Source organism: Lycium barbarum, chromosome 7, assembly GCF_019175385.1.
Source record: "Lycium barbarum isolate Lr01 chromosome 7, ASM1917538v2, whole genome shotgun sequence".
In the NCBI taxonomy this organism is placed as follows: domain Eukaryota; kingdom Viridiplantae; phylum Streptophyta; class Magnoliopsida; order Solanales; family Solanaceae; genus Lycium; species Lycium barbarum.
The window spans coordinates 119,308,520-119,380,608 of record NC_083343.1 but is presented as its reverse complement, the minus strand read 5'-3'; the positions used below and the strand labels follow the sequence as shown (position 1 = coordinate 119,380,608).

At 34.9% G+C, this 72,089-nt stretch overlaps 2 protein-coding genes, 2 long non-coding RNA genes and 1 pseudogene across 4 annotated transcripts; 4 read left to right on the top strand and 1 right to left on the bottom strand.

Moving 5' to 3' along the window:
• Positions 1-15,792: 15,792 nt before the first annotated feature.
• Positions 15,793-20,335, top strand: LOC132603996 (uncharacterized). The gene is made up of 3 exons (XR_009568609.1): positions 15,793-16,097; positions 16,379-16,459; positions 20,067-20,335. It is a non-coding gene; the product is annotated as an uncharacterized LOC132603996 (long non-coding RNA).
• Positions 20,336-25,928: 5,593 nt separating this feature from the next.
• On the top strand, positions 25,929-29,180 carry LOC132603995 (cytochrome P450 71A3-like). The gene is made up of 2 exons (XM_060317308.1): positions 25,929-27,915; positions 28,310-29,180. Exons 1-2 carry the CDS (start codon positions 27,034-27,036, stop codon positions 28,922-28,924), a joined length of 1,497 nt encoding a protein of 498 aa, XP_060173291.1. The 5' UTR covers positions 25,929-27,033; the 3' UTR covers positions 28,925-29,180.
• Positions 29,181-36,550: 7,370 nt separating this feature from the next.
• Positions 36,551-38,014, bottom strand: LOC132602507 (E3 ubiquitin-protein ligase ATL6-like). The gene has a single exon (XM_060315340.1). It carries the CDS (start codon positions 37,918-37,920, stop codon positions 36,796-36,798), a length of 1,125 nt encoding a protein of 374 aa, XP_060171323.1. The 5' UTR covers positions 37,921-38,014; the 3' UTR covers positions 36,551-36,795.
• Positions 38,015-44,546: 6,532 nt separating this feature from the next.
• Positions 44,547-47,848, top strand: LOC132602506 (uncharacterized). The gene is made up of 5 exons (XR_009567808.1): positions 44,547-44,826; positions 45,831-46,025; positions 46,105-46,215; positions 46,856-46,921; positions 47,604-47,848. It is a non-coding gene; the product is annotated as an uncharacterized LOC132602506 (long non-coding RNA).
• A 561-nt stretch (positions 47,849-48,409) lies between these two features.
• Positions 48,410-49,439, top strand: LOC132601827 (scarecrow-like transcription factor PAT1; annotated as a pseudogene).
• The last annotated feature ends 22,650 nt before the right edge of the window (positions 49,440-72,089 follow it).

Below are 72,089 nucleotides of genomic sequence, written 5' to 3'. Positions count from 1 at the left end.
TACTGAGTAGGCATCATAGGCCGACAACAGCTAATTAACATATATAAAGAAAGAGACTGAAGAATAGACATGATCACAATCAGGTATACACACCACACAGTCCAAGAATAATAACTCAAGTACATAAAGATCAATAACCGAATCATAGCCTATGGTGAAGCACCTAAACACAAATCTTGCCAAGTTTTTCCATGATTCCACAGAATAACCATAAACACCAGCACAACCAACAATGTAACTCCGGATCCTGAAGTGTCAACCTAGGAGAAAATCTCTACTCCTCGAATCCGACCAATTTCCGAATATATATTAATCAGGCACACGACAATCTTATATCAGTAACCAACCAAGAATTCAATAATCACGAACACCGTACAGTACAATAAATAACCACTACCATAAATTAGATATATGAGTGAATGAAATATGAATGCAATGCAATGATACACACATGCTTCAGGTGGACGATGTATACACTCCGACAATCTTGACCCATGGGCGACCCGCAGAGTCCATGTACCTGCTGCGGTGCACCGCCCAATCCAATTTAGTGTTGTGGAACGTGCAACCCGATCTCAGTCAGTGTTGCGGTACGTGCAGTCCGGTCCAATATGTGTGTGTGTGTGTGTGTGTGTGTGTGTGTGTGTGTGTGTATGTATGTATGTGTGTGTGTGTGTGCGCGCGCTGCGGCACGCAACCTGATCCAAATATATAAGTATGAATGCATGTATATCAATGCTAGCAATAATATATCAATGACAACCGTGCCACACCTGAACACATTTCCCAATTTCAATTCCTTCCTCTTCACAAGTCAATAACCAATAACTGGGAGATACGGGTTCACAATTATGAATAAGTCACTAAGTATTCATATCAGGGTATCATGAAAGATGAGATTGAGTACACTGCATAATATCAATGAATAAAGATAACATATCTAATCAATTGTGCCACACATGGACACATGTCTCGATATCAATAGCAAGTCAAGTTCTTTCCTCTGTCCAAGATAATACCAATAAGTAAGGGATAGCCATATCTTAAACATGATAAGACGACTAATCATCTAATCCCAATATATGTATAAATGAGTGTATGCATGATTACAATGCCAACAAAAATATAAGAATCAACCGTGCCATTCATGGACACATATCTCAATCACAATATCGATATCATAACTTTACTTTCCATTTCTACAATCTCAACGATGATAAATATGCTCTCCAAATCATAAGGCAAACACTAAGCATCAACTCTAGAATCAATCACGTAGCAACAAGCCAACAAATCACAATAAGACAATAAGTCATAGTCAACAACAATACCAACCTAAGAATCCATCCCAACTTCATACCTGAAGGCATAACATGCTGTCTCCGACAATCACTAACTCTAACTATGCTTTACTAACTGAATTCTAGCCATAAGGTAAGTCGTAACCTACCTGGAATGTCGAGCAGGAGCCACGAATAACCACACCTTTGCCTTGCCCTTTCGTAGCGCATCCAAATACTCAATGTCTAGTTATAAACGTAATCTAGATTAGAAACCATGAAGAACAATACTCATGTTTCTAAGCTTCTAAATTAGGTCAAATCTGACACATGGAAATTGGGAAAACGGGCCCACAAGGGTAAAATGGGAAATTCAAAGGTGGAATATGCAATTCAAGTCTAGATGATCAAAACCTCTAATCAAATTCTGGATTAACTCAAGATTAAGCTAAATAAGTGAAAACCCCAAAGTTGGGTATGAACCCTAACTTTTTAATCCACAAATTGACCTCTACTAATGGAAGTTATAAGCTTAACAACAATGAATATGTCAGAACCTATGGTTATACTAGCCAATCTCATCAACAATTTCTATTTAGGAAATATAAAATCCATTTTAAGAATTTCTCATAAAAACTCATCTTTCTCTCTTTGACTCTAGTTAGTTTTAGCGTGGATTAATGATTAACGAAGGTAAGTAATTAATTCTAAGACCAAGGATCTTACCACTATGAAGATTCAGTCCCAAAACTTTCAAAATTGCCCAAATATGCTTAGAAGAGGATGAAATTAAATGACAAGGGTTTAAGGGCTTTTAACTTAGGAATTATCAGAAAACTGTCTGTCATGCATTGCAGTGGTATGGGCACCCACTAAAGCGTACCCGCAACGGCGACCCAAAGCCCTTTATGGAGCATACACCCAATTATCAACAAACCTCGCTAAGGTGGCATCACGCCCGCCACAGCGTGCCCGCCACAGCTGATAACCGCCTGCTAGGGCGGCACGCCTTGAATGTCTTTTCCACCGCTACAACGGTCTCTCCACTCGCTACAGCGAGACCGCTGTAGCGAGTCTAGTGTTGCTACAGCGAACACCAGACAACAAAATTTTTTGGGTTTTGATACTTTCCAATCTGAAACCCGACTATCACCTGAGGCCCCACAGATATATAACAAACATGCAAACACACATAAAAACGCACTGCGAATTCATCTGCGCCCTTGAAATTTCCAACGGAGGTCTATTTTGGCCAAGTCAACCCCCAATGGTCTAAAGTAAAGTTTCTAACCTAAGTTTCAAAACGTTCTCAAGTGCATTGGGAACCGAATAGAACATACCGCCAAGTTATTATCACGCCTCAAACCATGTCCTGGGCGTAACACGACACTCGGTTCCTAACTGCATATGACAGAGCGAATCCATAAGCTGACTGAATCAACATGTGATATCAAAACATGCAATAATAAGGAAATAAGACTAACACATACTGATTTACTAAAAGTCTAACTGAAATATATTACATGCAGAATTATTGTTTTAAGTCTAAAACATCTGAAATAAATGCCAACAAGGCTAATAGTCCAAGCTCTGCTAATAACTGACTGATTGGACTATGTCTATAAAGCCTCTAAGGAATACTGAAAAGATAATTGTCCAAAATGCTGGGAAGACTGAAAGCAGGATAACGCCCCGGAGGAACTGGGGCTCACTAAGCAGCTGATACGAGCAATCCTAGCTAGCTGAATCATCAACCTGTATATCGTTGCCTGCATGCCGAGATGCATGCCCTCAAGCAATAAGAAAAGGGACATCAGCACATTTGAATTATACTGGTATGTAAAGCAACTGAAAGAAAGAAATATAAGTACTAAAACTGAAATTGAAACTTATAATTGCAAACTGAACTAAACAGGAAGGTAATGATCTGAAGTATTCCCATTCTGAATGAAGAATCACCTGTATAACTGTAAATATAAACTGTGGCCTATGGCCCAAAATATACAGGTACAAGCATTCAACATTAAGCAAATTATGATCCTGAGACTGAGCTATAACTGGTAGCCTGATATCTGTTTTTGATTTTGAAGCTTAAGCCAATAACTGATTAACTCTTACTGAGACTCATGTGATGTCAATACACAAGTCTATAATAATTACGTACTGATTTCATAATAGTCAGAATGATAAACATGAACGAATTATGAAACTATAACCCTAGAAGATAGAAGTTCTACAACATATCATGAAATCGGGATGTAAGAAGGACCTATCAAAAACTTAGGCGACTCCATCGAATCTTAAGCACCTTACTATTAGCCACCTTGCGAGGATCATATCTCCTTGCTCCGATCTCTGATTTGTCTTATCCTTATATGCCTGGAAAGGTACTTTCACGTACTACAACTTTCATTAAGGAACCTTTTAAAATTCTCAACTTAGCGAGGGGTTATGGTTGCCCAAAGTAGGCCCCTCTGCCACTTTCGCAAAACGTTCAAATCTTCAAATTTTCTCTGAAACTCTGACGATACGAGTCTAACTTTTGTTGTAAGATACTGGGTGTTACAGTTACAAACGGTCATCCGGACCTCTCAAAATTGATGGAATTTCGAAAATGGTCTGTTTACCCAAAAGTCAACTTTGAGTCAAACATTTCTCACTTTATGGCTCAAACTTCCCAAAGTCACACTAAAACTCGTCCGATGACCTCGGGAAAGGGCCAACAGGGGTAAAAGGGTCAATAGTACTCTAACGACCAAATGAGTCATTGCAATTATGATCTTCTTGTTGACTTATTGAAAGTTCTGAGCAATGTGTTGTCGTTGTAATTTGTAAAGAGCAAAAGTTGTGTCTGTGAGGGCCTTTGGTTTTTTTTTTTAATTATTATTTTGGCTTAATGCACTTTTTTCTCATTACCCAAACACTAGAAAACTGCTTAAAAAATCCATTCCAAAGTAGGCTCTTATAATGTTCAAGAGCAAATAGTCTGGAAAGTGTTCAGAGCCAGGGAGTTATGAATTATGAGTAACGAGGTTGAAGAAAGTGAAGCAACATAAGAGTAATGCCATAAACTGATAAAAACTTTTCAAAGACTAGCTAATAGGAAATGGATTTTGGGAATTAACGACATATAAATTCTGTCACTAAACAATAATAATTTGCTGCTAATCCTATTTGAAAATTTTACATAAGCTACGGGGAATTTTGCGATATATTAGTGATGAATTTCATAGCTAATCTTTTGTTTTTCTCCATAGTATACAAACTATTCTCTATACTACTATTTAAATTTGTATCTGCAACTTATCATCCCTTCCTATGCAATTAAAATTAGTTGAGGTTTTGAAATGAATCAAACTCTATGATAGTTTATGGAGAAATCTTAAAGAAGAAAGAAGAAACAATTATGCTGTAGAAGAGAGATTGAGTGAAAGGGAAGAAGAACAAATGTATTCATTCATTGAAAGTGTTAATTCATACAATGTGTGATCCTACGTCTATATAACATATTGATCCTAACTAATCATCAATTATTAACGAACTAAATACCCGAGATTAAGAGGCTAACTAACTTCTTGACAGTTGGAATTTACCTAACTGCTCTTACACTAACTAACTAGCCTAACTGCACTGATATACACTATGAGTATGCACTGCTATACACTATTGGTATACTTGATAGACAATCATTTACAGTGTTCAACATTCCCCCTTAAGTTAGGTGTGGTGAAAATGTTAAGTACACCAAACGTGGAGTTTAAATACTGATGGTGCACCTTGGTCAGGCCTTTCGTCAATAAATCTGCAGGCTGATCATTGGTTGATATATACTGAGGTTACATCTTCTCTTGCTGAATCTTTTCTCTGATAAAATTACAGTCTATCACAATGAGTTTTGTCCTTTCATAAAACACTGGATTAGTTGCTATTTGGATAGCTGACTTGCTGTCACTTAGTATGTTAATAGATAAATGTCATTTCCACTTCAAGTTCACTTAACAGTACAAGTAGCCAAGTAAGTTCTGAGACAATTAGGGGCATACTTCTGTATTCAGCCTCAGTTGAACTTCTGGATATTGCAGTTTGTTTCTTGGACTTTCAAGATACCAGAGAGTCCCCTAATTTGATAAGAAAACCAGATACTGACCTTCTAGTATGAGCACAAGAACCCCAGTCTGCATCACAAAATGCAGTAACAATTTTGGCTGGTTTGCTAGAAATAAGTATACCTTGACCAGGCTGAGATTAGATGTATCTAACAATCCTCAAAGTTGCTTCCATATGGGATTTCTTAGGTTGCTGCAAGTACTAGCTTAGTGTTTGTACACTAAAAGCTATATCTAGCCTGGTTACAGTTAACTAGAGAAATGTTTCTATCAATCTATGGTAGATACTGATGTCTGTTAATACTGATCCTCAGATAAAGTGTTTTACTTTGTATGATCATAATATTCTTTGGTAGTTAACTTGACATTTGTGTCAATAGTGTATTAGCAGGCTTGACTGCTGACAGTTCAAGTTTTGAGATCAACTATAAGGAATAATTTCTTTGATGAGTGAGTAAGACTTAACTTGATTTGGAAAATTCTATTCCAAGAAAAAACTTCAACTCCCCCAGATACTTCTTCTTGAATACTTGTTGTAGATATTGTTTAGTTTTCTCAATAATGGTCAAACTATCTCATGTAACTAACATGTCATCAACATATACTAGCACCATCACAGTTCCCTTTTCTGTTTTCTACTCAAATAGAGAATGATCATGTTGACTTTTTTTGAACTTGAGATTTAGCAAGGCCTCAATTAACTTTGTATTCCATTGTCTAGGGGCCTATTTCAATCCATAGAGGGATTTGTTGATTATGCGGACTGGTTTATGCTCCGCCTGACTCACAAATCACTGAGAAATCCATGTAAATCTCATCATAGCTATAACTTTGAAAAAATGCATTGTTCACATCCATTTGGTGAATGTGCCATTGCCTAGAAACTACAACAACTAAGATTGTTCTAACTGTAGCCATCTTGACTACAGGACTGAATGTCTCTTGGTAGTTAATGCCTTCTTGATGACTGTAGCCTTTTGCAATAAGTCTTGCTTTGTATCTTTCAACCTCTCAATTAGCCTTGTATTTTACTTTATAAATCCATTTGCAGCCAATAGGTTTCTTTCTTTTAGGTAGATTAACTATTTGCCAAGTATTGTTACTTTGTAATGCTTCTATCTCAGCTTGTATAACTTCTATACATTTTGGATCCTTTGCAGCTTTTGAGTAATTTCTTGGTTCTGTAATAGAAGAGAAAGCAGATAAATAAGCTTGATATTTGGAAGAAATGTTATCATAAGTGATAAGATCTGGCTTATGGAAGACACAGATTCAAATAAATTCTCAAAAACTAAAGATAGATTAGAAATCAAAGATGAGAAGTGAAGAAATTGGGATGAGAAATAGAAAGATAAAGTAAGACCTAATCTATTCCTACTAACGAACCTATATTGTTTGATAATCAATCAAGAATAATCCAAATGAATCCAAAAATGAACAACTCAATTAAAAATCAATGAAAAAGGGTTTCGTAGCCAACAATGGAATCCACCATGATTAACTATTACTAATCACTAGATTAACACTAATTCTACCAAACAAACTATCACTCAATTTAGAGTATACATCTCAATTCAATATAATTTAAGTAATGAAATAACTAAGTGTAGTATTTATACTACTATGCTAAAGAAAACTAGGCTAGCTATTACAAAAATACCCTTAATGAAGTAAGGACCTTGTTTGATAGTCTTCTTTAGGGATGATGACTTGATTTTAAAGAATATTTGCATAGCTAGCCACCATCGGTTCCTTTCATCTCATCTTCACTCCACGTGACCAAGAAATCATCCACACATCATATGCTCTTCTATGAAGCTCCTCAAAGGTTTTCAACGCCTCTCTTTGCATCATCGTGGCTTGTAAGGCTTCGAGTTCCTTGGCTTGGCCTCGGGTGAACGATCTTGAATTATGTGTGCTCCTCGGGATCGTATCATCCTCTCCTTCTTGGAAAGGATTCATCCTCGAATCCGAACCCTGCAAAAAATAGGAGATGATGAGTACACACCCCCTCACAAAACACAGAAGGTAATCATCATAAGGCAAATGATAATACCTAAAGTAAGCAAAGAATGCACCCAACACACTAAATGGTTCACTCTTATGATATAGCCAAGCATCAAATAGATCTAAAAGGAATATGTATCCAAATAATGCCCAAGACACTTGGCTATTGAAGACATTTTGACAAAAGAGTAAATCAAAGGATCCAATGCATTTAGGAAAACAAACATGCAAGTTCTCATTGGCCTTAGCAATCAAGACGTACGTTCCTCCCTTTAAGTCAACAAACAATTGATATCTCTTATGGCTAAGTGCAATATCAACAAAAAACCCAACCCAAGTCAAGCGTCTAGTTATTACACTAGCCCTCCTTAAGAAAGGAATCACTAACAAATTAACACCGGGGTCAAATACAAAGGTATTTCTCACACTATTTTGCTCATATTTTCCATGCAAGACCAAAATGTAATCGAGTAATAACACTATAACATAATCACATGAAAGGATAGAAGTGCTACTACTATACTCAACACACAAAGAAGTTACCTCCAAGGCTTTAGAAATCTTAAGAATGAGTATGAGCCACGAATGCATACCGTCCTTGAAGGGAGTACAAGATGTGACATCATACCAAGTTGTTGTCCAATGAGATCTCCTCCAATGTGTATCCTCTTCAAGTTTCCTCCTTTGATGAAGCTTCACAAACAAGTTAGTCAAATAACCAAAATCATTAAGAAACAGTTTTTTACCATTAAGCTCATCCAGCCTATGCCAAGCTTTGAGGAGCATCTCCTCACCCTTTGGGTTAGAAGATGTAGCATAGTCCTTCTATAAAGTACGCTCTTTTTCATTCAAATTGCTCCCCTTCTTTAAAGGTTACTCAGTCTCGAAAGCCTTTTCCAAATTCGACGCTGGTCCATCAAGTGGGCCACAAACCCTCAAGATGGACTTTTCGTCATCGGGGATGGTGTCAGCAACTTCACCCACCCCATGTTTTTCATATTGACCAAGCTCATCATCATCCCATAGTGGGTTACAAAACACTTTGTAGCCTCCAAGAGGGCCCATATTCTCATCATTACCATACATCCTACTAGCCACATCAATTTCACAAGTCATGTCAACATTAAATAAGACATTATCTTTCAAAAGAGAAGAATCAATGAACAATGACGAATCAAAGCATGCACTCTCATTCTCAAAACGACAAATGTCATCATTCAAAACACTTTCATTCACATGACTATCTTCATGATCAACCACTTTAATGTCATCACTAATTTGAGACTCTTTAAGCACAACAGACAAATCTTTAATTAGTGGACTATTATCACAAGCAAGTTGATCTTAACAATTATCCACACTAGCTGGATGCAAATCGATCTTGCTAGAAGAATCAATTCAATCATCGCTAGGATCAACTAGTGTGTAAGTGATTATGTCATGACAATGTACAAACATTCAAATCACAAGTGTCAACACTAAGTGGACATAAATTGACCTCACAAGAAGAATCAATTCGGTCATCAATAGGATCAACTAATGTTGTAACAGCCACATCAACAACATTGTCAACAATCTTTAAAGAACTAAGCTCATCACATGGTAAAGACTCCTTAAGCTCACATAAAGACAAGCTATTAATCACACTCAATTAACAAAATGATGATTCATATTATTTGCAGAGTTGAGATTAGCTATTTCACCTTGAAGTGCGCACACATCATCTTCTTTATCGTGGTTTTCAATGTTGGGGTCTATTTGCTCCTTCGGGAAGCCTTCAACTACCTCTTGAACGTTCGAAGTTTGAGGTTCGTCATTCGGTTTGCTTCCAAGAATACCTACACCATTATCAAAACAACTAGAGAAAGAAGAAAAACTATAAAAGTTAGGATTAGTTTGTGACGACCCTCTCACATCACTCCTCACAACCTCTCATTTTTCCACTCTAGAGTTATCACTTTTCTCTCCCTCACTCCTCTCAATCTTTTCTCTCTCACTTTCATCGGAGTTGGGACAAGTATCAAGCATTCTTTGGGAAGGGTTAGGTCCACCCTTCACTTCAATCTTCCCTTTCGCTTTGCAAGGAGGGACTTTCTCATTTTTCATTTGTTGCTCCTTAATTAAGCGTTCTCTCATAAGGTGGAAATGCTCTCCCATTACTTTGAGTTCCTTGGCTATCCTTTCCAATGGTGAAGGACTGGGATCACTCACCATAGAAAGGCTTGCACTTGCTTCTTTTTTAGGGAGTTTGGGTGGAAAGAGAATTCTCCATCTTTTGTCCGCTACATACTTGTACCATTCTTGCCACATGAAACCTTATGTTCTTGGAACCAATGATTTCCCAAACACAAGTGGCAATTGTCTAGGGGAAGCACATCACACCAAATTTCCTCTTGGTAGTTGCCATGGGTAAAGAACACCTTCGCGCTCCTATCAACTAATTACCCTTTTTTTATCATAGTAAGGGTTTTGGTTTATCACACATTCTATATCTAATTCTTCAACCGCTTGAGGGGAAAGGTAGTTGCCATAACTACTATCATCTAACACAAGGACATACCCCGCACTACCAATCAGATTGACTTTCGTCTCAAGAATTCGCCTCTTCAGGTATCTTCTTCCTTGAAACATTACATTTCCATTACTTCCATCACCCACCAATACTTCCCTCCTAGCTTCCAAGTCACACCCATATTGGAAACAAGACACGCTCATATTAGGATAAGAAGCATGGTTCATTGTATTTCTTGAAGTAGGAAATGTATACTCTTTTCTTCTTTTAGGACGACTCCTTCTTGGTCAAACCCACACACTTATACCACTCTCCTTGGGATAGGAAGTAACACGATGCGATGCACATGCATATTTACTAGAAGATTCTTCACAAATATCATGTTCAAACTCATTGTCTCCATAATCATATTCATCACAAGGCATGTAAGCATACATTTCAAATTCATCATAACTTCCTATTTCATGCAAATCTTCACCAATTGGTTCATAACGTATGCGTGAGGAAGGAATATACCTTAAGTCGCCTCCATACCTATTGTGTGTAGTATGAGAACCTTCATCACCTTCGTCCTCGCCACAGGAATCTTTGCAATATTCTTCTACCCTTTCACCTTCTTCATAAGTCTCATAAGATCCACTCATCTCATATTCACCTCCGGAGTAGTACTCTTCACCATCATATTGATCATGATCATATGTCACATCATCTCCTCCGTAGCCTCCATCACTATCATAGTTATATCCTCCATTATAGAGGCATAACTCACCAAATCATCATCACAAGAATCAGAAGCTAGGGATGACATAATGCCTTATATCTCATCTCCTTATGACTTCCCTTCTTGTACCCACTAAACGAGTAAACAAGATTAGTAGTATAGTTTCTCAGATCACTCATATTTGTACTCAAGCTTACTACTCAACCTAGAGCTTCTTCTGAAGTTGGCAAATCAATTCACAAGGTTGCTAATCTTTGTGGAAGAATAGATTTTTGTTAATCGGAAGATGGACGACTCAAAAACTAACGGAAAGAGCCAAAGAAGTTTTAACGAGGTTAAAATGAAAAAAGCTTGAAAGAATTGGTACGAAAAGAATTCGGACTCAAGAACTAGTTATCAACAAGTAAGGATTAATTACTAGTTGTTAATTAGCTAGGAGAATCAAATAAATAAGAAGAAAACTGAACAAACCTTGTCCAAACACTTAAAGAAATTTGGGAAGTTTTTGGGCCAACACTTAGAAAATTCAGAGCTGCTTGCAGCATTTTATTTAAACGCACACAACATTTTATACAGATCTCCGAAGGATGACTGATTTGTTGATTTGGAAATTAGACTCGCTGAACTTAAATTTAGATAGGTTATGGATCCCATAACTCCTTATACACACGAAGATATACCCCCTAAAGTTGTGCCAAAATCTTCCAACACTTATAAGTGTTGAAGAGAACCACTCTCTGAATTTGGGGCCCACGTGCCTGTAGGTGCGACCGGGTGTTTGCCAGGCGCGTCGCTGATCTGGCTGCTGACATGGCGTGCTGATGTGGATTTTTTTTTTTTTTTTGAAATTTTGGGCTGAATTTCTTTTTCTAATTTTTTTTTTGGAGACTTGTCTTGGGCCTTTTTTTCGCCCTTTTGTATTGACAATGTTAGATCAAACACTCTTTTTGGTCTTCTTCTTCACTATGAAGATATGAAGATGCTTATGAATTTGAAGAACACCTAATTTTCAATTCACCTTGTTTTTCCACCAAATTCGGATCTAAGCTCCCCTCAACTAGGAGAACAAAGCCCAACACTAATTGAAGCCAATTTCACCTTCAATCACCAAGACTCACTTTGAAGTTTCAAACTTTCAAGCTTCAACAATGACAGATTGTTCAAAACAACTCCAAATGCCATAAAATTTGAAACCTAAGGGTTTTTAATATCAAGGAACTCAAATTTGACCTCAAATCCACCAAAACAACAACTTTGGATTTTATTTTATTTTGCTAATTTAGAATTTCAAATTTTCACTTTTTTTTCTCTCAAAATAACAGGAACCTCCGATTGAGGATTATAGAAATAACACTTTAGCCTTAGCTCTGATACCAAATGACCAGATCCGGCTTGTGGAAGACACGGATTCAAACAAATTCGCGGAAACTAAAGATATATTAGAAATCAAAGATGAGAAGTAAAGAAATTGGGATGAGAAATAGAAAGATATAGTAAGACCCAATTAGTAAAGGAATTATAGGCAAACTTAGGTATATGAAATCTAAACCCTCCTAATTGATTCTTACTAACAAACCTATACTATTTAATAATCAACCAAGAGTAATCCAAATGAATCCACAGATGAACAACTCAATTGAAAATCAATGGAAAAGGGTTTCATAGCCAACAATGAAATCCACCATGATTAACTATCACTAATCACTAGATTAGCACTAATTCTACCAAACAAACTATCAGTCAATTTAGATTATTCATGTCAATTCAACATAATCTAAGTAATGAAATAACGAAGTGTAATATTTATACTACTATGCTAAAGAACTAGGCTAGCTATTACAAAAATACCCTTAATGAAGTAAGTGTCTTATTTGGTAGTCTTCTTTAGGGATGATTACATGATTTTAAAGAATAGCCTCTTTGCATGGCTAGCCATCATCGATTCCCTTCATCTCATCTTCACTCCACGCGACCAATCAATCATCCACACGTCATATTCTCTCCTATGAAGCTCATAAAAGGTCTCCAACGCCTCTCTTTGCGTCATCATGGCTTGTAAGGCTTGGAGTTCCTTGGATCGGCCTCGGGTGAAGGATCTTTGTTACACCTTGAGAAATTCCTCATACATGTACTGTGAATAGGACAACGAAGGTCAGGGCGTATACGGCATTCCGATGTGTGAGACATAGTATTTGATAACCCCAAATGAGATTTCAAAACCATCCGAGATGAGGGAAGGAAGTTGTTAAGGAAAGCGAGTCGTATGTTGTATATCGGATAAGAATAACGAGCAACGATTTGGTGAGGGCATAATGGTGTCTTAGAGACATGCAATGTCGTCCCTTAGATTGGTATTGAAGTGTTAAATAAGTGTTAAGAAGGTTCCATAAGGATCGGGGATCAAACGAGTCGACGAGAACAAACACGGAACCACTGGTCATTATACGGTCCAATCTACGGACCGTATAAATTATACCAGCCGTAGATTTGGCCGTATAATTGGCCAAAGAAGGGACCAGCCACTGAACCAAATGTACGCCCAAACATACGGTCCGTATAAATAGTACGAACCGTATAAATAGTACGGACCGTATGTTGGTCCGTATATTGTTGCTCGGCCAGCTTTTAAATTCATATAAAGATCATTTTTTTTCATTCCATCTTATTTCATTTCCCACTCTCCAACTCAAGAACACTCTAGAATATTCTCCATACACTTCAACCACTAAAATACCAAGGAAATCAATGATCAACAACATCAAATTCATGAATCAAAGTGTATGAAACCCAAGTAGAGTTCATCTTCATCATTGAAAATCAAAGGAGGTGAGATAGGGTTTTAGTGCTAGAGGAGTATTCTCATTCAAGGCTTGTTCAACTATCATCTAAGGTAAGTTTCATGATTTTAGCATGTTGTTTAAGGTATTAGAAGACTAAGAAGCTTGAATTATAGAAAGACATGGAAATAGGTCTTGAATGAGTGAATAGTGTCACAATTGGAAGATAGTTGAATGGAATCATGAAAGTTGATATGTTATGATTATGAATACGTTATAAATGACGTATAGACCATGGAATAGGTGTGAAATAAGCAAAATTATGAAGACGAGCTAAAACCATTAAATGTGGAAAAATTGGAGAAAAATGGTGGATTTTTCTAAATGTGTATGAGTTAGGAATGTTGATACTATGTTGTGAGTGTTGTTGTAAATGTTTGGGAGTTGAAATAGAACATGGGAAAAGTAGTAGAAACAAAGGAGATGCTGCCCAATTTTCTCTAGAAATAATGATGCGTTCTTATGGTCGATGGACTAATTATAATGCGCATTCTCTCGTGAAGGTAGCGACGTGATACTGAAAGGAGAACGAGTGAACGATAGCGTAACTAAGCGACAAAGGTATGTGAGGCTAGTCCTTTCTTTCTAATGGCATGAATCCTATAGCATGAATTCCTTTCCTCTTCATGAGTTCCTACATTCCGGAAAGCTCAAAGCCTATATCCATAAGTGCTCATATAAGATAAAGAGATATGATATGATGATGCTATGTTTATAATGATGTTATTTATTTGTCACACTCACCTTATGTATTACTTCCTTCAAGGTGAGGCAGAATGTTCATATATGTCCATAATGGAATCGAGGGTTCACGACCTTACGTCACCTCGATAGAGTGCAGTTGTCTAGAGTCCTTATGCATGTATGATGACAAGTATATGTTGATAAGCATATTATTATAATAAATTTACAATGAGCATGTCATGATTGCATCACATCGGGCCTAGTTGGCCGGGCAGTCACCGCCAAGGCGGGCAGCTATACGGATACACCATGACCTTTTGGCATGGGCAGACACCACTATTGGGCGGCATGAGATGGTACCCCGGACGCGGGATAATGTTATTGATTATCACACCGTTCCGACATGGACGGGCAGCTTACTATTATGCATACATGACATGGTAATGAGTATGAGTAAAACAGCATGCATTACTTCTTTTATGATGGTCATTCGGAACCAGATGTTTCATATTGATGTTTTCATTATATTATTGTCGTCTTGCTTCATTGTTTATGCCTCTCATACTCAGTACAACATTCGTACTGACGTCCGTTTTCTTTGGACGCTGTGTTCATGCCCGCAGGTAGACAGGGTGGCGAGCTTGATCCAGATTCTTAGGAGCTGTCAGCTGATTGGAAGCACTCCATTGTCCGGAGGTGCTTATGATTATTCTTTTGGTACATATGCATATTTTGGGCATGACGGAGTCTTGTTCCGTCTATGTATACAGTATGTCAGTAGAGGCTCGTAGATACGCAGTGTGGGTTAGATGGTCTCACAAGGTGTTATCATATGTATATATTATTTTGATGGCCGAGAGGCAAATGTATATAAAACATTTATGTTTCTATATAAAAATATGTTTCCTATAATTTCATGTACAGAGTTGATAAAAAGGGCATTAAATGAGTAAGATGAGTAATAGACCAAGCGGTGTTCGGTGGCTAGCTCCGGATACCCGTCGCGGCCCCTAGCTGGGTCGTGACAGAAGTGGTGACACCCAATTTTGACCCTCCATTTTTGTTTAATTAATTTCACTATGCTTCTTAGTCGTGAAAAATTCGCAATAAATGAGTTTGAAATATTTTCACTAATTACTACACTATTTTTTTTTAGATATTATTTCTCTAAAATTAAGAAAGGTTTCTCTCGTTTTAAAAAAAAAAAATCACCAAACATCATATTTTATATATATATATAATTAATTTTTTTTTTCCTAAACCTCATTCTTTAAAATTAAATCACTCAAAAATAGTGTTGATATTCCTATATCAATATTGGCGTTAACATTTTTCCTTTGATCCTATTTATTACTATGTTAATCATCATTTATTCTATTTTAAACTAAATACGTATATTAAATTACTTGTATTATAATTTTCATATGTACATTTTTTAGAATTAATTAGGACAAAGAAGCATATTTTAATTAGTTCAAAATGAAAAGGAATTAGGATGATTAAATTCATCTATTGAATTGGGCCAAACTAATTCTCAAATCTCCACAACTCTAAGCCCAACCGCCCCAGCCCAAAACCTCACCGACCCGGCCCAAACCCCTACAACTAAATCTACCTAAGTCCCTATTCCATGATCAGTAACTAAACCAAACTAAATAATCAAACAGCCTTCTCTCTCTAAATCGAAAAACATCGAAATCCATTGGTTTGAAGCTTTCGCCACCTCCACTGCTACCACGTGTCCTTTCCCTTTGATTGACGTGGTGGTAGAGCCGAAAGGGTCCAATAGGAGGTTGTTTCAACCTCTGTAGAAGAGGAACGCGATGAACCGCTGGTTTCCTTCGACCCGGTGGGTATAGGTTCGTTCAACCATCAGACCCGAAAACCTTGGAGAAATCTCCAAATTCGGAGTCCCAATGAACCTCCAGATTTCAAATCATCTCTGAAAAGGTGATTTCTTTCTCTTCCATTCATGATTTTTTTTTTTTTTTTTTTATTTCAGATGATTTCCCCCCCTTTTTGTGGTTGTCAATGTTGAACTTGAGTTCCCGTTTTTCAGCTATAAATACAGCTCCTCTACGGGCTGTTAAAACAGGTTGAACAACCATAAAAAAAAAATCCCTTTTATTTTTCAAGTTTTCCCCCATAAAATTCCCTTTGCTAAAAACTTGGATTCTCAGAAAATCTTATTTTTTACTCTAAGTTTTAATTGTCGAAATCCCTTTTTTTAGTTCTCGGCTGAGCAAAGACCACTTCAAGCGGATTCCGAGACTCGACGACGATAATTGCCTCAGTTCGCTGTCACGGAGAAGGTAATCACACTCGTCCTCTCTTCGTCTTTCATTTTTATAAGAAGTAGAAATGTAGTCGTTCAAGTATTTCTCGTAGTTTGCTTGGTTTGGTTGGCTGGAATGTGTTCTCTCCTCGTTTGTTGTAAATTAGTGTAAGGCGACTAATTTCGTCGAATATGTGTTTAACCTCGTTGCTTGGCTAACTCTATGTTTCAGTCTTTTTTTTTGTCTGTGACGTTCCTATTTCTAACATAAATCAGTGAAAAAAATGACCTATAGAAACCATGAATTTAACAAGGGAAAACTACTGATTTGTGAGAGTATAATATGAGCTTCTATGCAGATTTGGTATTCCCTTGTTGTTATTTTCTCGTATGATAAGTAAATATATATATATATTTAAAAAAAAAAAAAAACAGTTCTACTTCTTTTCCCACAGAAATTTGTAATGTTATCATGGTTAAGGTGATGGGATAATTCTTGTTAAGTATATTTTGAGTTGGAATCTAGACATATATGAAAACTTCTCCTCATTTCATTCTCGGTTTATAGAATCAACATGTAGTCGTTTGATTATCTGGGCTGGTTCATTTTTTGGGTCTGTTTTTGTTTTAAAAAAAATAGTAGATGAGCCATTCTGAACATCAGCATGTGAAAGGCTAATAAAAACTAAGGGCATTTAGCGAAATACCACTGATTCGGTAACTTGTCGAATATGTGATTAACTTTGACACTCATCTAGTTTATTTTTTTCTGTTTCGAGATTCACCGGAGCCTGTTTTACTTGTTCTTTTCGGGGTAAAAATGAACTAAGAATTTTAAGGAAAGTATTTGATAACTCATCGAACTTTCAGAACTCACTAACTAAGGTATTCTGCTAGCATTAAGGAGCTTTTCCTGTGTTTATAAAATATTGGAGTTTACTGTTTGGTCGAGCCTTCTATTTTGTTTAATAGAAAAAACCTGAAATGGTTGCGCACCATGCCTAAATTCTGTTTAAAGCGGAGTCGCAACTTACTCTTTTTCCTTATGAAATTTATTCAAGCTAATTTAGGGACTTAAAATTATTTGGGACATGTTCTTGGTATACTTACTTGTCCCCTTCTCATTTCATTTAGCAAAGGATTAGTCAAAATTGTTATGGTTGAGGAAAACAGTTAACTTGAACTTGCCTTTTAAAAGAAAAAAAAAAACCAGATAACAGTACTTTTTTTTACTGTTAGGCTACCAACTTAGCAAACTTGTGACCTATCATGTCTATTGTTATTCTTGTGAATGTATTCTTTTTTTTGGCACTCGCTTAAGGCTCAAAATTTATGTATCTATAACACGTCCCAGTATTGAAAACAGTTAGTGTTACCTTAATATTCAAAACTGATTGATATTCACTCCATACCTTAGTTATGCATGAGAAAGTGAATTAGCATGAAATATATTACCTTTGTGTTGTTTTGATTAATGTTTTGGGGAGGGATTGTATACTTGCTGTTTGGGTTTGTATTTTGGTTTGCATACACACACTTGTATGAAGTTAAGAGACCTACTATAAATCCAACATTTATTAAAATGACATTAGACTAAGGGCTGCTTTGTGTTTTTGGTTCCCTGAATAACGTTTGAGTCTTGTTTTTCCTTTTTTTTACATGTACGCAAATTCTTGGACACCCTCTGTTGAGTTTGTCGCCTCGCTTGGACTAATGCCTTGGGTTTATAAGTCTGGCTAATTGATGTTTTTCTTAGAGTCTTAACGTTCGCAAATATGGAGTATGATTGGTACTTATATAGACTAAGTTATTATTCGAGAGAAAAAGTTATTATTTTTAAGGAAAAGTTACTGTTTTGATATAAAAGAAAGCTACTGTTTTTTTTTTTAACTAAGACAGCTACTGTTTTTGGGTTAAAAAGTTGTTGTTTTGATATAAAAGAAAGCTACTTTTTTTTAACTAAAACAGCTACTGTTTTTTGGGTTAAAAAGCTACTGTTTTGGTTGGGGAAAATTACTGGTTTTAAGTAATATTAAAAAAAAAAAAAAAAGTCTCAGGCTAGTAGTCTGGCAGTGAGTATGAATCAGAAAAAAAATAAGGGGGTTCGATATCCGAAATCTAATTGATCTATGGTTAGAGATAGATAGATCATTGTTGATGTGTACTTGTATCCATAATTAGAAATACAACTTATGTGTGTAACTATTTTAAAACTTTATTCCATCTTTAGATCTGAACATAGGAATTTAGTTCATTGTGTGTTATATTCAAGTTCAACTTGGGGACAAATCTTTAAAAAAGCTACTAAACATGTTTTTCTTTTGAAGTTTGCTTGGCTTTAGTCAACCTGCTCTCTTTAAATGTGTTAGTTTAAGATATACACCATCTGTTTTGAGTTAATTGCCTTTGATGATCTAAGACATTCCCAATCAACTGTAATATTGGTTTCTGAGGTGTCTGTTGACTCATATAGCTTCCAAAACACTAAGTTGATTCTGCCCTTTTGTCTAAGCAAAGATTTACTTTTGTTGAAATTTATTGCTATTACAAATCGGTTTGGTTAAGTTCAACAGTGATTTTATCTCAATTTTCTTTACCGTCCTATTCAAAGAAATAGATTAGGAGTTAGAACATGTTCTACTTGGATTTAGAACAGATGAAAAGGATAGGCTTGAACCCAACTCTATTAAGAAAGAATGAAGAAAAGGATCTTAACTTTAACTTGAACTTGCCATGATTATTTCTTTCAACTCTCTAAAGTTTGCATAACTTGAACTTGCCATTGATTTTTCTCTAATTATGTTATTATCTGATGATTGCTTATAGCTTCTGTTATGCATTGAACTCTGTTTTGTTATTCTTTTCCTACTGATTGTGCTGGTTGAAAGTCAAGAAAAACTTTGGTATGGTTTAGCCTCCTCCAACAGCCTACCATGTCGAGGTTCTAGAAACCTTTGCATCTTGCGCGGCATTGGAAACATGGATGGTAGTAGCCCCCATTGTTTCCCTAATATTTTTAGCCTAATGCTTTGTTCTATATGGCCAGTCTTGGAAAGTTAATTTTTTTTCTTTAAGAACAATGTTGAGTTGATGCACTCCTTTTCATATGTTGGTTTACTAGCTGTTAGTTGGAGTCGTTTGAGATGGTTTGAGTAAGGGTCTGTTGAGGTTTAGTTGAGTTTCCCTCGTGTTTTAATCTTAATAAGGATTCCTATTTTCTTACAAACTTGACCTGTAGCTAATCCTCGCTTAAAAAAATGACAAGGAGCTGTCCCTGTTTTGTTTTAGTACAGGTTAAACCCGGTAGTTTTTCTTTGTTTTATCATGTTGTAGCATTAGTTCCAAAATGTGCATTTGCTTAGATATTAGTGTGACTAACTACTGCTCCATCCCTTTATTTTAATTATATAAACTTGTCTTCCAGCTCCTCTTTTGTCCCTTGCATTCAGTTTTTCCTTTCTATCACTAGATAATAACTGAAACAGTCTATCCTTTTTAAGTTAACAATGCGTAATGTCTTGAAATTTGATTGCCTTACAATTTAGATTGCTTCTAATCCTTTTCTTTTGTTTTCTTTGCATATGTACGTGGGAGTATACTGGAGTTGTCAGTTGTATGACAACTCCAAGACTGCTCGGAAATAGAGAAACAGCAGTGTCATTCGCTTGTGTCTAGCAGCCTCGTTCGCGTCCACGTCCATGTCCTTTTCCCTCTCTTCATACTTTTATCTTTCTTTTTTTTATACATACGATTTGACTAACAATTGTACCAATTTGGTATTTGTATTTACGCTTTGCTTAATTTGTGTTTGGGTTTGCGTAAACAGATTGTTACGTGATAGTGAACACTCATTGATTTCCCTCCCTCTTTAGATACTAGCCTTGATTTAGAGTAAAAGGTGTTTTATTAATCATTTTCAGATGACCTCCTTTTAGCGTACTTTCAGGATGAGATGATTTTTCTTTTAATTTTTTTAGTATAAATGGTAGAAGCCTCTTTACAAATTATGTTGCGGATAACAATATTTTTCAGCCCATCTGCAAGTATAAGGGCGTAAGCCAAGTTTTTCTCAAAATGAACCTAAAGGGAAAATGATTTTTTTGAGAAGGGCCCAAATCAGTTTTTCAACTATTGTATTACTGACATGAAGTAGATTTTTTTTTTATCTTTTCAAGTTTAATTAAAATTTTATATCAGGGCTCAAGTATAGTGGCTCAAGTTATTTTATGAGAGTTACGAGGTACATACTCTATTTTTTTTATATACATATATATATACTATTTTTTTTTACTAAATCATCCAATCATCTTTACATTATGTGTGTGTGTGTGTGTATATATATATATATCACGATATTTATACATATTATTATATTTTCCATGGCCATTTCTAAAAAGTATACCTCTTTATACTATTTTTACATAGGATAAACATACTCCATGTATATATTATTTTCTCATAAAAAAAATGTGTATTTTCATGATCTACATTATATATACTGTCCTTATATACAATAACCATATTTATATCTAATCTTCAAAAAATACACATGTAATCTTTTTGTAAACAATATACATCCCTAGTACATGTAATTTTACAACTCGTGTCAATTACTTTCCTTTACAATGAGTATGCCTACATACTATTATTTTTTAAACACGTACCGTACATATATTACCTTATTTCAATTAATTCCCTTGGTCGTTTTTTACATTATATATATGCATCTATATAGTACTCTCATGTCATCAATAACTGTTTTTAGTTACCCATGATATAAATATCAGATGTATACGTTATTTTTCTTATAAAAAAATGTATCTTCTTATTCTATATTATTCTTATATAAAATAAATGTCATACATATTTTTCTCACACATACATTAGCGTTAACTACTTCCTTTCCTTTATGAATATGCATTTACTCACATAGTTATAATTACTTTAAAACCCCTTTTTTATACAAATAGTTTTGAGAGAGTAGTTTCTTTTCCAAATTCTTTAAATAGGTAATAGTAAATAATAAATAATTAAATAATCCCCCTCTAGTGTTAATTAAACTAAGTTTAAAGACTGTCTTCGGATAGGCTCTGAGGGATACTTAACACCTTCCCCTCGGGGTAAATAAAACCCTTACCTAGAATCTCACAGGTTTCAAAGACTAAAAAATGGAGTCTACATTTTACAATTGGTTTCCTAATATTTCCTAAAATTAGGTGGCGACTCTGAAAATTTGCAAAACCAGAGGAAACATAGCCTATAAGTTGTGAACTAGTTTTAATCCGTTGAAAATAGGGCATAACACCTAGTAGGCTAAACTGGTTGACACACTATTTTCTAGGTGTGATGACTGATTCTACTCCATTTGAGTCATAAAAGCATGCATGATTGTAATGGTTGTTTCTGATACTTGTGTTGATGTGTTTGATCTCTTTGACCAGTATATCACTCAACACTTCATGAGCTGCATCTGTCCTATGTGATTCAGTTATATCTACATCAGATTACTCAGTAACTATATTAGTAGGATTGCCATGATTTATTGTGAATTCTTCACTAGTTATGTCATCTAGTTGTCTGAATATCTTGGGTGTGGAATTATAATTCTTTTGCTTAAATGGAAATTCAGACTCATTGAATATGACATCTCTATTAATAAAGAATACTTTTTCATGTAGATCATCTAATATGCACCCTTTTTGCATCTCAGAATAGCCCATGAGCATAGAAGGTTTAGTTCTAGATTGCATTTTGTCAGTTTGATTGTTATTTTTAGCAAAACACAGACATCCAATTACTCTGATATGTGCTAAAGATGGTCTCCTTTTGTGTAGTTTCTTATAAGGAGATGTGTGAATAACAAAAGATAGCAATCTATTTATGATATAGGCAGCAGCAAGAACACAGTATCCCTAAAATTTTATAGGTATATTAGCTTGAAATCTGAGTGCCCCTTGTGACTTCTAGAATGTGTACGTTTTCTTTTAGCAACTCCATTTTGCTGTGGAGAATAGACATAAGTTCTTTGATGTATAATACCTAGATTCTTAAATAGGGTCCTGCATATGTCATTTACAAATCTAGTCCCATTATCAGTTCTGCATATCTTCACAATCTTGTTAAACTGTGTTTTAACATATGTTAAGAAATACTGAATTGTAACACATACATCAGATTTCCATCTTAGTAGTCCAAGCCAATCTTGTATAGTCATCAACAATTGTAAGAAAGTACTTATATCCATCAATAGTAGGAATCTTATATGGACTTCAATCATCCATATGCACAAGGTTAAAACAATTATCTTAATGCTACTAAAAGGAAATGGAAATCTAACTTGCTTAGCACAAGGACAGACTGAACATTTATTAAGAACAGTTGATATACTATCTACTGTATTAGGCAGTAACTTGTTAAGAACATTAGATGATACATGTCCAAATCTTTGATGCCAAAGAATGATATCAGAAGGACTAATTGTAACTGTAGCTTGAGTAGTAGTTTTAGCAGCCAAATTTACTTCAGTTGATCGAGTTCATAATTTTGATTGGTTTGATTTACTAGTATGTAGAGGCTATCCTCTACTCTACCAATCTCTTTCACCTTCCCACCGAGAGATACTGAAATACGCAAAAATCAGGATATAACAATGCAACACATCTCCGTTCCCTAGTTATATTGGATACTGACATTAAGTTGTACTTGAATTGAGGTAAAACAAATACATTATTCAGAGTACTTTTAGGTGATATAGAACTTTTTCCAATATGTGTCACTAATGCTATGTCACCATTTGGTAAGAACACCTCATTTGGATTAGACAGTTTTTTCATGGTGAATTTATCAAGCAGTTTGGTATCAGAAACCATATGGTTTGTAGCACCTATAATCCATTTGGCTATTTCTGAAACTAAACATGCACTACTTATACCTGGACCTTTACTTGTTATGTCATCACAATCAATACCAGCTTTAGCTGCATTTGCACTTGCTTGAGAATAGCCACCCATCCTGTTCAACATCTACAGGATCTACTTATACTGGTTTTTTGTGAAGACACAAGCTCCAGGCTAGTTCATGTTGGGCATTTGATTCATAGTATTTTTCTTCTGCCTCTGATATAAACTTGTCATATTAGCCAAGATTTGTTCCCCTTGTTCATTATTGGCACTTGACTGATTTTGAGTTTGAGTCTTAGAATTTTCAGTCTGCACACTATATGCCTGTCCATTGTGATTATATCCAGAAGAAGAACCATGATGATATCTAGATCCTTGGTATCCTTGTCCATAGTTTCCACCTCGTGGTCCTCTTTTTCTCTACTTGAAACTAAGAGGGTATCTCACTAATTTGTAACATGTTTCCTTGGTGTGTCCTTTTAATTTGCACATTTCACACTGCAGATTATAATCTTCCTTGTATTTTTGACCAACAGCTCTAGAATAGTGTGTTATGGGATCATAGTTGCGCATAGGAGCTGCACCAAGCAATCCAGTTGAAGTGGATGCACTAGCTTTTTCTCCTTCATCATTTACTATCATGGCATAGGCCTGATTTACTGAAGGCAATGGTGTCATAAGAAGAATTTGACTCCTAGCTTGCATGTATGAACCATTCAATCCCATAAGAAACTGATACAGTTTCTGTCTTTGAGTATAAGCAACAAAATCCCTGGACCTTTCACAATTACACCCAGGAGAAGGGACTAAAGCTTTAAATTCATTCTACAAATGCTTCAGTTTTGTGAAGTACACAGAAACTGAACTTGTCCCTTGTGTTAAAGTAGCAATTTCTTGATGCAAACTAAATATTCTTGAACCACTTACTTCATCAAACCTTTCTTTCAATCTTCCCATACAGCCCATGCATTAGAAGCATACACAACTCCATTAGGGAGACTACTAGACACTGCATTCATGATCCAAGACAACATAATAGCAATTACCCTCTCCCATTGATCCCATAAATTTGCACCATATTTTTCCTTTTTACAAGTGCCATCTACTAAACCAAACTTATTTATACCTAGTAAAGCAAGCCTCATTGATCTACTCCATAGAGAATAGTTTTCAGTACCAGTTAATTGGATAGAGATTAAGGAAATGCTACTTACATCATTCGAATGAAGAAAGAGAGGGTGCTTGTGCTCAACTGGCTGTGCGGTGCCAGAAGCCTGTCCAGTTGTAACTTCTGATTGTTGCTGTTGAGTATTTCCACCATTAACAAGATTTTCGGTGGTTCTTTCAGTATTGTTCGAGTTGTTTGTCATTGTAAAAATTTACTCAATAAAATAGAAGAAACTTTTGACAGAAGATCAATTAGAAGAAATCGAATTGAACCAAAAATAGAATTGTACAGAATTTACTTTTAGCAGAAATCAGTGAATCTTTGTAAACAAAGATCGAAATGAATGACTCTTAATTCACGAGTCTATGCTCTAATACCATGAAATTAATCAAACTCCATGATAGTTCATGAAGAAATCTTGAAGAAAGAAGAAACAGTTATGCAGTAGAAGACAGATTGAGTGAAAGGGAAGAAGAAAGAATGTACTCATTCATTGAAAGTGTTAATTCATACAATCTGTGATGCTATGTATATAACATATTGATCCTAACTAATCATCAATCATTACCAACTAACTACCCGAGATTAAGGGGCTTGACAGCTGTATTTACCTAACTGCCCTACACTAACTAACTAACTAACTAGCCTAACTGCACTGATATACAGTTTGAGTATACTTGATATACAATCATTTACATTGTTCAACAGGTTTTAAAACGAGCAGCAGTATAGGCTATAGCAATGTTAAATAGTAGAGACAAGATCTAGGGACTTAAGGTGGACGAAGACACACGGTGCAGTAGGAGTTTAGTTGAACCGTTTTCAGCAGAAAGTTCAACATATAATTATATTTAAAATAATTATGTCTACCAGTTTGAGCATCTTTCAAAAAAAAAAAAATTACTATTTCATATAACAAGATTATGTTTTCATCCATCAAGTCAATAGGCTCGTACCTCTCCCATTTACATGTATTCACATACACCGGAGATGGTGAGCCCCACATTTGTTCAAGCAACAATTTCTTGAGTTGTTTTGTGAAATATTTGACACTATAAGCGAATTTGACCCCCCGCAATGTGTGAATTTAAGCTGAATATAGATGGTTGTTCTAAAGGTTGCTCTAGCCAAGCAGGGGGTGGGGTGTCCCTCTAATATTAACTTAATTGGCTGAAGCCAAAGCTCTGCTATTTATTTCATATATGGTGTGTCCAAATCTATCTCAGACGCCAAATTGGTACTAGATTTTCTATTACATGTTCCATTCAGATAAGTTGAATTTACATACTCCCTCCTTCCCAATTTATGTGATACCTTTCATTTTTAGAAATTCAATTTGACTAAATTTTGAAACTAAATTGAATTAGATTAACTCAATGTTTTAAGATTAAAGTTTATATATTTAAAACTACATCAAAAGTACTATACAAGTTGGAAATTTTCTCATATCAATTTGGTGAAAAAATACATCTTAAAATACTGGTCAAAGTTCGTGCAGTTTGAATCTCGGGAAACGAAAAGTATCACATTAATTGGGACAGAGGGAATAGTTTTTTAAACATTCAATGTTTATATAATTGCTCGAGGTTGAGTTAATTTAACATCATTTGGTACGCTTAATGTTGTTTCATGTTTTCAGTGACATTTGATCTTAATTGTAAGAAGTAAGAACAATCAAATTCATCTCAAAATTAGCCACGCATATGAGATTCAGAAAGCTGGAAATTATAGAGTCTGATGTTCTGCTATCAGGGGCGCCCAAAAAAAAAAAACGTGAAAATCTATTTTGATAAAAGTGTTTTTCAAAATAAGAAATTTTTAAAATTTTGGCCAAACATGCTCTCTTAGCTTTCAAGAAAGGCAAGATTTAATATATTATATTTCGGATCCAAAATGTGAGCATTGTGTTTAAAGCTTCTTTGTCTTATCGGCCAATGCGAGTTTAGGGGCGCTTTCAAAGTGAAAGAAAATATAAAACTAAGTTTCCCTAGATATGTTTAAGAAAATCTAACTACAACAAAATCTAAATCTAACTTAGAAAAGGTCTTTGTAGATACGCTAAACAAAATCTTGAAGCTTGTAGTAGTATATATATTGATATGTATGTTAAACAAAGTTCCTACATGAGTCTAGCATTTAGTAAACACCTCATTGAAACAAATGGGTTTACCCTGGTATTCATTTACCATTTAGCCTTTTATAGCATTGGTGTCAGCAGGTAATATTAGATCAATTTTAGAAAATATGTACATAAAATATCTAGTTTTTACGAAAAGGCCATGGGTTCATGTGCCCCAAAATGACACATAAATTCGCCCTTGGCCTTATCAGCCAAAGTGAGTTTGGTGAAAGAAAATATAACCTAAACAAAGTTTCCCTAGATATGTTTAAGAAAATCTAACCTCAACAAAATCTAACTTAATTACAAAAGGTTTTGCTAGATACGCTAATAAAATCTTGAAGTTTGTAGTATATATATTGATATGTATGTTAAACAAAGTTCCTACAAGAGTCTAGCATTTGGTAACCACCTCACTGAAACAAATGGATTTAAAATGGTGTTCATTTGTATTTCTCCTATTTATTTTTGTTCTCTTCCTTCATCAATGGTTATTTGCTAGTACTTCACATAACAAAAAGAAATTACCACCATCTCCACCAAAGCTTCCAATTATAGGACATCTCCACCAACTAGGATCGCTTCCACACCGATCTCTCCAGAAACTAGCGAAGCAATATGGTCCATTGATGTTGCTTCACTTTGGCAGTAGGCCAGTTCTCATTGCCTCTTCGGTTGATGCTGCTCGCGATATCTTGAAAACACACGATCTGGTGTTCTCAAATAGACCTAAATCTAGCATCTGTGATAGAGTCCTCTATGGCTCCAAAGATGTTGCCTTTTGTCCCTTTGGTGAATATTGGAAGCAAGTAAGAAGCATTTCTGTGCTTCATCTTCTTAGCAACAAAATGGTTCGATCATTTCGCGATGTTAGAGAAGAAGAAACATCAAAGATGATCCAAAAAATCAAACAAGCGGGCAATTCTTTGATAGATTTGAGAGATATGTTTAGTTCCCTGACTAATAATGTGATTAGTAGAGTGGCCTCAGGGAGGAGGTATGATGAAGGGGATACTAAGATCGTGCTAGCAAGACTTGCTGAACTATTAGGTACAGTTAATATTGATGACTATATTCCATGGCTTTCTTGGGTGAACAAGATCAATGGTTTGGACCGTAAAATCGAGGAAGTAGCGCAGGAGTTGGATAATTTTATGGAAGACGTGCTTGAAGAACACATGACGAGAAATAAAGGAGAACTCCGTGTTGGAGAAGCTAAAGACTTGGTGGACGTTTTGCTTGAAATTCAAAAACGAAACGTGACTGATTTCCCTCTTCAAAGAGATTCAGTGAAAGCCCTCATCGTGGTAAGCTTCACATGCTTTCTCAAAAACTCTTTCTTATGAATAGTACTCACTCCATTCCAATTTAAGTGTCTTAGTTTGACTGGACACAAAGTTTAAGGAATAAAAAGAGACTTTTGTATCTTATGGTCCTATATTAAAGATGTGTATAATATACTAAAGTGTCCTTTGAATCTTGTGGTTTTAAACTTGCCATATATGATGTTTAAATTGCCAAATTACTAAACATACAAAGAGACACTCTTTTTGGAACAGACCAAAAAGGAAACTAAGACACTTAAATTGGGACGGAGAGAGTATATATTAGCTGTAGTTCAAATATTGGAAACACAACATGGAAGTAAAAAAGGATAGAGTGAACATAATAGTGTGTTTTGTTCTTGTTTCAAATATGTAGGATATGTTTGGTGCTGGTACGGAGACAACATATACAACCTTAGAGTGGACAATGACAGAGCTTTTGAGGCATCCAAAAGCTATGGAAAAATTGCAGAATGACGTGAGAGGAGTTGGCAACGGAAAACCAGAGATAACTGAGGATGATCTAGGAAACCTACATTACTTAACAGCAGTTATAAAAGAAAGACTCAGGCTTCATCCACCAGCACCATTACTAGTTCCTCGAGAATCAAACCAAGATGTAAGACTAAACGGATACCATATAGAAGCTGGAACACAAGTAATTGTGAATGCTTGGGCAATAGGAAGAGATCCATTGCTGTGGGAAAATCCAGATGAGTTCCGACCAGAAAGGTTCTTGGATAGTGCTATAGATTTCAGAGGATCACACTTCGAGTTGATTCCATTTGGGGCTGGGCGAAGGGGCTGCCCTGGAAGTAGTTTCGCCATTGCAGTAAATGAGATAGCAATAGCAAGACTTGTGCACAAGTTCCGTCTCGCGTTACCAGGCGAGATTAAAGGGAAGGATTTGGATATGACTGAAGCTCCTGCTGGACTCACTGTTCACAGGAAATCACCTTTGTTGGCACTGGCTACTCCATGCTCTAGCTAGCACACTACTTAAAAATCTCTATTTTCCCATTGAAAAAATGTTCAGTTGCTATTTACCAATAAATGTCTGTGGGAAAACCTAAATAGTAGTATTTTCACACGGAAAAATTAAGAAGTTTCTTAGCGTTTCAATGGGAACCTATTTTGCATCATGCCGTTTTCCTGTGAGCTGGTTCGATGGGAATAAGGTGGGAAAGTCATGTTTTATAATACAAATTTCCCACTGAATATCGATGGGAGAAGCTTCTGTTTCTAGTAGTGACAATTCTCTCCTGCTACTTGCCTTTTTCTTTAACCATCATTGAGTTAATGAGACAATTTAATTGGTTGATTGTTTCAATTCCAAAACATTCAGATTATTCAATTTGTTTAAAGTATAGTCTTAATGCTAACATAAGAAAAGACAATGATCATTAGTAGTACTATATAGGTGCATCATATGACAATAACATAACAGCTATAAAGCCAAAAAGGGTAATAAAAGAAACAACATAAAAAATTTCTCCAGCTGAATAAGGTGTTTATGCTTATTCAACTGACTAAAAGCCATAACAGAACAAACTCCAAGAAGTAAGTTCACAGAATTTTAATGGATAGAGCGGACATAATAACTAGAATGAGCTCTACATGGTCAAATGTATGTCTTTGGTCTGGCTTGGATGGTGCAATTTTGATTCAAGAGGGGGATTGTTGACTTGTGATCAAATTACAGTACTTTTGTCCATAATTTAGTTAGCAGCGTCAAGTTAGTTCCTGTTTATTGGTCATAAGTAATTAAGTTATTTAGCAAGAATTATTATTCAAATTAATCTGATTATTTTATGGAGAAAATGCTCCTAATAACCATACTAATTATGGAAAGAGTCAATTCCTCAAATGGTCATTGAACTTGTAGAAAAGTCCCACTAAAGTAACTTTTGAGATTTTTCGAACAATAAGGTCATCAAACTATGCCTATAGTTCCAAAAAAGTAAAACAATCCATTTCAGGACATAACACCCCTTAAACCATTATTCAATTATAAAATGCATTTGAATATTTCTATTTTATTTTCAAAATGTGGAAAATATTATTTCGAACAAAAATATATTGCAAAAGTATGTCTAAGTAGACAATAAAAGGATACAATTGAATGGAGTAGATCTGAGCAAGGTCCTTAATTACAGTTTTTTTTAATTAATTGTATATAATTTTTCCTAATATATAAAATTTTCAATGCATGGTCATCAAAATGCACGGACTTTTCTATAAGCTCAATGGTCAGTGGAGATTTAATTCTTTAATTTTTTGGGCCTCTAAATGCATGGCATACTGTAGAGTTGACTACGACAAGCTTATTTAGCTCTCTCATTATTTCTTATTCTATTATTTTGTAAAAAAAATAAAAATTTGTCTTTATCCCACAGAGAAAAAAGTAGGAGTAAGGGAAACAAGCAAGAACCTTATATTTTAGGTGTGTTTTCAAGGTAAGGTTCATTTTGTGAGAAACTCTGCCCGTCAATTCCTAAACTCAGTGTGTAAAAATTCAGAAATAACCACTTTTTGTTCACGTCATTGAAAAATAATCATTGTTCTTAACTCTTAGGTTGTCCTGAAATTTCACTTGTGTAATTCAAAATTCCTTGACTGCGGCAATTTTTGAAAAATCAATTTGAAAAGTGAGAAGTAGACGCTATTCTACTAACTTATGATAACCTTTCGGCTCATCAAGTTGCATCAACGCCTATATATAATGAAGAAATTGCACAATTTGTCCTTCAAATGGGCTGGTCTTTATTTTTAGCTTTCAAGATAAAACTTATACCTAGTGGGCGTTAATCCTTTAAAGGGCGCGAAACATAACTTGAGATATTATGATGCGAAAATATAAATTTATGTCCGCAAAAAAGTAATTTGACTCGAGGAAAAAAAATTAAAACCAGCCCAAAATAGGGGCAAATGTGCATATAACCCCATATATAACCTAGTCTCCACTCCCTTTTGAAGCTAGAAAGTAAGCCCCAACAACCCCAGATAGCAAAGAAGAAACAGAATTTTCTGCATATGAGAATTCAGTATTAGAGAAGGTGAACCAAAATTTGTTTTGACATAAATGCACCCAAACCAGCAATCAGTCCAAAAATGGGCCATTCGCACGAATACCCCTATCTTGGGAGGCGGATCTAGAATTTGGAGGTTCTGGGTGCCACTCTGCTATAAATATTGCAATTTACAAGGTCCAAATAGAGTAAGCATTTGATCGGTGTATTCAATTTTGGATTGCGGTTCGGGTTATTGTCTTTTCAATTTACATAGACAAATATTTTTCAAAATATTATATTAAAAAAACACGCTCACTCAAGCTTAAAAGCATACTTTCGACTGCATCTGTCCCAATTTATGTGACACAATTCACATTTCAAGAATCAAATCTTTTTATTTTGACCATGAATTCAGACATTAAATCTTTAAGTTTTTTAAAATGAAATTTATGTATTTGAAAACCATGTAAAAAGTACTATTAGTCAATATAATTGATAATTCGAAATATTTGAAAGATACGTGAAAACATTGCGGTCAAAATAAGACTCATTGAATCTCAAAATCCGAAAGGTACCACGATGCGGACTTAGTATCACATAAAGAAAATTTCTTTTTTAAATCAGCATGAACCAAGACTCAACATATGTATACAATTTTCTTTTGCATTTTGTTAAACCATTTAAATAAAATAAAATAACATGTAAAATTAAAGATAAGAAACAACAACGGAAGAAAGTTGGGGCAGCAGAAAATGATTAAAATTGTGACTAAGAGAGGAGAAGATTTGGGAGAAGAGGAAGTGTTTTTTGGAAGAAGAAAACTATTTACTATTTTACTACTGAGTAATATTTTATGCTTAAAATAAAAATAAAGAAAAATGGTATGAGTCCAGAGAAAATAAATAAAGACTTATTCATTTATTAAGTATATTACCAAGTTCATGTGAGGAAAAAAAAGGAAGAAAAAAGAAAGCCAATGAAAATTAGTAAAAGAAAAAATGTTAGGGAGTGTTATTACAATTAGTTATCAAGTTGGCGCAAGTGACGAAAGTAAAATGTTTTAAAAATTGTAGTAGCAGGGAGTCGAACTGGTGTCACTGGGGTGGAAAACCAAGCACCTAACTAGTGGCACCATGGACTACATTGTTGCTCCGGGTGCCACAATTAGATTTTATACCTTTGCTTATACATATTACATATATATACCTAGTTTCAACCGAGGTGTCCGGGTGGCGTGGCATTCCCACGCTACTACATAGATCTGCCCCTGATCTTGGGGTGGTATTTAATTTTTACACCTCACATCACTGGTCTTTAATTTTTGTCCTTCGGCACTTTAAGTAACAAAAAAGTAGCCGAAAATACTCCTGACACCGAAAATACAAAAAAAAAAAAAAAAAAAAAGACGGCCTACCCTTATCTATAACCTAATTTCGCAAGGCATAAGTTCTGTAGGAATTAAATTATCCGGCATAAGTTGCATAGTGCGTAATTTGACCGGCATAAGTTTATATTTTCGCAACATAATATAATACAAGTTATGCCTTACATAACTTAATTCCTACAGAAAAGTTCTCTAAACTTATGCCGAGTGAATTAGTTACTACACAATCTATGCTACATAACTTCATTTCTATAGAATTATGCCGGACAAGACAAAAGTTCTCTAAACTTATGCCTTGCAACAACAACAAAAAAATTCGACTCAGTTGGGTTCGAACCCTGAATCTCTGGTTTCGTAGACCAGTGCCTTATCATAGATAAAAATATTTTTCCCACAAATTTTCATTAAATGAGACGCAGGAGCAAAAATTAAAGACCAGATATTTGAGGGGAAAAGCTAGAGACCAGTGCGTTCAATCCGTGCAGAAAAAGGGTCATTCACACAAATGCCCTTATTCGGGGGTGGTCTTTAATTTTTGCACCTCAAATTGCTGGTTTTAAAATTTTGCCCTTAGGCACTTTAAATGGCTGAAAATACCCCTGAGATTCTGGGTTTGAACCCTAGCAGAGTATAAAAAAAAACATTCACAAGACAGAATTTCGTAGCAAATTAGGCCTAACTTCTGTAGAATCTTTGCAGATTAAAATAAAATGTCTTACAAAATTTCGCAAGGCAAATTCTACCTTTGCCTTAAGGCATAACTAAATTGTGCAGAATTTTCGCGAAGCCTTGCCTTGTGATTTTATTTTTTTACTGAGCGGGGGTTCTAACTCAGAACCTCGAGGTATTTTCGGCCACTTTTTTAAGCGAAGGGCAAAAATTAAAGACCAGCCCCTTTGAAGGACAATTCGAGCAAAAAAAGTGGCAGAAAAATGGGGCAATTTGCACGATTGCCCTTATTCGGGGGTGGTCTTTAATTTTTGCCCCTCAAATTGCTGGTCTTTAATTTTTGTCTTTCGCCTAAAATACCCCGAGATTTTGGGTTTGAACCCCAGCTCAATCAAAAAAAAATCGCAAGGCAGAATTTCGTAGCAAAATTAGGCCTATAAGGAGGACTAAATTTTGTAGAATTCCAGCAGAGTTAAAAAAAAAAAAAATCTAGCAAAATTTCGCAAGGCAAACTTTTGCTTTAAGGCAGAATGTGCCTTAAAATTCTACCTTATAAGGAAGAATTTTCCGAAGCCTAGCTTTGCCTTGCGATTTTTTTTTTTTACTGAGCGGGGTTTCAACCTTGAACCTCAAGGTATTTTCGACCACTTTTTTAAGCAAAGATCAAAAATTAAAGACCAGCCTTTGACGGACAATCCGCGCAAGAAAATGAAAAATATGTAGACTGATCGAAGATGGGCCCAATACATAACAGTCAGAAAATGTTCTCATAAAAGCCCAAGGCATGTGACTTAGGAGGCCCATTAAACTGTTTTTACATTTCAATCATGTGACTTCCCAGCTGAATAAAGGTTGTTGATATAAAAAAATTGATGAATTTATTCTTCAACTCAAACTCAAATAAAATTCATTCGATTTGATTGTTCTAGAAAATATTTTATAATCTAAATAAGGATGTGAACAATCATTTTTTAAGAAAGTCAAATAATATTTCCTAACTGCATTTTATTTTCAAATATCTTCTTAATATAGTAAATAATACTCTTTTATATTGTTTCTAAAAAAAATAAAAATTGAATATTGAATCCACTCAATTCCCAAAAAAAAAAAAAAAAAAAAAGATTCCCGTGAAGGTGAAAGTTATTCAATATCGTACAGGGCATATACAACTAGTGGATACCGATATTATACAATGGCGGTATATGTTTATTTTACATAATATATTGGCTAAAATACGTTAATATGAAGATCAGGGTTATTTTTCTTATTGCGAATGGTAGGCTGATATGTTGTGAAAAAATCCCCAACTAAAAGTAGCAAAAGATTTTATTATCCTAGTGTTAGGTATAGGAAGCACTTGATTTATATTTATTTGTGGATAAGATTCTGAGATTTGTTATTAATTATGAACCAAGTGACTACTTTCCATTTAACAATCACCTGAAGTGGGTACAAGAATTGACTTTCTCAGATATTCGTTCATCAGTGCTAGACATTGTTATCACTTATCAATACCAGATTAGGAGGCGAATAAATCAATTAAATTTGATTTATAAATTGCAAGTGGTGCTTTCCAACTAGATATATACATTTAAACTAGAATGCGAATGAAATAGTCGATTTATGATGTCTCACATTATAAACTCATTTTCATGGACTTTTTAGCATCATCCATTTTTTGTACCTTCGCTTTCGTGCCTTATTTGCAAACTTTGATCATGCGCTTTTTTTTTTTTTTTTTTTTTTTGAGATAATATCATGCGCATTTACTATTATAACTATTCAAGTTATTTTAATAACATAATTTTTCTTTCAACGTTTTAAATTTCTTTAGATTGTTCTAAATACCTACCCTCTCCATTTCGTCATCATTACATATGGATTGAAACAGTAGATGTCAATGTGTAAAAATAAGGGATGCATGTAGGGGGTGTACATGGACCGGGTTGGTTCGGGTTTTTTAAAGACCAAACCAAACCAATAAAAGTCGAGTTTTCTCGGTTTTGTTAGGGTTTTTTTCCGATAAAGTCTTCATACAAAACATATAACTTGTACTTCAAATATTTTTTGAGTCCTAGTAAGATACGACTATCTAACTAAGATATTTATTAAGAAAATAACACAAAACGTGAGATGAGAAATGAAATTGTACAAAAATATTCAACGAAAAAAATTAATGAAATTGCATAAAATAAAATGATCATAATCTAAAAGTATTAAGTCATGCTACAATAAATACGACTAATTTACAAGGCATGTAGAAAATGATCATAATCTAAAAGTACTAAGTCGTGCTAAAATAAGTACGGCTAATATGTATTAATTATATGACTAGATATTAAAGAAAAAAATAAAATTAAGTTATGTATTTTTTCACTTTCTAAACTAATATAAAACTAAAGAATAGATATCAACATTACTGTCATTCCAGTGTTAGATATGAATTACTTTTGTTAGCATTAATATTGATTTGATTTTTGTTGAGTTTTATTTGAGTTACTAATATCATTGGGCTATAAAATTTATTGGACCATTCAAAATTCTAATTCCAAGCTTAAAATAATATGTTAAAAGATAAAAAGTTATGACAAAGTTAAAGAAACATTTATAAATTACATTATAAATAAATATTTTTATGTATAAAATATGTTTGAAATTTTACAAATGTAACTTCGGGTTGGTTTGATTCGGTTTGACATTTTTTAGTTAAAACCAAACAAAACCAATAGTGTTCGGGTTTTTCTTTTTAAAACCAAATCAAGTCAAACCAAATCACTAGTCAAATTTTTTTCTCGATTTGATTCGAATTATCAGTTTGGTGCGGTTTATCGGTTTGCTTTGTACACCCCTAGATGCATGTGCGGTTATCTCTAAAACAGTATACTTAGTAAGAGAAAAATGATTTATTTTGTCAGCAGCTGCAAACTGGAATGGAGGGTTGAGCTTTTGCTACCCTCAGCTTTGTAATTTTTTATTTATTGATATAAAAATCGCGCTATAAAAAAATAGAGCAACGCAGCTATACCTCAAACTACTCTATGCCTCGTGTTCTTATTGTACTTCTTGATAAAAAAATTTAGTAGGCGTTTGGCCAAGCGATATGAAATCATGATTTCATATATATTTTGACTTTATATCAGCGTTTGTTTATGAAATTTGCACAAAATTTTAACTTCAACTTCATATCATGATTTCAAATCTCAAATTCACCAAAAGTTAGGATTTGGGATTCCAAACCAAGATTTCAAATATTTTAAATGTAAAAGTCGACTCATAAGTTTATATTTTGTAAAAAAGATCTTTGTAGAATATCATCCACTTCCCAGGTTTGGGTGGGATTCTAAAATATTTAAAATGAGATATAATCAGCTTATACTGCATACTGGGTTCCATTACAAAAGAAAGAACAAAAGAAGGGCACCGTATTTGCGAGGATGCCTAAACAGGAGCTTTTTCCAACTATATTTTTTTGTACAATTTCTAGAAAGCAAAAGGCAAGGATATATTACAGTAATTTATTAGAGTACATGTACTGAGTGGATTAGAGGTATAATTAATTTGATAAATGAATCCTTCAATGAAATATCTGGGGTGAAAAATATCTGAGCCAAATAAAAAATGAACTAGTCGTAGCACTTGTCTTGAAGTGTAAGCAGAGGCGGAATAGTTTATATTGTGATGCTTCAACTATGTATATCCAATCACTCACTATATACAATATATTAATTATATGATAAAGAATCTTTGGCTAAATATAAAGTAAAAGAAAAGTGAGAAAGATGGAAAATTAAGTACTACCTAACTAGAAGCATTAGATCTTAAATAAGTAAAAGACCTTTCTCCTGTATCATCTTTCTCCGTTCCACAAAACAAACTTAACGGCGACTTAACTGACTTCAACGAATGGTTTGATGAACCGGGTTTAGATAACAAAGTCGGAGTAGATAAAAACCGGAACTTCCTGAACCGGCCATCATCCGGTTCAAACCGGTACCCTTTGGTTGAACTCCTCTCTAGAGATAATAAGGCTTCACTATTGTATGCCCTATTTAAGCTTAAATCCACCAATCCCTTTTGTACATCATCTGGTAACCTTAGTGTAAACCTCTCGTAATTTTGACCGGGTTGAATCAGTGAGTGACCCGTCGAGTGAGATCGACTAAACATTCCCAAAATTTTCGGTCTTCTAGGTGTCGATTTTGGTGCAACGTGTCGAAAATTGGGTGTTTTACTTGTCGCGTGACTACAATTTGGAATATTATGACTATGAATAGATGTTTGAGGTGATGTGTTTATTACCTCTTGTGGACCGACATCAGTCACCTGAATATCTAGTACTGCTTCGCTCCTTTCGGTGTCTGGATGTGATGTAACCGAATTTATGTCGGTTTGTTGAACCAATTTTCTTATTTCACCTAATTTTTTCTTGAGATTCGCTCGGCAGACAGGGCAAGTTGTACGAAAGGCGAGCCAAGCATCTATACATTCAGGATGAAAAACATGATAACAATTCGGAAGAAGACGGAGAGTTTCTTCATCTTCGAATTCATTCAGACAAACAGCGCATTCCAGGATGGATTTGCCCAATTTTAGGGCCTTGACATCGGAATAGCGAAATATTGGGAAACTTTTAATGATGTTGGAATCGAGTCCACGGGAAACTGTAGGTCTGTGACGCATGAAATGAAAACCCAATGATTCGTCGAATGAATTAGGGCTCATTCGACGAATATATACGAAGACAACCGCCATCAAGACTAATACGAGGCAAGCAAGTATGATCGCGAACGTTGGGCTGATTTCAAGGTTTGAGTTCATCGGACGTGTTAACGTTGATGGAGCTAAAGATTGTGTCCCTGAAATTGTGCCAATTTCTGCCATGATGTAAAGTAAGCACAAGAAGAAACATAGTATATGCTTCATTTCAGAGGAGTAGTGAATAGTTGATAAAGGCAAAAAAAAGGTGCATTAAAGTGGTTGCTTGAGCAAGAGAAAAAGTGAGGGAGAAGAACTTTTTGAATGCGGGACAAGAAAAGGGCAAATGTACAACACACACACATATATATATATATATATATATATATATATATATATATATATATATATGAAGGGCAGATGCCACATGAGGTGGTTTTACTTTACTTATAAAATTGATGAAAGGAGAATGGTGTCGTTTCTTTTTGGATATATATTCACATCAAATCAATGCAAATTAACATGGTTCAGTAAGGTTATAAAATAAAATTTTACATTAACTAATTATGCTTAAATGACAATTGTGTATATCCAAATATATGGTGTGCATTCATTAATTTGATGTAAACACTCCGTGTGTCAATAATTTTTATGCCTTTTTTTTTTGTGGGAATGCCCTACGGAGAAGGAGAAGTATTTGTGACTTATTATAGGTGACCGCCCAAAGAAAAAATTAATAAGGTTGACTATGGAGACTGGATAGGTTTGCTTAATTAAGATTAAAAGTACTTAAAATAAATTTTGATAGGAGTTATATATGTCTTCCTCACTTAAAACTATAGAGAAGAGGTACCAAATAAATATTCGTTAGTTGAAGCTTAGGGTTGAAAGGCGTGCGTAATGCCAAGGAACAGGAGGAATCAATGACATAAAATAGCAGGCCCTTACCTCCAAATTTCTTAGAAAATATCTCCTTTCAATATATATGAATTAGTTTGATTGGTTATGAAGTTTAAGAAAAGAAGAAGATGCGTTTCGAAACTTGTAATATTAGATATGTTGTGATATTTTTGTCGCTATAAAACCATACTATTAAAGAAAAAAACTGAGAAATTTTAAGTCATATATCTTCAAAATATAAAAGGGTGTCTATTAAAGTGTGTGATCATTTCATAAAAAAATTCAAGCTCTTAGAGGAAGCACACCCATTTAGTTAATTATGTCTTTCGACACGCCCCCTCACATGCGGCTCAATTTTTCTTTTTACGGGCTAAACATGTGTAAAAATTCTTTTTGATTATGTATAGCAGTGAGACCGCACTCAGAATCTCTGCCTACTCTGATACCATATTAAAATATCTTGTCATCTCATCTAAAAACTTATTAATTAAGTTATTAGAGAAAACACTATGTATTTCATCATATATTTGGAGAATGTCCTTCATATATACGGAACAAAGGAAGTACCACATGATCGAGGTTAATTAATCTTTTTGTTGACATTATTTTAATGGGTTTGCAAGCATATTAATTATCACCTCTTTGAATTTTTTAAGGGACCTGAAAGTCAGCATAGATATTTTAAGACTGTTTTTAGTGGTCCTCAATGTTCTGCAACAAATTTTAGATAAGAAGTTGATGTTCGACGATAATGACGTTTCTGGGGGTTAGTTGGCTGTTATTAGTCACATAGGAAAATAAAAGTTCCAATATTGAGGACCCGTTTGGCCATGAGAAATTTCACTTTTTGCGGAATTTTTTTTCGCTTTATTTGAAAGCCCGCATTTGGCCATGGAAATTTCAAAACTCTACTTTTACTCTTTTTTTTTTTTTTCACTTTCAGTATATTCAAATAATCAAATATTATTTACCAAAACTTATAACCAAACACAATTTCAACTCCAACTTCAAAAATCCAAATAAAGTGAAAAATATTGATTTTCATGGCCAAACACCTACTGAATTTGATTGGCTAATAACTCAAGTTTTTATCTTTAAGTGTTATGAGAATCAGAGGCGGATCCAGGATTTAAATTCTAGGGGTTCAATTTGTTAAGATTCTTAGTTGAACCCATTATATTTTAAAAGTTATGGATTCATATCTACTAATTATTGTAATTTTGACAAAAATTTTACACATAAATTTATGATCCGTGTAAAAAGTTATTGGTGCTACATACACCTCTGACGAGGACAACACATTATTTGACATCAAATGTTAAGCTAGCGTTTTACCATAGATTCCCAAAAAAAATTTGAAAAACTTAATTTGGGTGAAGTTTTTCAAGTTTTGAAAATGTGTTTGGTCATAATTTTCCAAAACATATTTCACTTTTTGTTTCGGGAAACATGAAACGTTACTTATACCCATAAGTTCTAAAAACCATCAAAATACTCAATCATACAAAACATACATACTTGCTAATCTCAAATTGTACAGAACATGGTATTTTAATAACAACTGCTAATAAAACACTTACTATCTACTACAATTCAAATTACAATACAAAGATCCATTTTTATCTTCGCAACAGATTTCTACAGTTGGCATAGCAATTCCTAGGGTTTCTTCTTCTACTGTTTGGGCACATCTTAGCTCGTTCGCTTTATGGAAGAGACTGTTTTGATTGTGGAAACATGGTAGATACGACTTTAATGGAGGAACATGGTAGATATAATTAGTTAGGTCATAAATAGATGGGACTTTTTTTATAAAATACAAAAGTTTGGGATAGTTTTTAAAAGTTTTGAAAAAGCTAAAACATAGATCTTAGCCCAAAAACAGGTTTGAGCAAAAATTTGGGATTTGAAGATTTGTTTTCAAAATCTGTTCAAATTTTATGGCCAAAAAAGATTTGAAACAAATTTTCAAAATATGCTCCCAAAATCTATAGCCAAACGGGAGCTAAGAAAAATATCCTTGCCTTGGATTTTAAGCCAACCAGACAGTAGTGTTGTTTTCAATTCCAATACATATATACAGAAATTTATTCAATGTTTGGTTTAATTTAAATCATGTACTCCTATGACTTAATGTTTTATAACCTATTCCTTCCGTTCATTTTTACTTGTCTTGTATTGACTTGGCACACATCTTAAGGGGCCACAAATAGAATGAATTTTACTACACCACTCCTAATTATTACTAAGTTACCTAATGATTGAAATCATTCAAACATATTTTAAAAATTATGCAGCCACAAACAATTTCTTGAAGTTTTCAACTCAATAATTAATAATAAGGGTAAAATATGAGCAAAATGATAAATTATCTCTTAGTTTTCTAAACTGGACAAGTAAAAATAGACAATTATTTTTAGTATATAGGACAACACGGAATAACTAATTCATATTAGAACTTATACACGGATAATTACCAAAAGAACAAAATTACCTTTATCATTTCCTAGAAACCAATGAAGGTCATGCATCCGAGGGTACAATTGTAACAGTGTCCGCTTAATACACAATCCACTAAGGCAAGTGCTTTAGGCCCCTAAATCTAAAGGACCCATTTTTCAATAGTTACAAAAGTAGAGTTATGTTAGTAGATCTTTTTCTTTAAAAAATATTGAATTAAGCTAGAAAATAGCTCATAGTAGTAATCTACTATATATGAACAACAATATTCCCAGAAACAATTATCCCAAGTTTAAACGATGTCCAATAATTTTGAGTTTTAACTATCAAGTCTGCTGAAATAGGATTACTCTTCATCATTTTAGCTTGCATAAATTTTCTTTTTACTTTAGACGTATACCTCATACACATGTTTAATAACAATGTATATATGAGTTTAAAATATTTTTACTAATTGACATGAGATGCACGTTCGGCCCACAGGATGCACTGGGATAATAGTTGGCAAATTTAATGTTGGTTTAAAGTATATATAGCATTTTGTTACATAGTAGACGTATTGGCATAACACTTGGAGCCGTTAGGTGACCGTAATAGACCTGAAATATTATGCGCCTATTCATCCTTACTCTGACTTCATACTCATCTGATCTATCTTTTAACATATAATGTACATCTATTATGTAGGTTGTCATGTGTTGCCGAGACTGTCCTTTCCTTTACAAATTCTGAATGATGCTCAACTTCTAAGTTTGGTCTCTCTGTGAAGATTAAAATACTTCAATGCAGCACCGTGAAGCTTTGTCAGATGAATAACCCTTGATGCCCTATAAAAGTGCACACCAAATAGGTACCAGACTACATAGGTCATACATGTAGACGAGGATGGAACAATCTTTTCAGTGCAAGCATCACGACGAAGATAAGCCATGTCTAATAATCTTTACTATCAACCAATGCAGAAGGCAGAACCCTACTGTCTGCCTCAGTTTCAAACTTTAGACAACCATTTGAGCAACTACTAAAATTAGCTATTTACCTACGTGGGCTTACCGAGGGACAAATTCTATGTAGCTATTCCGAGGGACTTTGCCATGGTGTACCTCGGAAAAGTCAAATATTTTAATTTTTTTATTATTTCTTAGAGATACCGAGGTACGTCCCTCGGTAAATTATATGACTTTTTTACAGTCAACATTTATTTGACTATACCGAGGGACTCTCTCGGTACATAATAAAAAACAATTAAAATTTCTGAGAGAGACCCTCGGTAATATAAATACAAACATTCTGAATTTCTTTTTTCCTGTACCGAGGGACACCATCAGTATATTCATAGAAAGTAAATGAAATTAAACAAAATGTACCGAGGGAGTCTCTCGATAAAATAGATATAATTATTTTGAGTTTTCTTTTTTAAAGTACCGAGGGATGTCTCTCGGTATATTTAATTATGTAAAATTGAGTATTTAATATATATATATATATTAAACAAATAATAGCGAGTTGTCAATTGATAAGTCGCTCGGTAATTGCTTAAAGGTTTATTTTTTCCTTTTTCAGTTACATTACCGTTCTAGACTTACCGTAAGAAAATTTAGTAGTACCACTTATTTATTGTACTAAGTTGGCATTTGGCCATGAAAACCAAATATTTTTCACGTTATTTGAAATTTTAAAGTTGGAGTTGAAGTTAGAGTTAAAGATGGAGCTGTGTTTGGTTAGAGTTTTGCAAAGAATATTTGGTTGTTTGAATATATTGAAAGTGAAAAAAGTGAAAAACATGTTTCTAGGTGTTTTCCAAATTCCAAATATAACTTGGAATTTTCATGGCCAAACGTTGATTTTCAAATAAAGTAAAAACGTTTTCTGGGAAAAGGTAGAAGTATATTAGTGGTATTCTTAAGTAATATTATTGTAACTTATAAACTGATAAATACACTAAGTAACAGTCAATCATTGGTATCTTTAAGAAATATTATTTATTGAATAGCCTATACGTCAATATTTATAGTAATTGAAATTGTATTTGTGATATTCTATCATGTTACAACCACTTAATGAGTCTGAATGATTATTAAAGATCTATAACAAAGTCTTAAATCATTAACATGTCAATTAAAAAAATTCTATAAAGAGGGCAGCTCACCCCTTCCTCCCTTTAATCATCGCTACCGCTACGGCATCCCCCATCATTATCAATTATCATCATCGCCTACTATCTCTACTCACAACCACTGCCATTGTCAATTACTACAATCAACGTACGTTGTCACTAGTCACTGTTTACAATCACCACCACTAACCACCGTTTCTACAATAACCATCGTTCATGACTACCTACAATCACCACCATCAATCACCACTATATATTGTTAATCACCGTCATCATTCACCACTATATATCGTCAATTACCGTCATCATTTACTAACACTATTAGCTATCACTATCAATCACCACCACCAATCGCTACCATCAACTTCTATTACCGACATTCATTACCACTAGCTACTACCCACAATACCACCATTAGTCGACACCATCTTTAATTGACACCCACAACACCACAACTAGTCATTGCTACCACCAACCTTCATATAATATTTTTAATTTTATTTTAATAACATATTAGATTAACTTTGTATTGTATTAAATTTCATACTAATTTTTAAAAATAAAGAATATTTTACACATTCAGACGTCGGAAAACAAACAGTCTTAAGTCTTAACTCTTGATAATGTGGTATTCAGACCTTAATACAACATCTTAGTATTCATATGTGTATTTAGATTTAGACATATAATTCTTAATGCAAATCTCAATAATCAGATGTTCATTCAGATTCTGACCTCTTAATCTTAATAAAAACAAATGAGACCTTAGTGAGTTTTTGTGTTTGGAGAAAACTTGATTTGACATTTTCAAAAAAATAATAATATATTTTTCACTCTTTTAGGATAAATTCTTAACAAATACTCCATCCGGATAAAAAAAAGAGTCCACTTAGTCTTTTTTTTTTAGATAAAAAAAAGAGTCCACTTAGTCTTTTTTTTTTAGATAAAAAAAAGAGTCCACTTATTAAATCAAGAAAAAATTAACCATGTTTTTCCATATTTTCCCCTATTAAGTGTTATATGATCAAATCCCAATGCTTATTTAATTAGCGGTAATTTAGTCAAATTACCTATTTTTGTCTAGGAGTTAGTGTTTTCTTAAGAGGTATGCAAATGGCTAAGTGGATTCTTTTTTTGATCCGGAGGGAGTATAAAATATATTTTGTCAAGTTAAATTTTTATTCAACTGGTTTTTCGATCTAAAGCAGTTCTGATTTAAATTATAAAATATTTTAAGTGAGTTTTTCGTAACTTTTCTACATAATTTTACGGTTATTAACTAAATTTTAAAAAATTATTTACTTATTATCTCCAAGATTATAAGATATTTTTTAATGCTATATACTTAGAGCCAAAAAAAAAAAAACTGAGAGAAAACTTAAAAGGGAAAAGAACAAAAGCGGGAAACTTAAAGCGCCAAAAATTTCAGCAAAAAGAAAGAGGGAACCTTTTCAACTTAGGTTTTTCCACTTCTTTTTCCGCAAAAACCTTTCCACTCTTCTTTTTCACTGATCCATTCCATTTTCACGAAAAGAAGTGAAAAAAGACAAGACTACGAACAGAGGGAAGCTAAGATTGAAGTTGCAACATATTCAATTGGTATTTAGAAGCTTTTCTTTAGATCTTCCCCCAAACCCCTTTCTATCAATCCACACCAGGTATAATTTTCCTAATAGCGAAATATACCCTGAAATTCTATCTGATTTGTTCGGAATTGAAATTTATTTGATCTTAACTGTGTTAGATAATCCTTTTTTGCCTTTTTATTTTGAATATCTAATTCTCGTGTTTTTAGGGCATTTTTCTTATTAATGTAAATACGTGAAATTTCAGATGTTTGTGTCTTAAGTTTGCATCTTTTTGTGATTTATTTTTTGTTTGGGAAATTAAGGTTTCCAATCACATAGTTCTTTTTCTGATTTTTTTTGGGTTTGAAATGCAAACTGTTTTGTTCTTTAGGGCATTTTTTGTTATACTGAATGTATATAATCGAAATTTCATATTGTCTCTGTCTAAAGTTTTCATTTTTTTGGGACTTATCTTTGTTTGTTGAAATTAAGATTTCCAATTTTTTGTCTATTCACGACTATGTCACTTTCCCCCCTCATTTGGATTATGAAGAATTGGTTGCAAATTATGGAGATCCTTCTAAGTTTATGAAATTTTAGGAATTCACTTTACAGCTAAACATAGTCAGCATAATATTTAAGATATCTAACTGTGTTATTAATTAACCCATAAAGTATAAATTTTATTGCAAATTGTAGTTGCTTAATTTGCAAATTGTGGTTGCTTAATTTTCAGCATCTTTCCGTTAGAGTTCTTGCCTTCGGTATTGCTGCTGCTGCTGAAAAAGAAGACCATAACCCTTTCGTCGTTGCCCCCGCCAGTCGTGGTTCCCTTCTCTCCTTCCTCTCCCTCCCCCCCAACCCCAAGAATTCTATTAATTTTTCTTTCAAAATCTATGATGAACTGGTCTGGTTTTTTCGTAATGAGTTGGTTTTGTTCTCTGAGATCTTTTTCACCCTCGTCTCTGTTTAGGGGTTTGTTTTCTAATTCCTGAAATCTTTGTATTTTTTGTTTTGTTGTTGATTGAACATTTCCTTTACCTCTTTTTCCGGTTGTTCCCTGCCTTTTATGTGATTAAGCCTTTTGTTTGTAGACTATGAGGAGCTCAAAAAAGGGTCAAAAGCCTGGCTGACTTGGGGCAGATTACTGGAAGGAGCTTAATCAATATTGGGCTACGCCATAGTTTCAAAAGAAGAGCGCCAAGACAAAGGCAACTCGAAAGTCTAAGAAGGGTGGCTCATTACACCCTTGTGGTTCAGTGTCCATGGGGACTGCTCGGAGAAAATTGGTATGTGTTTCAGCATTTAGATGGTAGCAAATACAAATAATGACTTAAACAACATTAACTTTGTTTATTTCATTTGCAGGAAGTTTCTCTTGATAGACCACCCACCCGTCATGAGGTATGGAAGAAGACCCATACGAAAATCGAAGACGGAAAAGAAGTTTGGGTCGAGCCATGGGCAGAGGATACCTATGTAAGCTCTAAACTTACTTGGAATATATTTGACTAGTAATATTATTTTATAGTTCCTGGTAAGAGTTAAGACTCTACTTCTATATTTTGCTCTATCAAATTGAAAATAGATGCAAAACTGTGTATTTCAAGACGTTCACTTCTTATACTTACCTAACAGCATGCTTATACCACGAAATACTCATTGACTTACTTTTTTCACCTGAGATGTATACGGGCCTTTTCTACCGACTCTGCAAATATATGTGGCAAGATAGCAAGAGATTACAGCTGTAAAACCTGAGATATTTGTTGATTAATGCATCACGCATCGTTAGCTAAGGCATGTTAGAATTTTATCAAACTGGTGATTTGGCTTTTGCTTATTTGGTTCCAATAGACAAGATTACTTGTGTCTAGTAAGGCTAGGGAATAGGAAAAGAAAAAGACTATGGGAAAACTTGAAAATGGACACGCTATGACAAAGCCTTGTATGAACTGTAAGCTCTTCTAAAGAATTGAAGCTGCCATAGGCTATACATCCTCTACCCTCTGAACTTTTGGTTTATTTCGTGCAGTTATTCTTTCATTTATATAACAATGTTTATAGCAAATTAGGAAATGTTGAAATATTAATTATCGTCATTGAATGTATTGTGCAGGAGGTACTTCCTAGATTATCTCCTCGTCTTGGTGTTGAGGCAAATTAGAGCAATGCTTGATTTTTGGTAATACTTTTCTGCCATTTATCGATGATTTTGGCTATCATTTCTTACCTCCCTGATCCATAAAAATGAACCTTGTCTATTAATCTTTGCTGAAGGACAAATGTATTTGTTAACTGTCACTTAGTCTTACCTACTTTCTCAAATTGAAATCAAATGCAAAACTGCAATGGCATACATTTTCTGATTATCACTTCTCAGTTTCTTTTTGCACTATCAAATTGAAAACAGATGCAAAACTATGTATTTCAAGACGTTCACTTCTTCTACCTACCTAATAACATGCTTATACCACGAAATACTCATAGACTTACTTTTTTCACCTGTGATGTATACGGGCCTTTTCTATTGACTCTGCAAATATATGTGGCAAGATAGAAAGAGATTGCAGGTTAATACCTTTGAAGCTTGGACATTTCATACTTATATTAGTCTTATTCACATTGACATAAACCTGCTTTGAAAATATATGTTGACAAGTGAAAACAAGATTTATCTTGCATGACACCTTGGTTTAAGATTCAAATATTCTGAAACCTTGGAGATTCTGCCCATCCGAACATCGGCTGGGCAGCTTGCTAAAAAGCTACTCAAGTAAAATGAAGTTATCTTGTATTGTTTTTTTCCCTTTTCAGAATTTCTTTTATATCGTTTGTTTATATTCTAAAGTTTACTTTTCATGTAGAATCGATATAATCTGGAGAGGATGTAGAGGTGAGGTGATCAGAAGCATGGAGACGATACGGATCAGGAGAATGGAGAGCATCGAGAGGCAGAAATGGAGTATTGGGTGTCAATTGTTATTTTTTTTCTGACTTCTGTTATTTTGGATTGTTTGAAGTCTAGTGAGATGCTTTTGATATATGTTTGCATAACGTCGAAGTTGGTTGGATATGTACGATGTTTGTTGGCTTAATTTTAATGCTTGAATCATTTCAGGGTATTTTTATTATTGTTTTGATGGCTATTATTGGCTTTTTTTGTTTCTATTGAAATCTTTTATATAGCAAGTGGTGCGGTAAAAAATAGGTACTGCTTGCCAAAATAATACCAGAAATACTGAGGGACTTACCGATAGAGTCCCTCGGTAACAAGTGTAATTGCAAATCTCAGATTTTCAGGTTACCGAGGGACATCCCTCGTTAATTTTCAAATATCAAAGTACTTTGAATTTACCTTACTGATGGACATTCCTCAGTAAATGAAAAATATAATTGTTAAATATTTATATTGATCGAGGGTTTTCCCTCGGTGTATTTAAATTTTTAAATTTAATTAACATTAATATATCGATGGATGTCCCTCGGTAAATATATATCAATATTATATATATTTTTTAAGTACCGAGGGGCGTCCCTTGGTATATTTAATTTTGTATGAATATGAGGGAAGGGAAGTACCGAGGGATGTGTGAGGGTCTCCATCGGTATTTGCTGAGAGTGTCCTCGGTATTATTTACCAAAGGTCAAATTACCTACAAGCCTAGTACTGATGGCGTCCCTCGGTAAATCCTGGTTACCGATGGACGTCCTCAGTAAATTCCTTAGGTAAATCAGGAATTTTTAGTAGTCAACATTACTAGCAGCCTTGGAGCTAATCACTCCTTTCAGACAATTTACCACTCACCATCAACTCCCGTTTCTCATCAAATGGAAGTTCGATTTGCCATCAAGAATCTCAGACATACCAATGCCCTGCGACTAACTAAGGTTTCCCCATAAGTGGATCTTGTATTACAGATGATATGAATGAGTTCATGCACAAGCTAAAGGAACTAGAAACGGTAATGTTGGGACCTGATTTGGACTTCCTAGAGAATTATGAGAATTCCTTGTCAAGCATGCAGTATAGCCTCCCAAGAAATTGATAGCTGGCGGCAAATGATGGAGGCCTTTCCTAGACATGATTTGAAACAGGTGCTTATTGCTTGTGCAAAAGCAATATCCGCTGGTGAATTACTTACTGCACAAGTTTTGATATCTGGGTTGCGTCAAGTGGTTTCCAGATCAGGCAAACCGATTCAGAGACTAAGAGCATATATTTTAGACTGGGTTGCAAGGTTGGTTGCATCAAGAAGTTCAATATGAAAATCCTTGAGATGAAAAGAGCCCGTAAGTTTTGAACTTTTGTCTTCTATATATGCACGTCGTTAACAAGAGGTGCCCTTACTTCAAATTTGGATACATGTCAGCTAATATTGCCATTGCAGAGTGAAGGATGAAAATAGAGTTCATATCATTGATTTCCAGATTGCTCATGGGAGCGAGTGAGTGCCTATGATCCTAGCTTTTGCAGCTCGTCCTGGTGGACCCCCACATATTCGCATTACATGCATTGATGATGCTCGCAGAGGAAGGCTTAATCTTGTGGGCTAGAGGCTTTCCAAACTCGCTAACACTTTCAAGGTGCCTTTCGAGTTTCATGTGTTGCCTTGTCTGGTTCCGATGTTAAGCTAGAAAACCTCGGAATCCGAACCGGCGAAGCACTTGCAGTAAATTTACCTGGACGTGATTTGAAATAGGTGCGGCACACGAGATGCACGAGATGCACGAGATGCACAAGTAGTGCACGGAGAAGGTAGTTTTATTGAATATACATGAGACCTCTTATTAAAATTTGACTTTAGGCCACTAATTCCATTGACATGTCCTTGAATTGTAGACTCATTATATTTTAGTTTAAAAAATAAAATAAACATTTTAAATGTTAACTTGTTTATCCAATTTTAGTACAATGAACCAAACACCTAACAAGAAATAATATTGTATTACTGATTTTTACGTAACTAATCCCTTTATTATCCTGTATAACCATACATCATACCAAACGACCCTAAGGTATTTTAGTTACCATCCATAATAGGTATTATTTATCGGTTTGAAAAATTAAAGTTGTTACTAAATATATGTTATTAAAAACAAAAAACAAAAACAAAAAGTGCTTATTAAAGTGCCTTTTACGTCGTCTGCCTCACAATAACTGTGACATTACACTCCTCGCGTGAGAATCAATTTGACTAATCTTCGAAGCTAAACTGGATTAGATTAATTTTATATTAAAATTAAATTTAAATATTCAAAAACAGCACGTAATGTATTATAAGTTGCAATTCTTCTCATATCTATATGGTCAAATAATACATTTTAAAATATTGGTCAATGAACATATAATTTGACTTTCGAGAAGCAAAATGTGAAAATTATTTTGGAACGAAAGGAGTAACCAATCCGTCATACAAGTCATGTTTCGCTTCTTGAAAGTCAAATTATATCACTACTAAAAAAATAGAAACTAGCGACAGACAATTTATGTAGTTAAACAACAAATTCGTTGCTAATCCTATTATGGCAACGAATTATCGGAAAATTATGTCTGCTATGAGCAATTTAGCGACTAATTAGCAATAAAGGTGATAGCTAATACCATTTTTTTTTTTTTTTTGTAGTGTATGAACTTTGAATGGAGGGTTGAGCTTTTGTTCCTCTCCGCTTTTGTAATTTCTGATTTATTGATATAAAGATCGTGCCACGATAATTTTTTTTAAAAGCATTAGAGCAAGGAGAAACAAGAAATAGAGCAACAAATTTATACCACAAACTACTCTATGCCTCGTATTTTTATTGTACTTCTCGATTTTTAATAGGCGTTGATTTCATATTTTGATTTCAAATCAGTATTTGTTTATGAAATTTGTATAAAATTTCACCTGCAACTTCATGTCATGAGTTCATATCCCAACTTCTCCAAAGAGTACAGGATTTGAGATTCCAAATCATGATTTCAAATATTTTTAATATAAAACTTGACTTATAAATTTATACTATTTTGTAAAAAAGATTCATAAGTTGGTAGTATATCGTCCACTTCCCAGATTTGAGTGGGATTCTAAAATATCTAAAACGAGGTATCTTTAATCAGCTTATATTGCATACTGAGGTCCATCACAAAAGAAAGAACAAAAAGATAAATAAAAGAAGGGCACCGTATTTGCGAGGATGCCGAAATATTACAGCATTTTCGTACTGAGGTCCATCAGAACTTTTTTCTACTTTGCATTTTTGTACAATTTGTAGAAAGTAAAAGGGGTGGATATATTACTGCAATTCATTAGAGTACATGTACTAAGTGGATTAGAGGTATGATTAATTTGATAAATGAATCCTTTAATGAAATATCTGGGGAGAAAAATATGTGAGCCAAATAAAAAATGAACTAGTCGTAGCACTTGTCTTGAAGTGAAGTGTTACGTAACTAATTTGTAAGTAGTTAAAGAATTCATTATTACAAGAGAATACTTGGTCAGGCAATAATAGTGTATATTTTTATGCTTCAACTGAATCCAAACACTCACAATATAAAATAGGGAAAAGGGTCAAAAATACCCTTCTACTTTGAGAAAATGTCTAAAAATATCATCCGAACTAATTTTGGATAAAAAATACTCCTCCCCCATTAAAGTTTTCAAATATACCCCTCTCTTAACGGAAATTCCCAAATTCCCCAAAATAATCCGATTTCATTTTTTTGAGAGATTGGAGGGAAATAAGGGGATAGTATGAGTTATTTTTTTGTTGGGTAGGGTTAAATAGATGGGTATTTTTCCCAAAATTAATTGTATGATAAAGAATCTTTCGCTAAATATAAAGTGAAAGAAATCGAAAATTACTAGAGCCCGTTTGGATGAACTTACGGCTTTTTGGCTATATAAGCCAAAAGTAATAAGTTGGAAATTCTAGCTTATATGACTTTTGGTTTATTTTTGTCATTTTAGCTTAAAAACAAGTGCATAAAAGCAGTTTTTTTATTTTACCCAAACACTATAAAAGTGCTTAAAAACGATTTTGACTTAAAAGCGCCTAAAATAAGCCAATCCAAACAGGCACTAAGTACCTAACTAGAAGCATTAGATCTTAAATAAGTAAAACACCTTTCTCCTGTATCATCTTTCTTCGTTCCACAAAACAAACTTAACGGCGACTTAACTGACTTCAACGAATTATTTGATGAAACTGAAGCTTGCTGAACCGGCCATCATCCGGTTCGAACTGGTACCCTTTGGTTGAACTCTCTTGAGATAATAATAATAATGCTTCACTATTGTAGGCCCTACTCAAACTTAAGTCCACCATTCCCGTTTGTACATCATCTGGTAGCCTTAGAGTAAACCTCTAGTAATTTTGACTGGGTTGAATCAGTGAGTGACCCGTTGAGTGAGATGACTAAACAGTCCCAAAATTTTAGGTCTTCTAGGTGACGATTTTGGTAACGTGTCGAATGGAATAGTATGACTATGAATAGACGTTTGAGGTGATTGTGTTTATTACCTCTTGTGGACCAACATCAATCACGTGAATATCTGGTACTGATTCGCTCCTTTCTATGTCCGGATGTGATGTAACCTATGTTGCTCGGACTCGGGTGCAGGTGACGGATACGGGTACGGATCTAGAGGTCGGATTCGACATGATCTAAATTTTAAGATTCGTGGGTACGAATCCGGGTACGGATACAAGTGTGGGGATTCGGTAAAAATAATTCAAAATTCTAAAAATATAAGTATAAAAATGTAAATTAGGTGTTCTCAATTCTTTCTATTCTTGATTTTATCTTTTCAAAAAATCTCTATTTGGTTCCTTAAAAGTAATATTTTTTTCAAACTGTTATACAGAATTAGTTTGTTCCTTAATTATGCGAATTAGGGTTAGGGAAAATACATACCTATCATAGGTTATATAGAAGTTTCTTGAGGAGTTTATAATGGTCTTGGGCCAGCCACTCCGCCTAAACATACCCTTTCCATAAACCCTAACCCACCAACTTCGATAACATACCCTTCATACCAGCCCCTTTCATAAACCCTAACACACCACGAGATAGATAAACTCCCGACGACCTGATCTCTGAAAATCCCAGTCGCATCTGACTTTGCACGCGCCGTCACGCGCCGGCAGGTGAACTTTTTCGGCAGTTTTCAACCTCGTTTCTTCTGTTGTGGAGGTCGCCCACACTTTCAGACTCTACCCATGCTACTTTTTCTGGCTGCTTTGGTCAAAGTATCCAATCTTTATTGACCGGATCTGACACGAATCCGGCACCCTAACCCATGTCGGTGTCGTGTCGACACGGGTACGACGGCAAAAGTGCCGGGTCCGAGCAACATAGGATGTAACTAAATTTATGTCGGTTTGTTGAACCGGATTATTTATTTCGTCCGGTTTTTTCTTGAGATTCGCTCGGCAGACCGGACAAGTTGTCCGGAAGGCCAGCCACACATCAATACATTCAGGATGAAAAACATGGTAAAAATTTGGAAGAAGACTAAGATTTTCTTCATCTTCGAATTCGTTCAAGCAAACGGCACATTCCAGGATGCATTTGCCCAATTTTAGGGCCATAACATCTAAATAGAGAAATACTGGGAAACTTTTAACGATGATTTTCGTCTTTGGTCAGAAAAGCAAATCATTTCCTCTCTTGATTTTTTTCTCTCCAGCTAGTGCTTTTGGGCTCAATAAAAAATGTCACTAAAACTTTCACCGTCAAATTTGAATTTAGGCAAGTCCGGTATAATCTCAATCCCCAGGACCTAATTCGAGAAATTGCTATCATGGAAAGAAAACCTAAAATCTGATTGTGAACCCGACCCGTTAGACCCACACCACGGAGAGATATCGGAATATAGTAAGATTAAATAGATCCACCTTAGAGTTTTTCATCCATAATTTATACAAAATTGAATGAAGTAATAAATTTAACAGAAACTCAATTGGGAAATGAAGGAACGGGGGTTTTATACGAAAAAATTACATTGAAGCAATCAACTTTACAGATAGGAAGAGAAGACCATGCAAACCAAATAAAGATTGCCATTACTTTCTGGATTTTGTAACGGAAATTTTGTTTAACAAAATAAAACTTAATTCAGTTGTTTTGCTGATTCATTTTTTATCTTAAATCAGTTATAAGTTGCTTTTATTTTGTAATATTCAGTCATTCTAGTATAATTAAAAGAGCAATAAATGATAAATTATGTATATTCTCTTCTTAATAAAATAACTACTTTTTGGACACGGCGTTGCACGTTGTCCTCGGCCTCTATCGTTAAATATTACAAAATATGTATTAAAAATAATAAATCTCTAACAATATACATGTTATAAAAACATTTGTTTGGATTATTAGTTGCACAAATATGTATAGAGTTATTTTTATAAAGATTGACATTATTTTCTGTATTTTGTAACGGAAATCTTGTTTAAAAGAATAACAATTAATTCAGTTGTTTTGCTGATTTATTTTTATCTTAAATCAGTTATAAGTAGCCTTTATTTTGTAATATTCAGTCATTCTAGTTTAATTAAAAGAGTAATAAATGATAAATTATATATGTTCTCTTCTTATTAAAACTATTAGTTTATGGACACGTGTGTTGCACGTAGTCCTCTATCGTTAATTATTACAAAATGTGTATTAAAAATGATAAATCTTTAACAGTATAAATGTTCTAAAAGCATTTGTTTGAACTAGTAGTTGCACAAATATGTACAAAGTTATTTTTTTTTCATCTAAAATAAATAAATTTTCTAATAAATTGATGCGATCTACCACACCTTTCACCACTTACATGTGAGTGTAGGTATTTACAAAATCTTTCCATGTATCTCATGTTTGATACACGAAGTTAGTCTACATAAATGGGCGAAAAAATCTACTAGAAAGATACAAATGTACTCACTATGTGTTAATTCTAATCTGACTGTTCTTACAAAGTGATAAGAATTTATAATATCATTGTAATTTTTAGGCTAGCTAAAGATTGCTGATAATTTCCCTATCTTTCGGATAGTATTTAGTTAGTATCTTAAGAATTGAATTCCAGTAAAGCAAATTATGTATTCCTCTTAGAAGCTCTTGTACAGGTTAAGACCAGGTTTTAGGGCTGTAACTACTAAATATTTCTGCACTTATACTTATTAGATATATGGCAAGATTGATCCTGTGACTTTCTATATTTGTTTTCCTTATTTCTTATTAAGTTTGAAATGTTTTTTTGGAAAGGTTCACCTACCTAGGGAGACAGGGTAATTGCCTTCATGACCGCGAATTGGGTCGTGACATTGATATTACTGTTTCAATTAATGAAATATTAATTAATATAATTAAAAGAGAAATAATTAAACAATGAATCATTTATGTGCTTTCATTATTAAACTATTATTAGGTAAAAAAAATTCTTAAGTGGTGCACAAAATTTTTATAAAACAAATAATATGATCAAAGGTAGTTTTGTTTTGTCTTTTTTTTTTTTCACCATATTGCTATTACTTTTTCGATTAATGAAATATTCATTAACTGAAAAAATTAAAAGAGAAATAAATGATAAACTATCTAGTGCTTATTAATTATAGGTGACTAAAAAGTTTCAAAATTGAGTGGAGGTAACTCAAGTTTTTTTTATTAAGTAGAGGTGATACTATTTGGATTAGTGATTAAGGACTTTTGACCATACTCCAACTTGTCCAACAGTTTTGTTTTTAACACTTTAGCCCTAAGCTTTATTTTTAACACTTTGCCCTCAAGTTTTTTTTTTTTACACTTTTCCCAACTTAATAAAATCCTAATTACCTAAAATCGGTAGGGAAAAAATCCGAAGAAACACACCGGCCACCCCCCTCTCCCCGCCACCCCCCACCCCCCAAAAATAAATTTTAAAAATTTTGATTTTTTGTTTTTGTTTTTTCACCAACCCCCCCCCCCCCCCCCCCCAGCCCAAAAAAAAAATTAAAAAGTCTTTTTTTTTTTAACACCAGCCCCCACCTCCTCCTCCCCCCCCCTCCCCCCCCCCCCCCCCCAGAAAAAAATTTAAAAAAAGTTTTGAATTTTTTTTCACGAGACCCCCCCCCCCTCCCCCACCTATTAATTTTTTTATTTTATTTTTTTTGTTTCTTACTCCACCCACCCAAAAAAGTTTTTGTTTTTGGTTTTTTGCACCACCCACCCACCCCCCCAAAAAAAAAATCTTGAAAAGGAGTTTTGATTTTTTTTTTGTTTCTTACTCGACCCACCCACCCCCTCCCCCTTGCTTTCTTCTTTTATTTAGAAAAAAGTTGCTAAAAAAAAAACAACTCACCCGATTTACGTAATTGTCGAACCGGATTTCATTCGTGTAGCACTGAGCATTACTTCATGGATTATTTTTGTTCATTTGGTAAGTAAAACAATGTTATTTTATTTTAATTATTCATCTGTGTATAGCTGCTGATTTTCCAACAATTTACAGTAGCAGTTACAGTTGTTGCAACAAGTGCTAAAGATATCGTATAAGAGCTTCTGAATTTATTGCAACAACTATTGTAGTTTTTGCAACAATTTATGCAGTTGTTGCAACTTCTGTACTAATCTGTTACAACAACTACTAAAATGTGTATAAATAATTTAGCCTACTTGTTGCAACAATTGTGAAAGTTGTTGGACAGCTTCTACTCTTTCCAACAACTCGCTGACTTGTCGCAACAAGTAGACTTCTTATTGCAACAACTACATTAGTTTTTTGACATATTTTATAGCTGTTGGATGAAACAGAGACAACCGAAGTTGTCACCAACAACTACGTGATCAGTTGCAACAACTCACCTAAGTGATATGTTGATCTTGTTCAAATCACAAATGTATGTTCTGTTGTTAATAAATTGCTGAAAAATTTCCAATAAGTAATAAATATGTTGCAACAGCTCTGTAACATGTTGGGATTTCTTCAACAAGTAATAGGACTTGTCGCAACAACCAGTTAGTTGTTGAACATATCACAACAAATAGGAGGACTTGTTGAAACAACCATTTATTTATTGGACTTTATCCAATAACTGACAGGACTAGTTGCAATTAATAAATCTATTGCAGCAACTAAGTTACCTGTTGGGTTTGCCCAACAAGTGACACGACTTGTTACATCAACTAGGTTGGTTGTTTGAACTTTTCCAACAAGTGCAATGACTTGATGCAGAAACTAGGTAACTTGTTGTGTTTTATCCAACAATTGATATGTATTGTTCAACAGCTATGTTACTTGCTACAACAGATACTGCAATTGTTGCAACAACTATGATATGATTCACCCATATTTGGTGATCAACAAAGAGAATCAATGATATTTAGTGATAAACAAAGGAAATTAAAAAATCATTTTTTTTGAAATTTTGGAGTTGGAGTTGTGTTTGGCCATAGTTTTTGCAAATAGTATTTTTTGTTGAAATGTACTTGTTTTGGTTGTGAAAAAAGTGAAAAACTTGAAAAATAAGTTTTTCTTGTTTTTCAAATTCCAAATACAACTTCAAGTTGTATTTGGAATTTTCATGGCGAAACACTAATTTTTGGAAAAAGTGAAAAAATATTCCAGAAAAAAGTGAATAATTCTTATGGACAAACGAGTCCTTAATCAATTTGGTGGTATTTTGAGTCATGACAGATGATCAAATAAGTCACTATGTACTAAATCGAGTGATCAATAGAGGGATTTGATGTGAACTACTTAATTCACCCATATTTAGTGATGAACAAAGGAAATCAATGATATTTAGTGATCAATATATATATATATATATATATATATATATTTATTACATACTTAATCAATTTGATGGTGTTTTGAGTCAAAAACAGATGATCAACTAAGTCACTATGCACTAAATCGAGTGTCCATTAGAGTGATTTGATGTGAACTACTTGATTTACCCATATTTAATGATAAGCAAAGAAAATCAATGATATTTAGATACTTAATCAATTTGATGGTATTTAGAGTCAGGATAGATGATCAACTAAGTTATTATGCACTAAATCGGGTGATCATTAGAGTGATTTGATGTGAACTACTAGATTCACCCATATTTAGTGATAAACAAAGGAAATCAATAATATTTACTGATCAATGTATATACTTAATCAATTTGATGGTATTTTGAGTCAGGACAAATGATCAACTAAGTCACTATGCACTAAATCAACGAGTCCGGAACCAAAATGGCCTAAAAAAAACATTTTGAACCAAAATACCCCAACAAAAAAAAAGTTACCAAAATGCCTTTAGCGCAGTAAATTACTGCGCTAAAGCACTTAATGGGGACGGCTCCGTTAAGTGCTATAGCGCAGTAATTTACTGCGCTATAGTGCCTCCTTTTTTTTCCGGCCCTTTTGGTTAACCCTTCTTCCATTACACTTTTTAACGTATTTTGACCATAGACTAATCATGCTTCGGGACCCCAAAACTTCGATATTTTACATAGAATCCTACTTATTTTTGTGCGATTAATAAGGTAGGATCAATAGATCAAGGATAAGAAAATCTTCGGATGGCCGTTTTAGTGATTGAAAAGTGCTCGAACGCCATTTTCGTTTGAAGGCTTGGTGTCATTAGCTTTAAGTTCTTTATGAATATTTAAACTTGTTCATTAATAATTAATTTTTTTAGTCAAAATGGCAGCGTTCATACAAAAAAAAATTAAACTTAATTAAATTCCATCATTCATTCATAACCTTGAGTAGATGAAAATACTTAACATACTAATTAATGAGAAAGCCAAACTTTTAAACATAAATCATCAAAGTAAGAAAAAAACTTAAAAGACATTCATCAATTAATGGCCTTGGGTTGATCTTCCGCCACCACCGCTAGATGTGCCACCACCACTAGAGGTACTTCCACCACAAAAGTTTCCTCCACCACGAGAGGTACTTCCATCGCGAGATGTAGTTTGACCACCATGCCGTAAGGGACACTTGCGCTTATCATGACCAACATAATTGCAACATGAGCATTTTCGAGTGTATCTCCCCGGTGGAACATCCATTTCATTATGAATGCGCGAGTATGCATTATTTTTTAATTTACGGATAAATGCTTTATTTGCAACCATTGAAAATGGATCCGATGGCCAATAACTCTCACTGCCAAGTGGGTAGAACCTTCCAGCATACGTTCTTGCATAATTTTCAACTGTATATTCCTCAGCCATGTACGAGGAGGCATTCTTTCCCATTGTGATAAAACACTTAAAGGTATGAGAACATGGCATGTTATATGATTGCCACTTGCCGCATGTGCATGTTCTTGGAATCTCACAAATTGTGTGGACGTTACCTCCTTTACCTTGGTGTACACTTGTTGTGAGTTCAAATATGTGGTACTCGAACAGTTTTGACGGTTTTGAATCCACCTTAGACCTTCTACTGCATATGCTTTGGCCTCTTTTGATCTAGTGACGAACCGCTCCACAACCTGCTTAAATTTCATTCTCACCATTGCGGTGACGGGTAGTCCGCGTGCAGATTTCAACAAGCCATTGAATGACTCAGAGCTATTTGTTGTCAGCATACCCCATCGCCTACCTTCATCCTGGTGTAATGTCCATTTGTCTTTATCAATTGCATTCAACCAGTGGAAGGCTTCCTCATTCGCCCGCCTAATAATGTCCATCTGCAGGTTAAACTCCTTCTCCTAATGCTCTGTTGCAGCCGTCCACATCCAATTGCAAAGTGCTGGGATTCGATATGCCTATTGGAAGTTTGCCTTCAAATGCCTTAAACAATAACAATGGTAGGCAAACGGTGGCTGCCACCCCTGTAAATTGAACATATTGTGCAATATGCCAGCATTTCTGTCTGATATCACACAGATTCCCATGCGATCTTTAATAACGTGTTGCCTTAAGTAGTCCAAAAATATACCCCACGTACTAATGCTCTTATTAGCTGCAATTGCAAAAGCTAGAGGGAATATAGCTCCATTTGCATCCATTCCAACTGCTATTAGCAGCTTTATGTCATACTTCCTGTACACATGTGTTCCATCTATTGATATTACAGGCCGACAATGAGCAAAACCATCAATTCATGGTTTGAATGCCCAAAATACAAAATCAAAAATATTATCGGGCACACCAGGCTTCGATTTGAGCTTCTATTCAACAACAGTACCATGATTGAAGTGTTGTAGAGCCGCCATGTATCTCAGAAACTTCTTGAAAGAGCCCTCCCAATTGTCGTAGACCATCTCATGTGCACGCCTACGCCCAAGATACGCCTTCCTCCTAGTAATAGTTTTGCTATATACTTTCAGGACGGCTGTAATACAATCTTTAATAGGGTACCTGGAAAAGTTGAAATATTAGCATGTAGCAACGAGGAACATTATATTAACACCAAAAATAAAATGAACATAGGCGAAGGGGATACCTTGGGTTTTTTGCAATGTCGCCAACTAACACACGAGCAATCATATTGGTATCTAGATTGCAATGATCATCTGGTAGGTCACCCATATCACAAGTGTGCTTTGTGTAGAACTTTGAAATAGTCCACATCTTTTCAGCAGTTTCCTTACCACGGAGCATCCATTCGCAGCCTTGATATTTTCGCTTGCAGACCAATCGCCAAAGTTTTCGTGTGGAATCGTCAACTTTAAACTCCCTCATCCCCTGGATGCAATAAATCTTAACAGCCCTTTGCAATGATTTTTTTGAGCTGAAAATCATCCCTTTTTCAATATGAGCTTTTTGTTTTAAAAGATTCACTGGCTCTTTCCACAAACTTCGCCGAATATGATCATCATCCCTAGTAAAGACAAAGGCATCTGGGCGATCTTAAAGATGATCAAGATAGGGGATCTCATCGGAATGCCACTGAATCAGCGTCGACTCTTGCTGTTGAAATTGGCTTTGCGGCTGAACCGGAGTCGACTCTTGTTGTTCAAATGGTTGTTGTGAATTCAGTTCCTCCGCGTGTGCCGGACTGTCCATCATGTCTTGCAACAGTTCTACTTGATGTTGAGGATTAGTTTCAACCTCAATCTCATCGTCACTTTGCTCATCGTCACTTTTATCCGCATTAGGTATTTCCTCACTATCGCTGCATGATGTCACTATATAATTCGGATAATCCGGAACATCCATAGCAGGCATTTGCCTATAATTTGGTGCAACCACCACATTCTCCCTACATAAGAAATTAGGGTGTTTTAACTACTACACATCAAATAACACTATTGATGTTAAAAAAATAGACATACCGATAGTAATCAACTGCACCGAAACTTGAGGAAGGACCGTCGCTTTGAGTTGTTGGATAGGCTGAGGATGTTCCAACCTGATTCCTCCATCCGATTGAGGAAACCGTCCGATATGATCCATATCAGGTGTATAACCCCTAAATAATATAATCGACATCATTAGTAGCATTCAAGTGATAATAATAATAATAATAATAATAATAATAATAATAATTATTATTATTATTATTATTATTATTATTATAATATGGTAAAAAATGAATATTTACCACTGCCCGTCAAATTGCTGACTTGAACTATCTAGAGGCATTTGGCTCATCAAAATGCCTTCATAAGTATTCATGTCAGGGTAATTGTGTTGATAAGTAGGTTCCGCTTGAGTGACTTCGGCCTGAATTATAGACGGGGCTTCCCGACAAGGTCTATTTCGGGCTTCCTGAGGAGCCCTAGCCATGAATTCAAGTCGATTAATGGGCACCTTCTCTATATACATTTCAAGGACGTTTAAAGTTATGCATTGCCTATAATCATAAGGCGCCTTCAAATAATCAGTCAAAGAATCATCGTCGTGAATGTACCACTGTCCATAACTAGTTACACCTTGCGGCGTAAATGACTCTGGATATTTTCCAATTATATTGAGATCAAAATCACTTCTACTAACTTGTAGTCTATTATACAAGGCTTGGAGTAGTTTTGAGAATTTTAAGTCAAGTGGAAACTTAACATGGTATTTTGGGGGAGAATCGTAGCGCAAATTATTTTCCTCGAATATAATTTGTCCGTCCCAGAATAAAAAAACTCTAATTCTTGGAACATCTACCATATTTTGAATAATTGAGGAGGAATACAAAATGCTAAAACTAGTTGAAACTTAGAACTTTATGCTTTACGAACTCGGTATTAATAGGATTCGAAGTTTGAATATAGAACCAACGCATGCATGCAATTACAGTGTCTTGCAGTGTTACGTCAAATCAAATAAGTGTATAAAGTTTTGCATAACGCATGAAACAAGTGTGTTATGCAGAATAGCGCAGTAAATTACTGCGTTATTCTGTTACCGAAACCTCACAACGCAGTAAAATAATGTGTTGTGTCAGAATAACGCACTAATTTAATGCGTTATACTACTATAACGCAGTCTTTTACTGCGCTATGCCGCCACATCGTATAGTGAGTCCGGGTGTCAAACAAAAAAACGTCATGATTCGAAATCAAACTTTATATAATGTAATTTGACGAATAACTTACCAACACAACATTCCACACAAAATTGAGTTACGATGTCATTTTTTGACCAATTTAGAGATATTAATCGTGTTATATCGTTCACTCCAGCAAACATCTTTGAAGCAATGGGTAGGACTTGGGAACTAGGTGATGATGATTTCCATTACTCAATTAACCCTAACGACAGATTCAATCGAGAATACAATAATAAAATGAGAGAGGAGTGGGATTGGTGTGTTAGGGAAGCTGAAGCACTGGAGCACAAATTAGCGTCAGTAAGGCTTAAACGCCTAAAAAACGTGCTATGTTAATGTCTTGCGGAACTGCACAAGAGTTTAATTTGGCTCTTAATCGTTTTCGTGAAGAGAACAATCGGATGCAAATACGTTACCATAGGGTAGAATATGGTATACATGGTAGGACAAGATTTAGATCCAAGTGCGATTCGGACTATGAAATGTCCGATGAAGATTAATATTTTTTTTACAATGAGGTAAGTAGGTAGGGTCATAAAGACCCTCCTCCCTCCCCCCCAGGGTACTTGGGGGTTTGCCACTATATAAGTAGCCCTTTCTTTTGTTATTAGACTACACCATATTCAATATCGAGTAGTAGAAACTCATCTTGGTCTTTACTCCTTCCAAAAGAACCAAATAGCAGTGATGATGAGAGTTCAAATCATAGCGGTTTTTCGAGCGATACCAGTGATTTCAAACTAGATGAGCTAAATCCCCACTTTCTTATAGAGCGTAATGATGATTTCTGCAGTGTGAAATATTCAGATCCGCGGGAATATTATTGCGGTTTACGCCGAGAATGGTCACATCGGCTTGCCGAATCAGAACGTCTTGTTCGTGACTTGAAAAATCTCAAAGCTCCAATCCCAACAAGGTACTCCTTAACCATGCCTCAAGTAGGTCCAGAAACTTACGAGCTTGCCGTGCAAAGGATTAGAAAAGAAAACAACAGAATGCTGGCAAAACGATGTAGATTTTACATGCTACAGTTGGCCGAAGAACAAGCATCATCAACTGGTAGAGAACTATCTGCTACTGAAAAAAGATGTGTCTTAAGAAACCGTCAATATTTTTCTGAGGACGATATTGAGGACTTGTACTCTGATGATGCTTAAGAATGTTGTGATTTTAGTTTTTAGTTAAATTTATGTTTAAAAAGTTTGGCTTTCTCATTAATTAGTATGTTAAGTATTTTCATCTACTCAAGGTTATGAATGAATGATGCAATTTAATTAAGTTTAATTTTCTTTTTTGTATGAATGCTGCCATTTTGACTAAAAAAATTAATTATTAATGAACAAGTTTAAATATTCGTAAAGAATTTAAAGCTAATGACACCAAGCTTTCAAACGAAAATGGCGTTCGAGCACTTTTCAACCACTAAAACGGTCATCCGAAGATTTTCTCATTCTTGATGTATTGATCCTACCTTATTAATCGCACAAAAATAAGTAGGGTTCTATATAAAATATCGAAGTTTCGGGGTCCCGAAGCATGATTAGTCTATGGTCAAAATACGTTAAAAAGTGTAATGGAAGAAGGGTTAACCAAAAGGGCTGAAAAAAAAAGGAGACACTATAGCACAGTAAATTACTGTGCTATAGCACTTAACGGAGCCGTCCCCGTTAAGTGCTTTAGCGCAGTAATTTACTAAAGACATTTTGGTAACTTTTTTTTTGTTGGGGTATTTTGGTTCAAAATATTTTTTTTGGGGGCCATTTTGGTTCCGGACTCCTAAATCAAGTGATCATTAAAGTGATTTGATGTGAACTACTTGATTCACCCATATTTAGTGATAAAGAAAGAAAATCACTGATATTTAGTGATCAATAGAGTTAATATTTTACAACAACTAAGTACATTGCTGCAACAGATGAGCCATCTGTTGTAACAAATGAGTAACTTGTTGCAAATTTGAGTCATCTGTTGCAACATAATAGTAAGTTTTTGCAAAAGCTTCAGCAACTGTTTGATTTGTTGCAACAAATTACTCAGTTGTTGCAACAATTTACTCAGTTATTTGATTTTTACAAACAGGGTCAGGAATCTGTTGCAACAGATTACTCAGCTGTCGTAACCATTTACTCAAAGCAACTCTTTGATTATTTCCAACAATTGTTTAATCTGTTGCAACAGATGGGAAATCTGTTGCAACATTTGCAGCAATTGTTTGATTACTACCAACAGATTTGGAAGCAATAGCTTTGGAATCTATTGCAACAGATTGTAACTTGTTTGAAACTACTAAACATAAGAAACCTGTTGCAACAGGTGAGGAATCTGTTTCAACAACCTCAACAACTTTCTAAAAAAAATTCCAACATGTGAGGACTATGTTGCAACAACTTCCTTGATTATTGCAATGACTTTATGACTTGTTTGAAACTACTGAACATAATTTAAACAATTGAAATACATACTGAACATATAATATATTGATATTGAACACGCAATATATATATATATATATATATATATATATATATATATATATATATATATCATAATCCACCAAGAACATAAAATACAAACTTATAAATAATTGTTCGTCAGCCCCGCTTAGGGCTCCAAAAGTACAAATTACCAGTTGTGATATGTTCGACAACTAACTAGTTGTTGCAACAAGTCCTGTTACTTGTTGGAAAAACCCCAACATGTTACAGAGCTATTGCAACATATTTATTACTTGTTGGAAAGTTTTCAACAATTTATTAACAACAGAACATACATTTGTGATTTAAACAAGATCAACATATCACTTAGGTGAGTTGTTGCAACTGATCACTTAGTTGTTGGTGACAACTTCGGTTATCTCTGTTCCATCCAATAGTTGTATGTCCAAAAACTAATGTAGTTGTTGCAGTAAGAAGTCTACTTCTTGTGACAAGTCAGTGAGTTGTTGGAAAGAGTAGAAGCTGTCCAACAACTTTTACAGTTGTTGCAAAAAGTAGGCTAAATTATTTATATACATTTTAGCAGTTGTTGCAACAGATTAGTACAGAAGTTGCAACAACTGCATAAATTGTTGCAAGTGTTGCAAAAACTACAATAGCTGTTGCAATAAATTCAGAAGCTCTTATATAACATCTTTAGTGCTTTTTGCTGAAAAATAGGGGATATTTTAACTCAAAGTCCAAACTTAAGGGACTATTTTGGTCCTTTTTCTTTTATTTTTAAAACGACTTTTGGCCATTGTTACTTTGTAAGGCAAATGCATAAACTTGAATAACCATATGAGGGGAAAAAATATATCTTTACTAGATAGTTTGCTTAAGTTGAGTGACCATTTTAGGAAAAGAAATGAGAAGGAGAAGCTAATTGGAGGTGAACTCATCACCTAGCTAAAGTGTTGGCATTCACTTTGGAAAGGTCACCAAAATATCAAGACTAATGTTTAATGGATTTTTAAATTTTCTTTTTGTGGTGATGGATCAAACTCACATCTTTTAATAGCTATTGGCCTGGGTTAATTATGTCATAAAAATGTCATCAATTTTTTGAAGAAACTAATTACAACTAAATATCATGGAGCAACCGGATTAATGAAACAGTTTTACTCACATGAATTTCAAAGTATTTCTATTTCAATATAGGTATAACTAGGGGTGGGCATAAACACCGAAAATTGAAAAATCGAACCGAACCGAATTAATTCGGTTTTTCGGTACGATTTCGGTTTTTTTTTATATAACAAATTCGGTGCTTGGTTCGGTGTTCAGTTCTGGTTTCACCGGTTCTTCGGTTTAACCGAACAGTTACACTGCTGCTGCTACAGTGCTAATGTTAACTTTCTGGTCAATGGCTTTTCTTGGTTCAGCTCATGTCGTTTCCATTTTTCTTCTCTGTGCTTTTGTTCAGTGTCGAAACTCCTTGGTGAAATCGTGAAAGAATCCGCAAACTCTCGCCTCAGTTCACTGCACAAAAACAGGTGCTCCCCTTCTCTGTTTTGTTTTGTTTTTTTTTTTTTTTTTTTTTTTTTTGCTTTTTCTTTGTGGTTCCGCTTTTCATCTCGTCTATGTAGGCATGTCTTATTTGGTTAGCGATTAAGTCATGAATATCGGGTTGTGATTGTCTCGTTACTATAAAAGTTGGTTGTTTTGTTTTAAATTCAGTACCAAACATGTTTGCTTTCTGTTTTTGATGTGGAAAAGAAATGGGCGTATGTTATTTAGTCCTACAGATGGAAATGAGCAGGTTAATCACTTAGTTTTACCTTAGCCTAAGTTAGATAATCATGAATAGTGTGCTTATTTGATCAAGTTTAGAGCTTTACTATTCTCTAATAAACTAATTTTGGCTGTTTAGTATAAGGACTTATTTGGAAAGGAATATTAGAAAGTTACTGTTTTTTCTAGATACTGGCCTAATAAAGGTCGAATTGCTTTTAACCCCTCTATTTCCTACTTTTAGTTCTTTCTGAAAAACTACGAATTGCTTCCAAAGAGTAGAGTCAGCTGGGTATTTGGATTGATCCTAAGCTTTCTACTGCCTTTTTCTCTTTTCCCCCATCTTTTACATTTTCTCTCTTTATGTATTGCATGATCTAGCTTACATCTTCGCATTATGGAATCGGTAAGCATATACTTAAAAACAATAAAATAACTCATTTTTAATTAAAAAGAAAGTCCATTTTACAAGCAGAAAATATCCCATTTCAGGCCCATGCAAAAAAAAACCCAAATAGAAAACCGAAACTAAACCGAACTGAACTAATTCGGCTCGGTGTCCACTTTTAAAAAACCGAAACCGAAACTGAAGAACCGAACGCCCACACCTAGGTATAACAGTGTAATTTAGAGATATTAGAACTAGGCATTATAACAAGTTATAACTGAAAGTTGGTGTATTCAACTCCTACAAGTCTCACGCGCTACATTTATGTTGATTTTTATTTTTAGGATTTGCGAGTTATCAGCAAATAGATATTGTTCATTTTAATGTTGACGCTCAAATTGGTCCTCTTGTGGTAGTCCAGAGTTTAAAATTTATAAGTTCCTATAACAATTTTTAAGTTAATATACAATTAAATATTTATAGATATTTAGTGAATTTCTTAATATTTATATATATGTATATATAGGGTATGGTTAAAAGCTTTTGGATTCCCCTGAGCCCGTAAGTAGAAAAGAGTCAGATTCCAATTTAATTAATCAATAAAATTCACGTCTCCAATAATTTTAATGGATATTATATGTAAAATTTAGTGATACGTTAATTAGTTCCAATCTTTTATCATGAATGATGGTCCATTTTCTATTTTAAGTTTAGGAATTAAAAATTATAATGTCCGTCAACCAACTCTGTCATCTATCACTAAGGACGTGTTTCCTGGAGATATATTGTTTTTAATCACTTGACATAATGCGACAAAGTCATGGTTTCCTCCAGAGGAAATGATGCTAAAATATCTTTAATTTTTTGTTTTGGCACTACTAAAAATAGAGATTTTTCCCATCAACATTTAGCGGAAAATTTGTGTTATAATATATGATTTTCCCACCTCATTCCCACTGAACCTGTTCATTGGGAAAATGCATGGTGAGAAATCGGTTCCCATTGAAACGCCGGGAAATTTCTAATTTTTCCATATGAAAACACTACTATTTAGGTTTTTCTCACTGACATTCAGTGGGAATGGAAAATTCAGTACGAAACTAGTGATTTTTTAGTAGTGTTGGCTGTGTGCTTCGTGATTTTTTAATAATTTTTCTGACATGTGTTTTTTTAAAATTGTCTTATCGTCCTATGTTTGATCGAGATTGAGTTGGAAATCTTTTGTTCCCTATCTAATTTGAGGCACTCTTTGTTTGCCAGTAGCAATTGCAACTTGTAAGGTGGATAACATTGTCTAAAATCATATAAGAAGATAAATATGGATATTGCATCTGATGTGATGTGGAAACTCAATGCCTCACACTTATCCCACTTTCCTACACTCGTGTAACTGGTTTTTGGAGCATGGAAATATAAGATGGGACCTAATATGGAATAAATCATGAGTTGTGACGAACTTGACGTTGATACCATGACTAGAAAAATAAATTTTGAATGTAACGCAATCCAAAACTTAAAACTAGCTCATGAGGTAAGAATTATCCAAGACAATATAAAAAAACCAAACATCGATATCACACTTGATGGAACTCAACTTGATGAACGTAAATAAATGAAGAATATATGATGTATATTCAAGTGTTAACAAAAATTTAATAATGTTTTTTTTTTAATTTAATAATGTTTATTTAGTAGGAAAAAAGTTTAAATTTGTTCTTGAACTTTACGAAAAAATCTAAATGTTTATTTAGCAGGAAAAAAGTCTAAATTTGCTCTTGAACTTTATGAAAAGATCTAATTTTGCCTTTGTGATTTGTCAAGGATCTAGCTTTACCTTTTGGTGAAATGGATTTATTAAAAAAAAAAAAAAAAAACTGCATATGAAAGACAAATTTAGGTCTTTTCCTTATATAAATGAACCGCACATCAATACTTTGATTAAATTATCAATAAGTTGATGCCTAAAATGTAGTATGGTGATGATTATACTATTTAGCTTAAAGCTTCGACCCTTCTGACCGATCAATAAATTTTATCTTCTTTTTATCTGCCAAAAGATCAATGAATTTTGTATGTTAAAATCCTATCTCTATGGTTCAATAAAAAGTCAAACAATTCAGTGAATATCGTATACTGGTAAAATCGAGGACACAGGCACGCTCGGTTTCTTGTCGTCATGGTTATGCTCGGTCACAATACGACAGTCTCACCGGGAACGAGGCTTCGAACCCGGGCCAGGATGAGGCGATAAAGGAAGGGCGATTAACTGCCATTAGTGGGAGACCGAAATATCCATCCTCACTCGGATATTTCGGCGTCGATCTCGGCAATACAGTTGTCACCAGATTTACTTGCTTTATTTAAAATTGTACTAGGGTTGAAACTCCTCTACTATATAAAGAGGAGGTCATCATTCATGAAAGAGGTTGACAATAGCAAGAAGAGAAATAGTTTACATCAACAATCATAAGAATCTTATTAAATCAGTTCCCATCTGTTCTTAAGTTCATTTTTATTATACCTCGTGAGAGCTTGTAACAAAAGGGTATCGACCTCGGTTTCTATACCCGAGGCCATACGTATTTAACATTTGGTTAGATCTGCTTCTTTGTTCATTTTCTTGACATATCTCGCTATTTAATCTTGAATTGAATTTAACCACATATCTTTGGCATCACGTAAAAATTTAATTGTTCTACGTTTTAAGGTTATACAGTTTGGCGCCCACCGTGGGGCCTTAGATAGTAGTTGCGGTTCAATACAACATTCTGGACACACTCGATATTTTACACTTATTCTTTAGGGTTTGATTTCAGGTATACCGGAAATGTCGGATTCCCATTCTGTCAACTTCCAAGTGGAACCAAGCTATCATGAGCATGACGACAGGGACGTACCAAACAACAACGTGCCCCCCGTTAATCCTGTTCAAGTCGGATCATCGGTGGGCAACGTACCGGCCAGTGAGAACAACGGGGCCATGCTGCAACAGCTCCAAAACCAGTTAAACATGACCATGGCTCAGTTGTAGGCCCAGCAAGAGATCATAGCGCAATTGCAAAATCGGGGTTAGGCACCCGATGTTGCCCCATCGGAACAGACCCAGGATACGGAGGAAAGACATGCCTCACGGGGTAACGAGGGACACCCCAGACAAAGTACCGAATTGATAAGAATGCTCGAAGAATTGACCAAACGGGTCGAGTCCACTGAAAATAAGATAGAGGCGAACGATAAGAAGGTGGAGAACTACAATTCGAGGGTCGATCAAATCCCGGGGGCTCCGCCAATGTTGAAGGGACCGGATTCGAAAAAGTTTGTTCAAATGTTGTTTCCGCCAAATGCGGCACCGATGAAAATCCCCAAGAGATTTCGCATGCCTGATATCCCGAAGTACAATGGGACAGCGGACCCAAATGAGCATGTGACTGCGTATACGTGCGCTATCAAGGGCAACGACCTCGCCGATGACGAAAGGGAATCAGTGCTACTTAAGAAATTCGGGGAAACTCTGTCGAAGGGAGCTATGATTTGGTATCATAACTTACCCGAGCACTCGATTGATTCATTTGCCATGCTCGTTGATGCTTTCGTTAAGGCCTATACCGGGGCTATCAAGGTTGAAACTCGAAAATCAGACTTATTCAACGTTAAGCAACGAGATGACGAGACCCTCCGCGAGTTTGTGGCTCGATTTCAAATGGAGGGCATGGACTTACCTCCAGTTACTGACGATTGGGCCGTTCAGGCTTTCACCCAAGGGCTCAACTCGAGGATCTCGATCATATCTATGGAAGTAAAACAAAACTTGATAGAATACCCGGCAATCGCCTGGGCTGATGTGCACAACAGATATCAGTCGAAAATCAGAGTCGAAGATGATAAGATTCTGAGGGCCGCTTCAGTGTCATGGCATTCCGGTAAAGGAGGTGATCGCTCAAGGAGAGTGATAGATCGAGATTCCAGATCGTCATATGACAGATACCAGCCGTACCCGCTCGATCGAAGGGGTAATGGGCGTAACAGCGAATCGGGCAAGAATGATAGGAGACACGATCGAAGGAATGATCGAGGCTAAAATAATCGTGCGTTGGTAAACATAAATGTTGTCGATAAAGCTCCGGGAAACAGAGAAACTCCAAGGTTATCCGAATACAACTTTTGCATCGATTTAGCAACCTTAGCGGCAGCTGTTATCCGAAACAAAGAAACAAGGCATCCGAGGCCAATCCAAACTGACCTGGAGAAGCGAGACAAAAGACTTATTTATAAGTATCATCATTCTCACGGCCATCGTACCGAGGATTGTCGACACCTGAGAGAGGAGGTCGCCCGTCTGTTCAATTTGGGGCATCTTCGAGAATTCCTAAGTGAACGAGCAAAAACCAATTTTAAAAACCTGGATTCCAACAAGCAGGATAGGCTGGAAGAGCCCCAGCAGGTGATACACATGATAATGGGAGGAACTGACGTTCCCATTGGACCGGTTATGAAGCGCACGAAAATTTTCATAACGAGGGAAAAGCGTATCTGAAACGATGACCCCGATGGCCCCATCACGTTCGATGACGAGGACATGGAAGGCATCGCCCAGCCGCATAATGACGCACTGGTAATATTTGTCCTTGTCAATAAGTTTAGAATTAAACGTGTGTTGATTGATCCAGGTAGCTCGGCTAATATCATCCGATGGAGAGTCATCAAACAGCTGGGACTACTAGATCAGATCGTGTCGGCTATACGGGTTCTCAATGGATTCAACATGGAATGCGAAACAACTAACGGTGAGATCACTATACCGATCAGTATGGCAGGAACTACGCAGCAGACAAAATTTTATATGACAGAAGGAGATATGGGATACAATGCATTGCTGGGCAGACCGTGGATTCACCTCGTAAGAGCGGTTCCCTCGACTATGCATCAGGTATTGAAATTCCCGACTCTAGAAGGTATCAAAACCGTTCGTCGTGAACAGCGGGCCGCAAAAGAAATGTTCGCGGTTGAAGAATCTGTTAAGACTATAAAGGCCCCAGATCGGAGTGAAGGGAAGAATGCCAAATAGCAATCACAGATCCCGATCCCGGAATCTTCGAAAGATCAGAACGGAGACACGCTAGACGAAGAGTTAAAATTCAGAATATCGAGAACCTTTGTGGTGCCCAATGATTCTGACGCCACTAAGTCCATCGTTGAAGAACTCGAGCAAGTCATGTTGTTCGTCCATCTACCAGAAAAGAAGGTATACCTGGGCACGGGTTAACCCCCGAGCTCAGGAAAGAATTTATTGAGTTTCTTAAAATTA

What these genes read in the sequence shown, in the direction of transcription:
- LOC132603995 (XM_060317308.1), top strand. Translation starts at nt 27,034, where the DNA reads ATGGATTTAAAATGGTGTTCATTTGTATTTCTCCTATTTATTTTTGTT. An exon ending in CAGTGAAAGCCCTCATCGTG is followed by an intron (nt 27,916 to 28,309) that starts GTAAGCTTCACA and finishes TCAAATATGTAG; the next exon opens with GATATGTTTGGTGCTGGTAC.
- LOC132602507 (XM_060315340.1), bottom strand. Translation starts at nt 37,920, where the DNA reads ATGAAGCATATACTATGTTTCTTCTTGTGCTTACTTTACATCATGGCA.